The following is a 72089-nucleotide window of genomic DNA, read 5'->3' on the forward strand; positions in this document are numbered from 1 at the left end:
TCACATGCAAGTAAGCAATTTTTGATTTTTTTATCTAGAAAGGTGAGCAAGCAATATTCCCTTATCAGAAAATAATACTTGATTTGTAGATCTTACAAACTGAAATAATAGAGACATAATCAGAGGCTATTGTGAGATTCAAATGAGATAATGGAGTTAAAGAGGTCTACAAACATTTAAGTGCTATAAAATGCTAGTTATTGTGATAGATATTTATTCTTGTTATCTGTTGCTGTTGCTATTGTTTCTATTAGCATACAACCACTAGTTTTCCATTCAGGTAATGCCTTCATTCCCTAAGTCTTCTTTTGGCTTCCTGTTGAGCTGAAGCAGTGTTTATAAAATATTTCACTAATTGGGTTGGAGAGGGGGAAATATACCACTGGCACAGTGGCACAGTGGCCTAGCTGCCCCAGCACACATAATTTTAAAGTGTAATCATCACTATTAACTTTTTTAAGCTCAGACAATCAACATAATAAATCACTATGATTTATAATGATAAATTTTATAATTTCTTTTCCAATGGATTAGGATGGTTCCATCACAGACCTATAAATAGCTTGTTTTAAAATGCTTCTTTGTGGGGGTATGCTTGCAGGAAATATAGGAAATAATAATTGGATGATAAATGCCAAGATTGTTGTAAGCTAAATAAAAAAAAAAAAAGAATATATGTCTGGGTTGAATAAGTTAAAAAAAAAAACCAAAAAAGAGAAGTCACTGAATTTTGATAGTATAGATCCATGTGTTGAAATTAGTTTTGTTCTGTGATTGGATAAAATTATTTTTCCTATAAAATAAATATAATAGCTCTTTAACAAAGGAAAATAATTGCACATTGCAATAGAAAGGATATTGGATACAGGTTTAGAGATCATAGATCTGAATTCTAAAAGTTAGTGGTGTGATGTTTGAAAAGTCTGATAGAATTAGTTTCTCGTTAATTAATCATTTCATTGATTATGGCTAGTGAATAATTAATAAAATGATAGTCATTTACCTCATGAACCAAAGATAAATCTTGGTGGCCTCTAAAGGCTTAAAAAAACCTTTGGGAAAAAAGTATATATTTGAGGGTGTAAATCAACTCTGGTTAACGAAAAGTGAGAAGGTGGACATAATAATGAGAAAGTGGGCAAAAAATCTTCAGCTCTTCCTGCAGAGAGCATGATCTCATCATGAGAATTTATCTTTACCCAAATCTCAGTGGTTTCTTTTCCTCTTCATAAGCGAAGTCATTCCAAACTATAATAGAAGTTTCCAATATCAGTCAGGGGCTTTTTTCCTAACGGTAAGAACTTATTTAGACTGAATTCTGTTTATAAGATCTTCTGGTTGGGTGGGATCCTCATTTATCCTATAATCCAAAATAGTTACAAAGGTTAGAATGTCTGATGAAGAAAAATAATCAGTATCATATGACTTAAAGCAACAAAAAATATATTAGCACAATAGTGATATGATAATGATTCACACAGGCTTATTCTCATTCTTAAAATGTATTCTTTTACATCTCCCACCTTTTGGATTATTTTTCTTTAGAAATCATTTAAGATGCTATCTCTTCCATTAAGCCTTTTACAATTTCTTTGATTGGTAGTGTTCTGTCCTTCCATAAATTAGTTTGGATTAGTTTACCTTTGGATAATCAACATGATATAATTACTAGAAGTTTGGCTTTTAAGTCAAGTATAAAAGACTCACTTCTGACATGTTCATACTAACTAGGTATGACCCTATTCAAGTCACTTAACTTCTCAGTGTTTTGAACAACTCCTTAAAACTATAAGTTGCAGAGCAGATGCTGAGCTGCATTGTTTGAGGAAGTTTACTCACTTTATTCCCATGAAACCTCAGGAGGAAGAGGAGGAAGAAGAAGAGGAGAAGAAATATTCTATCTTCCTTGGTACAATATAAGTTATTGAAGTTAGGGATTTGTTTTTATCATTGAATATCCACCCCCAGCACAGAATCTTATACACAAGAGGTATGTAAAGAGTATTGATATAAACTGGAGTTAAGTCTGGTTATTTGAATAAAACTCTTCTCATTAATGGAAAAAATGATTACTCAATACCAATGATGTCTTATATAAAAGCTCACACTTGATCTTTGAATTATATGAGATTGAAGCCCACTGATTAAAATATGCCTGAGATATATGAAGTCACTTATATTTGTGTTTGTAAGTGTATAGTTGCTAATGAAATAAAAACCCATTTGAAAATTAAGGCCCATAAAGATCTGCTAAAACATTAAACGAAACATGAAGATTCAGCTGGATTGTATTGTATTGTATTGTACAAGATTGGACTGTATTGCAATAGATTGAACCAGATTGGATCAAATGGCCTATATTAGAACTGATTGGACTCAACTAGATTCAACCAAAATTGACCAACTTGGACTGGATTGTACTAGATTATACCAGCTTCATTGGGTTGAACTAAACTGCATGCATTGGACAGGGCTGGATTAAATAGGACCTGTCTAGACTGGGCTATACTGCACAGAGTTTAATTGTACTAGATTAGAATAGACTGAAATGGATTGCACTGAATTTTGCTGGACTGATTCAGATTAGACCAAACTAGGATATATAGATTATATTGGATTGAACTTCATTGTTGTAATATGGAAGAATGAATGAATTTCCTAATAATGAGATTTCCTGGAAACATGATTAAGTTAAGTAAAAGGAGAAGGACATGAAAAACTGTCTATATAGGGAATTTTTTTAAATGGAAACTTTGGAAGAACTTCTTTATTTTACCCTCCAGCTCTTCAATTGGAGGGGTTAAAGTTCACTGAGAAATGAGTCAATGATGATCTATTTCTATCTACATCTAACTCTATCATCTGTATTATTTATACCATGTATGTATACCTAGACATTTACAAACATATACATGTGTGTAGTATACAACAAACATGTAAAACATAACATACAACATATATATTTTCTATTTTTACATGTATGCATAATTTAATTAACACATATTCAATATGTATCATACCACATAAAATATGAGCATAATCTATGATATGCCTTTACTGTTCTATGGATTATGTTATCCTTTGCTATATTCTATCCTATCCTACACCATATCATGCCAGGCTATCCTATATTTTTATAGCATATAAGCTATGATATGCGTTATATGCTATACTATAAGATAGCATTTTGCTATGCTATCTTATACATAGAGCAGCATGTACTATAATATATAGTGCTATATGTTATATAACATAGCATATAGCATAAATAGATATAGCATAGAATAATATGTAATATATTACAGATAGTACATAATATAGCATATGATATGTAAGAACATATTTTACATATACTGCATGCTATACTATATACTGTGTTATACTACAAACTACATATTATCTATATTATATACATATATATTCTTTACATTCTATTTGCTATATAGTATAGCAAAGTCTAAAACAATTTATGAGATAATGCAGAATATAGTATAACAATATATAATAGACAGCATATAACATAGTATGTAGTACATATTCTTTGCCATGTATACTACACACACTATAAAGGTCTTCTTATAGCAGCAAAAATATAGCATAATATATGGCATAACAATATATAGTACAACATAATACATTTTATATATGTAGCCTAGTATATACAATGCTAAAGCCTATACTATACATAGCATATCCTATACTACATAATGAATATTATACAATCCTGTGCTATATTGTTCTATGCTATACTGCAGTATAGTATGTATTATACTATACATTATGCTATACTTCACACTACCTACTATAGCATAATAAAATTTAGCAAAGTATATGATATAGCAAAGTTCCTTTTTTGTTCAAACAAAAAAAAAGTTTCTTCTCTTCTTTCTGGGATGTGCTCTAATGCCAAGTGAAATACTGACCATTATTTCTCTAAATCATATAATTCAACTGCTACTTCATGCTGTGCATTTAGAAAACAATCACAGAGTTTAGAGTATGGAACCCTCTTTAGATTATTTTGTCTGAGCCCACGAATTTGGAGCTGAGATTCCCAAGGTTGAGTAGTGAAATGCCTTTCTTGAAGTGAACCACGGAGATGAAGACCTGTCAGTGCCAGGGCCAAGATTAGATATCATTATCCTGGTCTTCCTGTGTATAAAGGCCAAAATCACTGTTCCCTTCAATTTCCTCATCCATTATTTTGCCTATTAATTGGAAACATTTCAGTGAACTGATGCTGTTTCTCATGAAAGCTGAATAAAGCAAAACTTGCTTTCCAGATTCTACCAATACAGTGAAAAGACGGGATACTTAAATTTATGAATTACTTTTTAGATTGCTGAAAAATAAAAACAAAAAGTATTCCTTTACTCTTCTCTCTTTTATCTCCCCTCCAATGAAAAGGATAGAGAAAAAAATCAATGCACCTAAAGAGGTATCACTTTGGGCCTGCCAGCAAATCTTGCTTTTGCTAACTGAAGTGGAACTATGAATTATTTTTACCTGTAGGAAAAATAGGCCCAGGGAACATAGTATGTAATGCATAAGGGAATTTATCCTTAACTCAATTTGTGATTAGAAACTTACCTATAATCTAAGGCTACTTGCTGGGTTGGGGACAATAGCAAAATGCATGTTTTAGATAGAAATGGTTCCTGCACTCATGGAGATCATAATCAAGCAAGATGTTCATAAATTGAAGTATAAAAGTTGTACATTTGATATTTCTTTTAAATTTACAGATGAAAATGATTGTGAGCTAGAAAGAACATAGGATCATGGAATTTAAATGAAAATCAATTTCATATCTCATTTAGACCTACCTCTCTGTTTTACAGATGAGTAAATTAATACCCAGAATAACAATGGTGAAATTCTATTTTCTTTGGGATTAGTTATAATACTGTGTCAAATGAGAGAAGGGGTAGATTAAGGAAAAAAGAAAAAAAATTCACACAGAATTTCTGTCCTTTTAATCATTTGACTTAAAAAATATGAAATTTCTTGCTACCTGGGTGGTATTTTTAGTGGAATTGTATAAGTTTTACTATAATATTCCAAAAGATGAATTAGTATTTTTATGTGGATACTTTCTCCACGAATGCAGACTGTAATGCTATCTGTGTCTTCAATGATGGATTTCATGAGCTCCTGGGGACAGGATTATTTATTATGTATTGTCCAGTTTTCTCATGAAAAGCCTTTCTGAAATTAGCTTAGTCTTGATCTTCAGACAGTAATTGGACATATTCTGGAAATATTTCCAGTTTGATCATTAAAATTCTGTGGGGTCTTTTCCATATCAAGGAATAACTTTGTAGCTGTTTACTTAGCCAAAATTAATGTACATGTTGCATTCAACTAATTTTAGCTTAATAGAAGCATATGAGAACTTCCTAGATTGTTTGAGATACTTGAGTAGATGGAGTCCCTGATATGTGGCTTTGAGAAACTTTAGGCAGGCTTGATGAAATGTACAGGGGTCTCTGCTTTCTCATTAGCAGTGGACGTAAGATGTTCCTCTTGACATTGATGCCTGCCTGTCTGCTTCAGGGTATTGATTTGTAATTTCATTATCAATAGCTATATAAATCTTCCCTTTTCTTCCTGTAACTCCATAGCTCCCATCAAACATACATTGGATCTGTATGTATCACAAGACAACTGGTCCCATATTTTTTCACTGGTTGTCCCAAAGCTTGGAATGCTCTTTTTTCTAGTCATTACTTCCCAACTTCCTCCATACCTTTTTACTCAGTCATTTTTTTTTTCTGGGCAATTCTGTTAATGACTTAATCCTGTCAAAGATTTGTTAAATTATTTTTCTTCCTTTATTTTAATCACATTCCATTATTTTTGAAATGTGACTAGCCAGTCACTGCCTTTCAGGTAGATGCCTTATTGTTCAATTTTTGCTATTATGGCAAGTAGTGTTTATACTTATTAAATGTCTTTAGGATCTTGTTTCATTCTGAACATCAAGATAAAACTGATTTTAATAATTTTTTTATTCCTCCAACCAGATTGTCATGTAGGATTTGTAATATCACTATAAATTATTTAAGCATACCAAGGCTTACAAAATTATTTTTTTGCCCATCGGACCTGTGAAGTAGATAGTGATAGTTCATTTTATGTCCATTTAGCAAATGAGTAAACTACGGTTTCTAGAGGTAAATTACTTACTAGTGGCTTAACATTTAGCATATTAGATCCAGGATTTGAACCAAAATGTATCCTGATACTATGTCCAGTGTTTTTTCCAAGGCAAGAAGTAGCATTTTTTTTTTTTAACATAGAACAAGTAATATTATGCAAGAATTTATTTTTGAGAATCAGAAAAAATTCAATGCAATATAGTGGAAAGAATGCTATAGGTGGATTCAAGAGATAAGAGTTCAGTCCCACTTCTGCTACTTATTTTCTATCATGTTAAGCTACTTAATCTCACTAATCCTCAGGTTCCTCATTTATAAAATGAAGGTTTTGTACTATTGACCTTTTAGTCAGAGAAACAACATTTATAAAATGCTTATTATATCTCAAGTATTCTGTTAAACATTGGAAATATAAAAACAAAAATAGCTTCTATCCCCATGATCTAATTTAGAGATCTAATCTAGATCTAATTAGATCATGATCCCATTCAGAAGATAGCATGCAAACAATTGTGTACAATCAAGATATAGACAGCATAAACTGGAAACAAAAAGATCAATAGAAAGGCATCAGAATTAAGGGGTATCAAAAAAGGACTAAACCTACAATTTCACTGACATAAATAATTCCCATTAAGGAAACTTCCTCAACTCATAAGAGGAGTAACTACTCAATAATTTAGAATCTTAAGGAGCTACCTCAGCAGAGAAGTTAAATTACTTGTTTTCCATCACACTGGCCAAATGTTTTTATAAGGAAGATGCAAACCCAAATTTTGTTGAATCTAAGATCCACAATCTTCTATATCATGTAGTTTTTTGCTTGTTTTTTTCCCCCATAGTATAGTTACTAGGCTTGACCTGTTTCCTATGTTTCATTTTAAATAGTGTCACAGTTTGATATTTTTATATTCTTTATATGTTATTCTGTATATGTTATTTTTCACATAAATAGTTAAAATTAATTCCATTTCTCTCTAAAAGCAAAAGGAAATTGGGGTTTGATATTCTGATCAAGAACATATCAGTACTATATTTGAACATGTTTAACATATATGAGACTGCCTGCCATCTAGGAGAGGGGATGGAGGGAGGGAAGGGAAAAGTTGGAACAGAAGTGATTGCAAGACACAATGTTGAAAAATTACCCATGCAAATGTTCTGTCAATAAAAAGCTATAATAAAAAAAAACTGCACAAAAAAAATGAATGAAGAAAGATCAGACATGATCTAGCTCTGCAAACTGTAAAACTTGGTTAAGAATTAACTGAAATTTTCAAAGTCAAACTAATGCAGTTTTGTACTTACAACTAGGTTCATTTTGAAAGTAGATTAATTTCTGTAAACTGTTGCTCTCCATTAGCCACTTTTTTTGAGGCCAAAGCACCATTTTTTCTTTCCTCATTTTTACTGGGATTGATGTTGGCATACTATGGGTAATGTACCCTTTTTCGATTTTTCTCCAACCACTACTAATAGACATCTGAAAGTTTTTCCCTCCCCTATTGATGAAAGACACAAGAAAATGTGTTTTTTTCCAATCCTACAATGTAAATAAAAGTTTGTATTTGTTTTAAAAAAAGAGAACATATTGGTACTATTTTCAAAGTGCTATGCTACTGAAAAGGCCTTGTCTTGGAACATCAGTTGAAGAGAAAACAGAAAACGTTATTCAGGACCTTGAAAAACTAATGCTGCCAAGAGAATTTGTCATCTTCTCTCCGCTGAATAAATGTGGCCCACTGATATAAGGAAGATTAAGGCATTAGAAATTATTCAATTGCATATTTGGAGTTACGAGTTTTTTAAACATTAATTTAGAATTATGTATTTGGGCTGAAAATAAAGCCTAGGGGAAGAAGAAGAGGGTCAGATTATGTGAGGAACTGGAAAGAGAGCCTTAAGATATTTCTGGCTAGAGAGCCAAGATGACATTTACAACAGCAGAGGGCATCAATGAGCTTATGAAAAGCATATTAACAGAAATAGAGCAGATGCTCAGAGAAGGCTGGAGCTCTGGCTCAAATATCTGGGGGAATCTAGCTTGAGTAGGGCATCAGGAGAAAACAGCAGGAGCAGACGTGAAATAAAAGCCAACGTGAGGACAAAGACAGAATGTAAAATGGGGGTAACAATGTGATGAATTCAAAGAGCTTAGACTGAAAGGAATTCTTAGTCAAAGGCAGGGGTTCTAAATCAATTTAGGAGGAATACATTTGCCAGTGGAGTAGCCATTTGGAGTAGGATTTGGGAAAGGGAGTGTTTCATAGAAGTGAACAATTTTACTTCATCAAATAAGGTTCTAGTGTTTTTTACATAGCCTAATAATTACATCCCATTAGTTTCTTGTGCGGTTATGAGTTTTTGTTGTTTGTTTATTTTTGTTTTTTGTCAACCTTCAATAACAGAATTAGATCTAAAAAACTGAAACAAAATATGATATATTAAAATTTCCATTCCTATTTACTTTTTAGAATATTTTTCTTTCTTTTCTTTTTTCTCCCTCCCTCCCTCATACCTTTCTCCCTCCTCTCTTTTTCTTTCTCTTTCTTTCTCTCTCTCTCTCTTTCTTTCTTTCTTTCTTTCTTTCTTTCTTTCTTTCTTTCTTTCTTTCTTTCTTTCTTCCAAGAAGAATATTTTTATCCTCTTTTCCCTTTCCTTTTCTTTTTAACTTTAGCTGAGAAGGTACTTGATAACATCATGATTCTGACAGGCACCAAGAAAGACCTTGCTGCTAAATGTGTCCTATATTTGGACATTTCAGTGTCAAATATTGGGAATTAATTCCATTGGGATTTTCTTCCTTTAGCCCTTTTCTGAAGCATATGTATTTTTGTGAAAGTTGGCAAAATGATTCAAATATATCTATTGTCCTTTTGACATGAGAACTCTGAATTATTGAGCCAACTGGTAAAGAAGCAGAATAAATGGGGTCTTTACTCAATGTAAACTTTTCCTGTTTGTGATTATGCCTATTTTTGGCTTTAACTTGGAGTAAAGCATATTTTTTTCTATGCCATAGTCTGTCTTCATGATGCCAAACCAACTTTTAAATAATTTTTTTTTAGTTATGCAATGCCAAATAAACAGTTGGATTTTTTGTTGTTGTTGTTATATTGTTAAATTGGCTGGTTGTTTTGGCATGGTAAAGACACAGAAACTGTGCTGTTTTCACTAGACCACACATAATAATTTGGAATTTTTCCCAGAGTGAAAAATGAAGCAGTTGTTCATGCCTTTATTCAAAGAAAAAAAATCAACATCCTCCCTCAATAAAAAAACAAAGAAAAATTAATTAAAAAAATAAAAGCAATGTATTTACATGAACTGTCATTCACCATTGTGGCAAAACTCCTTTCCCAAGCACAGGAGCACAAGACTTAGGTGAATACCTTAACATAGTTAACTTTTTCTCCTTCTCCCCACCATACATTTATAGATAAGGAAACAGAGATCTATAGAGGTGACATAACTTATTTGGAATAACAGAGGTAGTAAACAATATGGTATATGTGGTAAAAGGAGATAAAAAATCTAATAAAATATTTATTTTCTCTCCTCCCTATCCTCTCTGCTATACATAATTCCCACTGAAAAATGAATATTTTTCCTCCTTTTCTTTGGAGTCTGTTTTGGAAAGCAGAAAGTGGATTTTTCAATAAAGTTATAAATGTGTGTATTGGATTTCAATAATGTATTGAACAGACAGGGATGATGCTTGCTCCAAGTGTGTTGGGGGGTTGTGAATAAATAAACTCATCTCAAGTGGTAATTTTAGGGAATAGGTATATAAAACATAAAACTATTTGGTGCTTTTAGAAATCAGGAGTAAACTGAAGACAGGATAAATAATGCCTAGTTATAGAGGTGCTATTGGGCTGCTTGAAAAGGAGAATATTTAGCTATTGGAAATGTTGAAAGCATGGAGCAGCTGCTAAGAAAATCTATCTAGGCTAGTATAAAGGGTTATGAAAGTGGCACTGGCTAAAAAGGTACTAGAAAGGAATGTTAGGAAGCCCATGAGTTGAGGTTTGGATTTTTTTTTTTTTTTAAGGAAAACACTATTGGATTAGAGTGAATCTGTCAGAACAAAGAGCAAAGAGGGATTATGGAGATAATCAAATCCAAATTTTACAGATGAAGAAATGGAAACTAAGAGAGACTAAATGATTTGTCCAGAGTAAAATATCAAGTAAATATCTTAGGTGTGATTTAAATCAAGATTCAATTAATTCCATTCTTTCTATACCAAAAAAGATTTCACTTTCTTAGGAACCAAAGTAGTTTAAAGAAAGAGATTTTATTATTTATATGAAAGTAGGGAAAAAAGTGTACTAGAAAGGAAAGGCAGTGTGACTGAGAATTAGGAGGAATATAGGAACCGTACAGGTAAAAAATTATAGTAACAGGAAGATCTATGAAACAAACCAAAAAGCTAAGCTGTAACTAATGCTCTGATTTTCTAATTGACTATTATGTCTATAGTTTGTACCCCAAGATTCTGTAGCACTGTGGGAAAAGATGCATATTTTTAGTAATCTGCTTGTGGATATGATAGACCAAAGAAAAGACTGTGAAAACAAGTAGTGAAAAAGAACTGATGAGAATCCAGGAACATGAGCATTTAAAAAAAAAGAAAAGAAAAAGAAATTACCTGAGTGGTGACAGAGGAAAAATTAAGAAATGGTGGAAATTATCAGAGAGTCTTGTTTGAGAACTACTTCAGTGTCTCATGTACCACAAAAATTACACAATTGTTTTCAGAAATAAATATTTATCTAATTTTAAGAGAGACAGAGAAACTCAGTCAAAGATTTAGGAAGAGCAGAAAGATCAGAGAAACTAAAAGACAGATATAATGTCAGATATACAGACACACAGAGTCAGAAACAAACAGATGCATATAGAAACACTAAAAAAATGAAGAGAGAAATAGAGAAGAAGGGAGAAAGGGAGAATAGAGGGAGGAGGAAGAAGAGGAAGAGGAGAAGGAAGAGAAAGAAGAGGAGGAGGAGGTCTTTGCAGATGATATGATGGTATACCTAGAGAACCCCAGAGATTCTACCAAAAAGCTATTGGAAATAATTCATAATTTTAGCAAAGTAGCTGGCTACAAAATAAATCCCCATAAATCCTCAGCATTTTTATACATCACCAACAAAACCCAACAGCAAGAGATACAAAGAGAAATTCCATTCAGAATAACTGTTGATACCATAAAATATTTGGGAATCTATCTACCAAAGGAAAGTCAGGAATTATATGAGCAAAATTATAAAAAAGTCTCCACACAAATAAAGGAGGAGGAAGAGGAGAAGAAGAAGAAGGAGGAGGAGGAGGAGGAGGAGGAGAATGAGAAGGAGGAGGAGGAGGAAGAGGAGGAGGAAGAGGAGGAGGAGAAGGAAGAGAAGGAAGAGAAGGAGGAGGAGGAGGAGGAGGAGGAGGAGGAGGAAGAGAAGGAGGAGGAGGAGGAGGAGGAAGAGAAGGAGGAGGAGGAGGAGGAGGAGGAGGAGGAAGAAGAGAAGGAAGAGAAGGAGGAGGAAGAGGAGGAGGAGGAGGAAGAAGAGAAGGAAGAGAAGGAGGAGGAAGAGGAGGAGGAGGAGGTAATGTTCAGGCTAGTTTTCTGGAGATCCTTCGGAAGGGCCTTGGTTTCAGCAGGATAACACCATGAGAATGGACAAGAATGAGTCCAAAGTCTTTATTGTCTCCTACAGAGTGTGTGTGTGTCTGTAATAGTCTGATCCGGTCTCAGTCTGATTCAGTCTCCTCCAGCAGTCTGCCAGTCTGCCAGTTTCAACTAGTCTCCCCACCCCAGTCTGACTTTGTCCCCAGTTTAAATAACCTATTACAATTACATCAATATAGTATACTGAGTATGTGTGAAATAGAGAACCATTATCTCATCAATTCCACTGAGTTAATACCTTGTTTTAAGTATACTTCTCCAGCATTCCAGCCCTCTACAGAAGAAGAAGGAAGTAGAAGAAAGAACAAAGTAGAAGAGGAGGAAAAGGAGGAAGACTACCATGGTAAAAAATTAAGTGCTATTAATAATGAATGGGGAAGAAGTTGAAAATAAAACCCTCTAAAGACTTATATGAGCTGATAAAAAATGAAGTGAACAGAACCAGGATAACAGTACACAGTAACAATATTATATGATGAACTAATGGGAATGACTTAGCTATTCACTATTCCCAGTAATACAATGATTTCAAACAATCCCCAAAATTCTCATGATAAAAAAAATGGCATTTGCCTTCAGAAAAAAACAAAACAAAACAAAACTACCAGCATCTGAATATTGACTGAAACACATTATCCATCCATTTATTTATTTATCTAGTTACTACCTATCTCTTTACTACTGATATCATCCTTCCTCCCTCCCTTCCTCCTTCCTTCCCTCCTTTTCTCCCTCCCTCCCTTCCTTCCTCCCTCCCTTCCTTCCTTCCTTCCTTCCTTCCTTCTTTCCATCCTTCCTGTCTTCCTTCCTTGCTCCCTCCCTTCCTGAGTCTGTATTTCTATCTCTCTTTGCCTCTGAATATGTTCATGTATGTGTGTATATGTATCATTTTCTCTTATTTTCTTTCCTCTTTTTCAGGTTCCTCCCATGCTCAACGACTAATATGGAATTGTTTTATACATCATTGCACATGCACAATCTATATCAAATTGCTTGCCATCTTTGGGATGGTGAGGAAAGAATTTGGAAGCGAAAAAAATAATGTTAAAAATTGTTTTTACAGGTAATTGGGGAAAATAACAGTACTATACCTATTTGTATGTCAAAAACCTGAAAATATAAAATATGGAAGAATTCTGTCAAACAATTATGGTGATTTCTCTGATTTTTATTTATTTTCATTTATGAGGAAAACATGACATTGATAACACCTCCCTTAAAGGAAGAAGCAAAGCTGGGCAATAAGATTATAGAGCAATATTGTATGTTGCTCTGTAATGTCTGATTCTTTTGGAGTTCTCTTGGCAAAGATATTGGAGACGTTTGCCATTTCCTTCTCTAATGGATTAAATGAACAGCTAGTATTAACACCTGATTTGAACTCAAGTGTTCTTGATGCCAGGCCCAGTTCTCTGACCTTTGAGCCATCTACTTACCTCTAGAGAAATATTATCATTAGATTTTAATGCTAAAATCCAAGGGATATATAAGTTCATAGATGAAAGCTTTGGATGTTCATATTAAAAAACTGATTTTGGAAGCAGTTTGAGGTCATCAAAATAATTTCTACCAGGTCAGGTGTGCTCTTTTCTTAAGGATCATTTCATATCGTGGTGATCATGATAAGGTTTTGTAAAAAAGATTATCTTGTAAATAAATGTATTTTAAAAATTATTTTGGTCAGTCTTATCATTATAGTAATTTCTATAAAGATATAATTTATATCTTTTATCTAAATTCCCTTTTTCATAATTAGTAGGGCTTCAGTTGTTTCACTTGTATATATATGTGTGTGTGTGTGTGTGTGTGTGTGTGTGTGTGTATTCCCCTCATTTTTATTCTTTCTCTTACCTTTATATTAATCATAATCTTTGTTTTATTAAGTTGGCAGTATTAAGTTGGATAGAATATATTCCATAGCTGATTCAGGAATTACAAACATAAATATTAGATTGCTTTTTTATCTTGTAGAGTGAAAACAAATATAAAGATAAATATATGCATATATATGTATATATATTATAGTGTGTCATATTATTTGGTGTTCATAATATCCACCACTTTCTGATTTTTTTTTTTAGAAGTACATAGTCATTTTGTATGGGGATAGGGTTTCTGTGTAAATTACCTGTCTGTGATTTTTTTAAAATTTTTTTTTTGGAGCTATAATTTTTATCACTTTTTCCCAATACCATGTTTTCATTATAGGTTACTGAGTATCAGAGGGCCAAGCGGGATGCTGGTGTTTGCGGCTAAGGAAACAGAATGAAAAACAGCACAGACCAGGAGAGTAGTGACCACACATCTCAGAATCATATTATTTTGGAAAAAACAAAAACAAATTCATACTCCCAGAATTAGCTTTGAAAATAGCGTGCATGTCATGGTGCCTTCCCACCCCAAGGTGGGAACATGAAGTTTAAATTCAAGAAACAGGCTGGAAAATAAACAAATAATAACAATAAAAAGGAATGTGGACACAAAATTTACTATGGTAACAGGTATGATCAAGACATGAATTCAAAAGATAACCATGTGAAAACAGCTATAAGTAAAGCCTCAAAGACAAAAGCTAATTGGATGTAAGTCTAACAAGAATTTCTGGAAAGTGAAAGGGATAAGAACAGGAGAGGAGAAACTCACAAAATAAATGAGAGTGATGCAAGAGAATTATGAGAAGAGAATTAACAGATTGATAAAAAGAGGCACAAAATAGGGATAAAATACTTGAAGAAAAAAATAACTCCTTAAAACCAGAATTGGCCTAATGGCAAAAGACGTGCACTTTTTTTTTGAAAAAAAAATTCTTAACAAGCATAATTTTCCAAATTAAAAAAAGAGGTGCACTAACTTACTAAGGAAAATTCCTTAAAAATTAAAATTGGGCAAGTGGAAGCTAATACCTCCATTAGAAATCAAGAAATAATAATATACAACCAAAATAAATGGAAAAAAATGAAATAGCTCATCAGAAAAACAACTAATCTAGTAATTAGATTGTGAAGAGATAATTTAAGAATTATTTGACTTCCTGAAAGTCACAATTAACAGAAGACCTTAGACATATTTCAAAAAATTGTAAGTGAAAACTGTCCCAACAACTTAGATCCAGAAGCTAAAATAAAATTGGAAAGAACACACCTGTTGCTTCCTGAAAGAAATGTCAACATGAAAAATATTAGAAGAATATTAGAGCCAAATTCCAGAATTTCAAAACCAAGGAGAATTTATTGCAAGCAGCCAGAAAGAAACCATTCAATTGTTGTGGAGCCACAGTCAGGACAGTGCAAGATTTAGCAGTTTTCATTAAAATGCTAAATTTAAATAATGGAGGACTTAATTAAAATAAGTTTTAAATAATGAAGGACTTGGAATATCGTATGATTCCTAAGACTTTATTAGTATTAAGGTGATTTGAGGGAGTTTATATAAACAGAAAACATTAGTATAAATTATTTATGTTGGGTGATTTCAAAAATAAATGAAGGGATGAGAAAGGAAAATGAACTCAGAAATGGGGAAGGAAGAAGCAGAATGGGGAAAATTTTCACAGATAGAAGAAGTGCCTTTATGGAGTTGGAAATGGAGGGGTGTCAGCCTCTCTCTCATAGAAATTGGTTCAAAGAGGGAAGAATATTAATATACACTCAACTGGTTATAGAAAGCTCTTTTAACCAACAGGGAAATAAAAAGAAGTGCAAAAATGATTTTAAAAAAAAGAGGGCAGATTAAAAAAGGAAGTCAGTGGTTAGAAGTGAAACAGTCTTTTGAGGAGGGACAAAATAAAAAGAGAGAAAAAGATAAAAAAAAAGAAAATGGAACTGAGAGACATATACAATTAATAGTAATTGTGAATGGGAACTGGATGAGTTCACTCATAAAACAAAAGCATATAAAAGAATGGATTAGAAATCAGAATCTACCAATGTGTTGTTTAAGAGACACATTTGAAACAACAACATAAAGTAAAAATAAAGATTGGAGCATAATGTATTATGCTGAAGTGGAAGTAACAAAAGGCTGGAATAGAGACCATAGTCTCAAAGCAAAAGCATAAATAAACCTATTTAAAAGAGAATCAGGGAAACTGAATGTTGGGTAACTAATTGGAGCAGTGCATAGAGCTCCTGAAGTCAAGAAGATCTAAATTCAAATCTGCATTCAGACACTTACTAGCTATGTGATGCTGGCAAAGTCATGTTAACTGTGAAAACAACCAAAACAAAACATCAGTTTCCTCATTTGTAAAATAGGCTAGAGAAGGAAATGAAAAGCCATTCTAATATCTTTGCCAGGAAATTCCTAAACGGTGATCAAGAGATAGGCATTATTGAAATGACTCAACAACAACAACAACAATAGTGGCAATTATGGCCTTAAAGCAAAAGCAAAAAGAAACCTAGCTAAAAAGGATAATTAAGGAAATTATGTTTTTTAAATGTTTCCATAGTTAAGGAAATAGCAAAATATTTTGTATGTAGTTTCTCTGATAAAAGCCTCATTTTTGAAATATATAGATAATGGAGTCAATGTTATAAGAACATTTTCCAGTTGATAAATAGTCAAAGAATATGAATGGGTATTTTTTAGAAGAAGAAATCAAATCTGTCTATAATCACATAAAAATTCTCTAAGTCAGCAATTTGGAAGTATGCCTAAAAGGCTATCAAACTGTGCATACCTTTTGTTTCAGCAATGTTTCTACTGGCCTCGTATCCAAAGAGATTATAAGGGAAGAAAAGGGACTCACATGTGCAAATGTTTGTGGCAGCCTTTTGTAGTGGCAAGAGACTGGAAACTGAGTGGATGCCCATCAATTGGAGAATAATAAATTATGGTATATGAATGCTATGGAATACTATTGTTCTATAAGAAACAACCAGCAGAATGATTTCAGAGAGGCCTGGAGAGACTTACAGGAACTGATGCTAAGTGAAAAGAGCAGAACTAGGAGATCATTAAACATGGCTACAACAAGATTATATGATGATCAATTCTGATGGATGTGTCTCTCTTCAACAATGAAATAATTCAGGCCAGTTCCAATTGTCTTGTAATTAAGAGAACCATTTGCACCTAGAGAAAGGACTTTGGGAACTGTGTGGATTGCAACACCATATTTTCACTCTTTTTGTTGTTGTTTGCTTGCATTTTGTTTTCTTTCTCATTTTTTCTATTTGATCTGATTTTTCTTGTGCAGCATGATATTTGTGGAAATATGTGTAGAAAAATTACACATATTTAACTTATATTGAATTACTTGCTGTCTAGGGGAGAAGGTGGGGGAAAGGGAGGGAAAAATTTGGAACACAAGGTTTTGCAAGTGTGAATATTGAAAATTATCTGCTTCTATTCCATTTACTCAGCATCAGTTTATGTACATCTTTCCAGGTATTTCTAAAATCAGCCTGTTCATCAGTTTTAATGATACAATAATATTCCATTAATTTCACCTATCAGGACTCATTCAGCCAATCCCCAAGTGATGGGGATTTTTAATTCTTTGCTATGACAAAGAGCTGCTACAAATATTTTTGCACATGTGTGTCTTTTTCTCTCTTATGATCACTTTGGGATACAGACTCAGTAGTGGCACTGCTAGATAGAATTGCATGTACATATATTGTATTTAACTTAAACTTTAACATATTTTACATGTATTGGTCAATCTGCCATCTGGGGGGATGGGGCGAAGGAGGGGAAAAATTGAAACAAAAGGTTTTGCAATTATCAATACTGAAAAATTACCCATGCATATATCTTGTAAATAAAAAGCTATAATAATAATAATAATAATAATAAAAGAATTGCATGTACAATTTTACTGCCCTTTGGGGATAGATCCAAATAGCCCTCCAGAATGCTTGGATCATTTCACTACTTCACCAACAATGCATTAATGTACCAGTTTTTCCACATTCCCGTCAATATTTATCATTATCTTTTCTTTCCATCTTAGCCAATCTAAGAGGTGTGAGATTGTTGTGATATGGGAGCCTCTTACCAGTAGCTGCTGGAGGTCTAAGTCAGATCTGTAGAATGGATCTTTTCATGTTGAGGGATGATGATGATACAAGGAGACTGAGAGGCAATTGCATTCTCTGACCTCTCCACTGAGAGGCAGTTGTGTTGTCTGACTTCTCTCCTCTTCCCTTTTGCTTCCAATTTATTTTATTCCAATCCACAAGGAACATCTGCAAAGCCTACTTTGCAACTCCTTCAAGTTTAAGATTCACAGCTGTGGAGGCTCTTGGAGAATTGATCTGCCCCTTCACTTAGGCATGGTCCTTAACAATTCCCCGTTTTTTGTTTTATGAGACTGTGATTATTTTTCCCCCACAGTATGGTCAGTAAATTTGTGCATTAGCAGTTATCCGAGTTCACATACTGGGTAATACAAACAACACTATAGCAAGTACTGAATCTTGTGAGATATCATGGAGACAAACTTTCAAAGAAGAAGAGGACTATAGTCAGAACACGCATTTAAGTCTCTCATCAGTCTCCTGGAACATTCTCTGACCTCTCTACTAAGAGGCAGTTGTGTTGTCCTACCTCTCTCCTCTTCCCTCTTGCCTCTAATTTATTTCATTCCCACTCCACAAGGAACATCTGCATTAGTAAAGGCTGCTTTGCAACTTCTTCAAGTTTAAGATTCACAGCTGTGGAGGTTCTTGGAAAATTGACCTGCCCCTTCAGTTAGGCATGTTCCTTAACATGAGATGATATCTCATTGTTGTTTTAATCTGCATTTCTTTAATTAATAGTGATTGAGAGTATTTTTTATATGACCACATATGGCTTTAATTTTGTCATTTGAAAATTATCTGTTCATATACTTTGACCATTTATCAATTGGGGAATGACTTGTATTCTTATAAATTTGACTCAGTTTTATATATTTTAGAAATGAGACCTTTATCAAAAACATTGGCTATAAATATTTTTATCCAGATTTATATTTCTCTATTAATCTGTTGGTTTAATTTGTGTAAAATCTTTATAATTTAATGTAATCAAAATTGTCCATTTTGCCTTTTTAAATGTTCTCTAGTTCTTTTTTGGTCATAAATTCTTCCCTTCTCCAAACATCTGATAGATAAATTATCCCTTGCTCTCCTAATTTGCTAATGATATCATCATTTATGCCTATATTATGTAACCATTTTGACTTTATTTTGGTATGGGTTATGAGATGTAGGTCTATGCTGAATTTCTGAAATATTATTTTCCAATTTGCATAGAAATTTTTGTCAACTAATGAATTCTCATTGAGTAGTTAATTTTTAGTTGTAACCCTAGGTTCTTTGCATTTTAGAACATGGCATTCCAGGACCTCTGATCTTTTAATGTTGCAGCTGTCAGATCCTGTGTAATTCTCACTGTTGTTCCTTGATATTTGAATTGTTTTTATATGGCAGCTTGCAATAACTTTTTTTCCCCTTAAGACTGTAGTTCTAGACTTTTGCAACAGTATTGCTTGGGGTTTTTCTTGTGGGATCTCTTTCCAAAGGTGGTCAATGGATTCTTTCAATAAATATTTGGACCTCTGTTTCTAGAATATCGGAGCAGTTTTCCTTAATGATCTCTTGAAGAATGCTATCAAGGCTCTTTTTTTGGTCATGGCCTTCAGAAAGGCCAATAATTTTTAAATTGTGTCTTCTGGATCAATTTCCAACTCAGCTATTTCTCCAATGTAGTATTTCACATTTTCTTCCATTTTTTATTCTTTTTAGTTTGACTGATTTTTGCTGTCTCATAGAGTCATCAGCTCCTACTTTCTCTGTTATACTTTTTAATGCATGATTTTTCTTCAGTTAGCTTTTATATCTCTTTTTCTTTTTGATTAATTCTCCTTTTAGAGAAGTTTTCTTCAGATTTTTTTTCTTCTTTTTCCAAACTGTTGACTCTCTCATGCATACCCCTCATTTCCTTTCCCATTTTTTCTTCTACCTCTTTTATTTTCCATTTTAATTTCCATCTTTTATGAGCACTTCCAAGAAGCCTCTTGGGGCCTGAGACTAGGTCATATCACTCTTTGAGATTTCTTCAAAAATACATGCAAACAGTAACAGAAAAAGTTAAAATGCTATATTGTGGTCCACAGGATGTAGATGTCTCTCTTCATCACTGAACAAGTAGAACTGGTTTGAATCATCTCAATGTTAAAATGAGCTACATCCATCCGAGTTGACCATCATATAATCTTGTGGTTGCTGGGTATAATAATCCCAGTAATAACACTGCTGGGTCAAAGGGTATGTACAATTTGATAACTTTTGAGCATAATCTGATTTATTTAATGCATAACATCTGCAAAGAGTGATAATTTGGTGTCCTCATTACATTCTTTTCCCTTTTTCCTCCTAATTCCTTATAGGGCAAGAAAAATTTTAATATCCATCTGAATATATATATTATTCCCTCTTTGAGCCCAAACTGATGAGTTTAAACTTCAGATAATGCTCATTCCCCTCCCTTCTTTCCTTCTTCTATAATAGGATTTTTGTGCTTCTTCATTTGATATAATTTATAATATTTTATCTCCCCTTTCCTCTTTTGCCAGTACAATCCTTTTTATACCCTTTATTTTTTTCTTTAGTATCACCACATCAGAGTCACCATATACTCACTTTTTGTTTTTGTATGCCCCATCTAACTTTTTATATTTCCTTTTCCATTTAATCAAGTCAACTTTTAAAGGTGTTGTTTTCATCAATGCATTTTTTTTCACTTGGACATTTGTATTTTTTAATGAATTGTTTTTTCAGCCAATTTTTGTCCTTCCTTTTCCAAGTTGTTGATTGTCTCTTGCATACTTCTCATTTATTTTTCCCTTTCCTCCCCTACCTCTTATTTGACTTTAAAATCCTTTTTGAGCTTTGTCAGTAAGGGACTTTGGACTTGATGTCCCCCTTTGAGATTTCATATGTAGCCATTTTGTCCTTTTCTGAATAGTTTTAGTCTCCCCTGTTACCCTAATTAGCTTTCTCTGGTCTAGATTCTTTTCTGTTTCTTGCTCATTTTTTTTCTTTTTTTCTCTCTGTCTTCCAATTTCATGATTTTTCAAGTGAGCTGTTCTTTTAGGGTACAGGGACATTTATCCTGAACATTTTGTGCAGTTTTGAGCCTTGGCTTTGAGCACAGGAGCCCCTTGTTTGTTGTCTTGCTCATAGCATTGAACATAGCCTGACTTACTCTTAACTGTTGATGCCTGGTTCCTGGGCAGACAATTTGCCTTCTTTTTGGGGACTGAAGTGGGGACTTTTTTTTCCCCCACTAGTCTGATTTCCTACTGTTTTACTAATCCAAGCCTGAGGCCTCAGTTGTTTATCCATTCTGATTAACACCTTCCCACTGGTTTTCCCAAACATTATCTGAGCTGGTGAATCTGACCTTTCTTGAGGTCCTTTTGACCTATCTTGAGCTGGAAATTTGTTTCACTCCATCTCTTCTATGCTCTATTGTTACATATTCTGTTCAGAGGCTTGATCTCATGTGGTTTTCCAGGGAAATTGGGAAACCTTGAGCAGCTTCCTGGCTTCACTCAGTTATCTTGGCTCTGAACCTGGAACTGTAACTGTTAATTTTTTTTTTTTTTAACATGTAATTGGAAATAATTATGAAATAAATTAAAATATGCTAGAAATGACTTTATCCACTTCAATCCATTCTTCACTCAAGAATTGAAGTGTTTCCTAAGGCTTAATTCTAAAAATATCACTTTTCCTGCACAGTAAATTCCAGTGGCTCTATTTGTCTCCATCCATGTTTAAATGCAAAGTCCTTTGTCTGGCAGTTAAAAATCCTCACAACTTAACTATCCCTTTTCTACTATTTCTGTCTTCTTTCACTTCACTCCCCTCAACTATTTAGCTATACTGGCATTCTTGCTGATCCTCACATACAAAACTGTGTCTCCCATCACTGAGTTTTTCATTAGCTATCCTCCATGTTATTAATATTTTCTTTGCTTGCTTTGAATTACTTTAAGCATCATAATCTGTTGATAATCTTTCCAGAATGCTCAAGCACTTTCTCTTTTGAAATTATACATAATTTCATGTCATTCACATATATGTATACATATATGTAGATGTATAATTTATGTATTATACATATATATTATTGCATAAGTCTATATTCACATTTGTGAATATGCATATGCATGAATATAGTATAGTATAGTATAGTTCTAGTTGTTTCTAGTTTCTGGGTTCTGGTTCTGAGTTTTAATACTGTATTGTATTGCATAGAATATAGCTACATATTTATATGTTGTTTTCTTCATTAGAAAGTAAGTTCCTTGAGTACACAGACAGTGTTTTTGCCACTCTTTTTCTATCTCACACTTAATCCAGTGCCTGTCACAGAGTATGCAGTTAATAAATGCCTAATGACTATATGATTAAAGCAGAAGAGATGGAAAAAAAAACAGATAAGCACAAGAGTCATTATGGGAAAAAAGGATTTCATAATTTGTTGACTGACTGAATGTGGGAAGACAGGGAGAGAATTAACATCCATTTTCCAGATTAATTTGCGGAAAAAAAACAAACAAAACAAATCATGCAAACAGCTGCTGATTGATACCAATCTTTGTTTCCCTTCTCTTCTTTTTCCTCTTTTCCTTCCTCTTCCTTCTCCCCTCACCCTCATCCACTTTCCTTTATCCACAAGATTTTTTAATCCCTATTATTACCATTCTCTTTAATGATTTTTCATGACAATATGAAAATAGAAAAAGCCTTTATTTTGTTATTATTACAGTTAAAAGATAAAGTGAGTTGTAAGACTTGAATACTGTGCTACTGAATGATTTTCCCAACACTGTGTGGTGTATTGCATTCTTTTTGTCTTTTTGGATGAGATGAGAAATCAGTATCTTACCTGATTTGTTTCTTGTTATTTTTCTGCTGATTTGCTCTTTCAGATATTTTAGACCATAACCACAACAGTGGAACTCTGTTGCGGTTAAGGTACAAAATTTTCTCTAATCCTTCCCTGCTTTAGATATGTCTGAGGAGTTTGAATCCTGTCCAGTTGAAGCCAAAAGCTAAGTACAGAGAGTTGTATAAAGTGAGTCTATGAAGCAGACTCCTGCTAATGAATTCATAATGGAAAACTAGGAAGGAATCCAAAGTTTGGATGAATTAGAATGTGCATCTCGATCAAGTAGAGATGATTATATCTGTGGTTTGTGAGAAAAGCAATAAACTAAGAATTAGAATTCCAGTTGATTTTAGTTTCTGGATTCTGGTCCTGAATTCTAGTTTAAGCTGGGCCCCTATCTTCCTATCTATATGACCTTACCCTTAATATTTTCTGATTTTCTCATTTCTGAATTGAATATGATAATACCCCATATAATTTATAGAATGGTTTTGAGATTGAAATTTAATAAGCAATAATGTTTTTATAAAATATGTGCCATACCTTTATAAAATATTGTGAGATAATTACAATTTTAAAAGGCATATAGTAGATAATTCTTCCTCTTTGCTACCCCTGACATTTCTGATATATGAAGAAGTAACTAATTATGTCATACCCCTATACGAGAAACTTCAGACTTTCTTGATGAAATCGAAAATTTTACGCAAACTCTTTTTGGGGGAACAATTAAAAGTTTCAGAGTCTGACTTCTACTAGGATTATTCTTGCCAGATTATCCATTATAACTTATAAATGACATTCCATTTCTCTTTGTACAAGCTATCCACCTCACTCTCTCCTAACCTTTGCTTCAGAGTCTCTAAGTTTCTTTGAGGTTTGTTTTCATTCCTTTTCTCTTTCCTTTTCTCTTTGCCTTTGTATTCTTGGCACCTAGAATGGGGCCTGAGACAAAACAGGCAATTAACAAGTATTTGTTGAAAAAATGAGTGAATTTTGACCTTGGGAAAAATGGGACAATTAAAAATAAAAAAATAAGAAACAAAAATATATAAGTAAACAACATAATCCAAACAACACTAGATTAAATTTTTCTTGATCCATAAATGGTAAAGTAGGAGACTTCCTTTCTGTGCTTCTAAGACCCCCAAGATATTATTAGAGATTTCTTCCAGTTCCAAAATTCATTGATTCTAGATTTGCTTATCTAAACTGCTGCCAATCTAGGAATTAAATTGCATGTGTTAATAATTTAAATACACTATTTGAATGACTTAGTTGATGTGGATAAATCTTCCAGATAACCAAGTGAAGAGTATGACTATATTGTAGATTATGTCCCAAATTCAGACTCCCTCTCTTACCTAGTTTTATTTCTTCCTATTTTAATAGAAATATATGAAACATGTATGACTTCATAAGTATAGGAACTCTTAATATAGGAATTCACCAAAATGAATCATCTAACACATAATATGTAACACAAAGTCATAGGGAATCAATTAAGGCACAGATCTGATTACTCTTTTTCAGTCTCCTTTACTGGATCTTCATCCAGGTCAAACCAGCTAATCATGAAATGTTACACATGACTTTGTTCTATGGTTCTTTCTCTTCTTCTATAGTATTTTAGTTAATAATATCATGAGCTGGGCAGCCAGGTGATGCGGTGGATAAAACACCACGCCTGGAGTCAGAAAGATATGGTTTCAAAATCTGGCCTCAGACATTAGTTCTACGACCTAGAGTCAAATTACTTGACCCTTATTTGCTTTAATTCCTGATCTATAAAATGGGGATACACTAAAGAAAGAAATGTCAAATCACTTCAGTATCTTTACCAAGAAAACTTTCCAGAGAAATCCATGGGGTCATAAAGAATTGGACATGATTGAAAAATTTCATGAGCTATCATGCATTCAGTTATCATCTCTATGTTGATGATTCTCTATATATTTAGCTCTGACTTTTCTGTTGACCTCCAGCCTCTCATTCCCAATTGCCTATTAGATATCACAAACTAGATTTCCCATAAATATCTTAAACTCAAAATATCCAAAATGGAATTCATTTTCTTTGTCTTTTCCCCCTTTCCCTCCCTTTCCCCAAAGTTCTCTATTTCTGTCAAGGGCAATATTATCACACAAGTCTACAATATAGCTTTTAGCTTTTTATTCTCACTCCCATTCCCCCCATATCCAATTTGTTGCCAAAGCTCTAACAATTTTATTTTCATTAAAATTTCATACATATCCCTTCTCTCTTATGACAATATTACCACACTAGTGAACTGTTATCATTATTATGCATAGACTAATACAATAGCCTGCCAGATAATACTCAACTAACAAAGTTATTTTACTAAACTTCAAGGCAGACCATGCCAGATTTCTACTGAAAAAAATCCAATGGTTTCCTGATCAAATTTGAATGCTTATTTACCTTTGAAGAGTTCATGACTTGCTCTCCTCTTTCACCTTACCTATTTTCTTATAACCATCTCTCTCAACCCCCTGCCCCCACCAAAAACGCAGTCCAGTGACATTGGTTTCCTTTTTATTTTTCAAACATAATACTCCACCTTTCTGCTTTGGGAATTTTCACTGGCCCTTCCTAATGCTTGGAATATTCTCCTTCTTTTACTAAATTTTCTGGTTTTCCTGTCATCCTTCAATTGCTTATTAGACATTTCAAACTAGATTTCCTGCAGACATCTTAAATTCAACAAGTTCAAAAAAGTTTTTCTCCTCAAAACTCTATTTGTTCAAACTTCTAGTCCTTTAATTCCTAAATAAAGTCTCACATTTTACAGGAAGCTTTCCCCAAACCCTTTTAAGTCTATTAACTTCCTGTTGCTGATTATTTTCAATTTTCATAAGTATATCTAGAGCTGTATATATATTTGTGTTTATTTAATATACGTATATATCTATCTGCCTATGTTTGTATATAGTAATTTAGAAATTTGTATGTTGTTTCCTTTCATTAGGATGTGACCTCCTCAAAGAGAGACTTTTATGTTTCTTCATATTCCTAATGCTTAGTAAATAGATGACATATAGTAGGTACTTAATAACTGCTTATTGACTAAGGGACTTGTCCATCTCTACCCAGGTAGTAAGTTTCAGAGGTAGAATTTGATCCCAAATCTTCCTGAATCCATGTATATATGTTATTAAATCAGTTACAGAACTCTGCCATTATATTTTAAGTAAAAAAAAAAAATCTCTAAACAAATAGAACCTCACAATTGCATGGTATTTTAGAATTTTCGATTCTTTTTAATTATTATTATAATTTATAATTATTATGTTTTATAATTATTATTATGCTAATATGGCACATCAAAGTTAATAATTGCCTAAGAGATCATCTATGCCTATTACCTCATTTTACATTATGACTAGTAGTGTTGATTGAATGTCTAAACTAGCTGAAACACACAGCTCTCCAAAGGTGGAGCCAAGATGGCAGAGACAACACATGTTTATCTCTGACCTTCTCCATAACCCTCACAATAATTATGAAATCCAGGCTCTGAATTAGCTCTGGACCAGCAGAACCCACAAATATTGGGAATACAACAAATTATCAGCAAAAGATAATTTCAAAGATTGCCAGAAAAGGTCTGTTTCAATTGGAAATGGGAGGGAGGCAGCCTAACACAAACAGCTGACCACAGATGCCAGAACAGACAGCGCAGAGTCCTAGGGTATTGCTGACTCTAAGTGGCAGAAAATCTATGGGGAGGAATCCACGGGAATCTACAGCAGGGTTGGCCACTCTGCCCTGGCTGCAAGTCAGTAGATCAGCAGAAAAGTTATAAAACATCCAATACAAACACAAAAGATCGATAGTGATTCCCCAAATGCCAGAACCTGGCCATGTCCACCCAACCCCAGGAGTGAATCAGCACTGACCCAGCACAGCTCCCCACTGATTAAAAAAACCTCTCCCACCCTAAAGAGAGAACTTAAATTAAAAAAAAAAGTAAAAAAAAAAAAAAAGGACTCTAATGATTAACATTTTTTATGGTGAAAGAGAAGAACAGATTTCAAACCCTGAGAAGACTAAAAGCAGATTATCTCCAGATGAAGCCCCAAAAGGAAATATAACCTGGTCTCTATCACACAAGACTGTCCTAGAAGAAATTAAAAAAGGATCTTAAAAGAGAACTAGAAAAAAAATGGTGAAAGGAAATGAAAAAAATTTGCAAGAGGATTTGAAAAAGGCATGTAACTCATTAAAAGATAGATTTGATAAAATGAAAAAAGAAAGCAACTCCCAGAAAAACAGAATTTGTGAATCAGAAAAAGAAAATAACTCCTTTAAAAAATAGAATTTGTGAAATGGAAAAAAATTCCATAGATCAAAGCATCTCATTAAAAAATTCAATTGGATAAATACAAAAAGAAGTAAAAAAAAGTAAATGAAGAACTCACTAAAATTCATAATTGAACAAATGTAAATGAATGAATCAAAGAGACAAAAGAATCAATCAAGCAAAACCAAAAAAAAAAAATGAACAAAATAGAAAAAATGTAAAATATCTAACTGAAAACAACTGACCAGGAAAATAGATCTAGGAGAAACAATCTAAAGATTATTGGACTCCCTAAAATACATGATGAAAAAAGAGCCTGGACACTATGTGTCAGGAAATCATCAAAGAGAACTGCCTGGATAGCAAAGAAACAAGGTAAAATGACCATTGAATGAATTTATCAAACACCTCCTGAAAGAGACTTCAAAATTAAAACCCCAAGGAATATCTTGGCTAAAGTTGAGAACTATCAGACCAAGGAAAAATATTACAAGCAGGCAGAAAGAAACAATTCATATGCCAAGGAGCCACAACAAGGATTATTTGGGACCTAGCAGCTTCCACTTTAAAGGATCAAAGGGCCTGTAATCTGATATTCCAAAAGGTGAAGGAACTTGGAATGTATCCAAGAAAAATGACCCTGTTAAACTGAGCATTTTCTTTCAAGGAAGAAGATGGGCATTCAATGAAACTGGTGAATTCCATTTATTTTTGATTAAAAGAGCAGAGCTAAACAAAAAAATTTGACCTCCAAATATAGAACACAAGAGAAGCATAAAATGGTAAAAAGAAAAAAAAAACCTCAAGAACTGTATTTCTATTATGGGTATAATTGAAAGTACATGCATTGTCTGATTTTACTGTTATAATATAAAAAAGAAACTAGAGATGTAAAGGGGATTGTAACAGAAAAGGGGGAAAGTGAAGATAAAATGAGGGAAATTACATCTCAGGAAGAGGCAAATAATTATATATATATAAATTATATATATATATTATTATAATTGAGGGAAAGAAGGGAGAGTGACGAATATTGTGTGAATCTTGCTCTCATCAGATCTGGCCCAAACAAAGTATATTAGATATATTAATTTCACTGAGAAACATCTCTCATCTTATAGAAAAGTGGGAGGGAAAAGGGGAAAAGGGAAAGGATAAGGTAAATCAAAGGGAAAAAAGAAATAATAGGGGAAAGGTATATGAAAGTGGGAGGGTTCTCTAAAGGGGAAGGACTACTTGAGGCAAGTAGTGCTCATAAGTAAAATACTGGGGAGGAGGGAATGGGGAAAAGGAAAGAGAAAAGTACAATTTTGGGTTACTAGACTAGAAAAACTAGTTATGATACATCTTTGGAGAAAAGTGAATGGAAACAGAAAGGAGTACACTTTCTTCTTGGCAGTTCATGGAACCTATACAAAAAGTGATGATATGTTAGGACATAAAGACCTCAAAATCAAATGCAGAAAGACTGATATAGTAAATCCATTTTTTTCAGATCATGATGCAATAAAAATTACATTCAATAAAGGGGAAAATAGGCCAAAAAAATTGGAAACTAAATAATCTTATCCTAAAGAATGAATGGGTGAAACAGCATATCATAGAGACAATCAATAATTCCTTCCAAAAAATGACAATAATGAGACAACATACCAAAATTTGTGGGATGTAGCCCAGGAGGTAATAAGGGGATATTTTATATCTCTAAATGCTTAGTTGCATAAACTAGAAAAAGAGAAGATTAATGAATTGAGCTTTCAAGTAAAAAAGCTAGAAAAAGAACAAATTAAAAATCCCCAATCAAATACCAAACTTGAAATTCTAAAAATCAAAGGAGAGCTCAATAAAATTAAAACTAAAAAAAACCTATTGAATTAATAAGTAAAACTAATAGTTGGTTTTATGAAAAAACAGCAAAATAGATAAACCTTTAGTTAATTTGATTAGAAAAGGAAAGAAGAAAATCAAATTGTTAGTCTCAAAAATGAAAAGGAAGAATGTCCACCAATGAAGAGGAAACTAGAGCAATTATCAGGAGTTACCTTGCCCAACTTTATGCCAATAAATTTGACAACCTAAGTGAAATGGAGGAATACCTACAATAATATAGATTGCCCAGATTAACAGAAGAGGAAATAAATTCCTTAAATTGTCCCATTTTGGAAAAAAGAAATAAAACAAGCTATTAATCAACTCCCTAATGGAAAATACCCAGGACTAGATGGATTTACATATGAATTCTACCAAACATTTAAAGAACAATTAACTCCAATACTATATAAACTATTTGAAAAAATATGAAATGAAGAACTCCTACCAAATTCCTTTTATGACACAAACATGGTACTGATACCTAAACTAGGTAAGATGAAACTAGAAAAAGAAAATTATAGACCAATATCTCTAATGAATATTGATACAAACATTTAAAATAAAATATCAGCTAAGAGATTACAGATAATCATCCCCAGTATAATACACCATGACCAAGCAGGATTTATACCAGCAATGCAGGGCTGGTTCAATATTAGGAAAACTGTTAATATAATTGACTATATCAATAACCAAATTAACAAAAAAACATATGATTACCTCACTAGATACAGAAAAAAGCATTTTATAAAGTCCAACATGAATTCCTATTAAAAACACTAGAGAGTATAAGAATAAATGGACTTTTCCTTAGAACAGTCAGTGGCATCTATTGAAAACCATCAGCAAGCATCATATGAAATGGGGATAAACTAGAAACATTGCCAGTAAGATCAGGGATGAAACAAGGTTGCCCACTATCACCATTGTTATTCAATATTATATTAGAATGCTAGCCTTGGCAATAAGAGAAGAAAAAGAGATTAAAGGAATTAGAGTTGGTAATGAGGAAACCAAATTATCACTCCTTGCAGATGAAAACAAAACTACAAAACACTTTCTGCACAAATAAAGTCAGATCTACACAACTGAAAAAATATCAAGTGCTCGTGGACAAGTCAAGTAAATATAATAAAGATGACAATACACCCTAAACTAATCTATTTATTTAGTGCTATACCAATCAAACTCCTAAGAAATTATCTTACTGAACTAGAAAAAAAATAACAACAAAAAATCATATGATTATCACAATAGATGCAGAAAAAGTATTTGATAAAATCTAATACCCATTACTATTTTTTAAATTAAAGCTTTGTATTTACAAAACACATGCACAGGTAATTTTTCAATATTGACTCTTGCAAAACATTCTGTTCCAAATTTTTCCCGTCTTCCCCACCCCTGTCCTTAGATGGAAGGTAGTTCAATACACGTTAAATATTTTAAAATATATGTTAAATCCAAAATAAGTATCATATTTATACAGTTATTTTGCTGTTAAAGAAAAATTGGATCTAGAAAGAAAAAAACCTGAGAAGGAAAACAAAGTGCAAGCAAACATCAACAGAAAGCCTGAAATTGCTATGTTGTAATCCACATTCAGTTCCCACAGGCCTCTCTGTGGATGTAGATGACGTTCTTCTTCACTGAATAATTAGAACTGGTTTGAATTATCTCATTGTTGAAGAGAGCCATTAGAATTGATCATCATATAATCTTGTTGTTGCTATATAATGCCTATTACTATTTAAAAAAAAAAAACTAGTGAGTATAGGAATGAATGGAGTTTCCTTGAAATAATCAGTAAAATTTATTTAAAACCATCAGCAAACATCATATGCAACAGGACAATAAGATCCCTATAAGATCGAGGGAGAAACAAGGTTTCCCACCATAATCATTACTATTCTATATTATATTAGATATGTTAACTTTGGCAATAAAAGAATAAAAAGATATTAAAGGAATTAGAATAGATAATGAGGAAATCAAATTATTACTCTTTGCAGATGATATGATGGTATTTTTAGAAAATCCTAGACAATCAACTAAAAAACTGCTAGAAACATTTCACAACTTTAGTAAAGTTGTAGTATTCAAAATAAATCCACACAAATCATCAGCATTTTTATATATTATTACTAAAGTTTAGTAGCAAGTGATACAAAGATAAATTCCATTTTAAATAAATGGTGAAATATATAATATTTGTGAGTCTACCTGCCAAGGCAAAGTCAGGAATTATATGAGCACAACTTCAAAACTGTCAACAAATAAACTCAGTAAAATTGAAAAAAATATCAAGTGCTCATGAGTACGCTGAGCAAATATAATAAAAATGATAATAGCACGTAAATTAATCTACTTATCATACCTACCTATCAAACTCTCAAGAAATTATTTTACAGATCTAGAAAAAAAATAATAATGAAGTTCATCTGGAAGAACAAAAAGTCAAGAATTTCAATGGAATTAATGAAAAAAATGCCAATGAAGGTAGCATAGCTATGCCACTATATTATATTATAAACTATATTATAAAGCAGTGATCATCAAAATCATTTGGTACTGGCTAAGAAATAGAATAGTCAATCAGTGGACAGGACAAAATTTTAAATGACTATAGTAATCTATAGTTCGACAAAACCACAAACCCCAGCCTTTGGTATAAAAACTTATTATTTCACAAAAACTGCTAGGAAAATTGGAAACTAGTATGACAGAAACTAGGCATTGGTCCATATCTAACACCATATACCAAAATAAAGTTGAAATGGATTCATGATTTAGACATAAAGAGTGATATTATAAGCAAATTAAAATAACATAGGATAGTTTACCTCTCAGATGTGTGGAGAAGGAAGGAATTTGTGACCAAAGAAAAAAGTGAAGCTCATTATTGAACACGAAATACATAATTTTGATTATATTAAGTTAAAAAGTTTTTGTACAAATAAAGTTTTTGTACATAAACAATTGGAAGGGAAGCAATAAATTGCAAAAAAAATACATTCAAGGGTTCTGATAAAGGCATTATTTCTAAAGTATATATTTTACTCAAATTTATAAGCATTCAAGCCACTCGCCAACTGATAAATAGTTAAAGGGTATGATCAGACAATTTTTAGATGAAGAAATTAAAATTATTTCTAGTCATATGAAAAGGTGCTCTAAATAACTATTGATCAGAGAAATGAAAATTAAGACAACTCTAAGATACCACCATATGCTTCTCAGATAGGCTCAAATGTTAGGAAAAGATAATGATCAATGTTGGAGGGGATGGGAAAACATGGTTGGAGGAATTGTGAACTGATCCAATCATTCTGAGGAAGAATTTGACACTATGCTCAAAGGATTATCAAACTGTGCATATCCTTTGATCCAGCAGTATTTCTACTGAGCTTATATCCCAAAGAGATCTTTTTTTTTTTTTTTTTATAATAAATTTTATTTTATTTAATAATAACTTCGCATTGACAGAATCCATGCCAGGATAATTTCTACACGACATTATCCCTTGCAATCACTTATGTTTCGTTTTTTCCCCTCCCTCCCTCCTCCCCCCCCCCAGGATGGCAAGCAGTCCTATATATGCTAAACATGTTGCAGTATATCCTAGATACAATACATATTTGCAGAACCAAACAGTTCTCTTGTTGCACAGGGAGAATTGGATTCAGAAGGTAAAAATAACTCGGGAAGAAAATCAAAAATGCAAATAGTTTACATTCATTTCCCAGTATTCCTTCTTTGGGTGTAGCTGTTTCTGTCCATCATTTCTCCAATGAAACTCAGTTAAGTCTCTTTGTCAGAGAAATCCACTTCCATCAGAATACATCCTCATACAATATCGTTGTCGAAGTGTATAATGATCTCCTGGTTCTGCTCATCTCACTTAGCATCAGTCCATGTAGGTCTCTCCAAGCCTCTCTGTATTCATCCTGCTGGTCATTCCTTACAGAGCAATAATATTCCATAACATTCATATACCACAATTTACCCAGCCATTCTCCAATTGATGGGCATCCATTCATTTTCCAGTTTCTAGCCACTACAAACAGGGCTGCTACAAACCCAAAGAGATCTTAAAGGAGGAAAAAAGACCCACATGTGCAAAATTTTTTGTGGCAGTCCTTTTGATATTGGCAAGAAACTGGAAGCTGAGTGTGTGCCCATCAGTTGAAGAATGGCTGAATAAGTTATCACATATGAATTGTTCTATTAGAAATGATCAGCCGGATGATTTCAGAGTCCTGAGGAGGCTTACAGGAACTGATGATAAGTGAAATGAGCAGAATCAGGAGATCATTGTACATGGCAACAGCCAGATTATATGATGAACAATTCTGATGGATGTAGCTCTTCTCAACAATGAGGTGATCCAAGCCAGTTCCAATGGTTTTGAGAAGATGAGAGCCATTTTACACCCAGAGAGAGGATTTTGGGAACTGAGTGTGGATCATAACATAGCATTTTTACTTCTTTTATTGTGTGCTTGAATTTTACTTTCTCATTTTTCTCCTTTTTGATGTGATTTTTCTTGTGCAGCAAGATAGTTCAATAAATATGTATGCATATGTTGGATTTATATACATTTATACACATTTACCATGTTTAAAACATATTGGTTTGCTTGCCATCTAAGGTAGGGCTTGGGGGTGAAGGGGAAAAAATTGTAACACAAGGTCTTGCAAGGGTCAATGTTGAAAAATTATCCTTTCATTTGTTTTGAAACTCTTTGATCTCAAAGAGATCACTTTTTTAGATGAATTAGAATCTTGTTATTTCTTGCCCATTATTTACTCTTATAACATTTGCTGGATTTTTGCTTTTTCTCTTTGTTTTAATTTTTTTCATTCTCTTCCTTTTCGATTCTCACTTTCCTTTGCACCTTTTGCCTAAACCTATTTTATGTTTTTATTTTTATATTTAAATAAGGAGATACAACATTCTGACTTATTATCAAAATAGTCTAATTATTGTTTCTTTCATATAGATTACTTATTTTTAATAGATTTTATAGATGACATGTTTGATTAAGCCTCATTTGTCTTGCTGCTTTATTCTAGTACTATTAATATTTATCACAAAATTCCTGTTTTGTTCATTATGTGGTGCTAAACTTGAGATCTCAAAGTCTGTGCCAGTGGATAATAAACTCTTCCAGCCCCTACTAAGCTAGAAAAGCATAGAGGGATGACCTTAGAGACAAAATGTCATATGCCTGTTACCTGAGAATTAGCTTAGCAAAATTTAGAAGGACTCATCATGAGGTTAGATGTAGGATGGATGCTTGTCCATAAAAACTATTAAAGAACATCTACTAAGTAGAGTGAATTTGTGATCAGCCATGGCAGATAACAGATCCTTATCAATGAAAACTACAAATCTTTGACATATTGAAAAAGTAATGCCTCTATGAGAAGTTACTTGGTGTAGTAGACAAAACCAGCCTTAGAATGAGAAATCAATTAATCACTTATTTTGTACCAGGTACTGTGTATGAAACTAATTTGTTTAAATCGAATTTGATGTAGAAAATACCTCACTAGAAGTATGTTTACTTTTTAATATTATTGGTAAACAAGTTTACATTATTTCAAGGATAAGATATGGACCCATTCTGATTGTCTGAGATATTGAGGTGTCTCTACTTTCTCACAGAAAGCTATTACTGAACCTCTTTTTGTAATTAGAAAATTATCTCTGAAATGTTGCTTATTTTTTCTCCTGTGCTGTCTTCCAGTTCTTTCACTGCCTTGATTCTGTTATCTGATGTTTCCCTTCTATTACTATAAATATATTGTACAACTAAGGTTAAGCTTGATGATATCAAGTGATAGTTTGGTTCTCTCCTAAAACCTTTGGTCCCATAATTTATTTGGCTCAAAATAAGTTAATCAAAAAATACCAAAAGCAATGACAAATAATTTACTCCAATTTATTTTTTTTGATCTAGATTTCACTAGAAAACTAATGAGGCTTTGGAAGCCCCGTAACAAATAAAGGAAAGGGTTAGTGGCCAACAGACCTGAACACTGTCAAGTTCCAATTGTATTTTGGAACAGATGGCATCTTAAGCATGACAGATCTACGGGCTCTCAAAGTGGAGTCAATATCCAGGAGCACAAAGTGAAGTATCTGGCAGTAGGATCTGAAATCTGCTTATTAGGGTGATTGAGGGACGGGCTGATTTGCATAGTTCAGCCATAACACTTTGTTTCACTTCATTACTTTGACTAGTCTAAATAGCACCATTCTGAGGATTGTGTGGATGACTTGATCATTAGCATAAACTTGTAGCTGGAAAGAATTTAAAATGAGAGAAAAAGAATTGGAGGTGTTAGGATCCATGCTTTTCTGCTCTAACAGTCTGTGAATTTCTCTGTATTAGCTTTTTCAGCACAGTTCCAGAGAAGATATATGACATTTTCTGAGAAGACCTGGCCAGATTTCATATAATGTTGGCCTTGGAGAAGGCCTTATATATCTACTGAACTCCCAAACTTCCCTCTTTTTTAAAAAAAGGAAATGGAATCCCAGAGAGATAAAAGGACTTGCCCTGTAGCCACGCATCTTCTGGTAAACTAGAATGGGAATTTGTGTTATTAGCCTAGCTGAAAGGCCATAAATTCAGAGCCCAAATGAACCTTAGAAGTTTATCTATTCCAACCAGCTCAGTTTACAGATGAAGGAACTGAGGCTCCAAAAGATGAATTATCAACTAATTAATTTGTATATAAATTAAACACAGTATATGTTCATTGTTTTGGATGCAAATATCTAGACAATATCTGACATCAAGGTTATACAGGGAACAAATAGTTTCCTAAAAGAAAACAAACTTCTTTGATTGGCATGTAAATCCTTTCATTTATTACACATCCACATCATTCCTCTTCACAAACTTTACATTCTAGCCAAACTAGCTTCTTTATTATTTCCTGTATGTATTATGCCAACCCTTGCTTTCATGTCATTGCATAGGTTATCTGTCATTTCTTCCTAAAAAAAAAAAATTCTTTTCTTCCCTCTGCTCTAAGAATCCCTAGTATTCTTTATGTTCAAACCCATCTATTTTAAGTATTATATTTACCTTTACCCTGCCCTTCCTTACAGTTGTCCTTCCACCCTACCAACAATTATTTTGTATTTACTTGTTTTATATTTTGTATTTACTTATGTGTCACAAGTTGTCATGCTCCCTTCCCCTCTTTCCTCCCTCATAGAAACAAAGCTGTTTAAGGACAAGGATGATTTATTTCTGTCCTTAGGGCTTAGTTCATTGTAAGTATGTAATATATGCATGTTGAAGGATTAACCAGAACCTGTAATGCCACTTTCTCTGCCCTTTCTACGTGCCACATACTTGGCTTCCATGTAGTTCTTCTCTACTCCCAACTTCTTTTTTGATTAAAATATAACACATGTGAATTTTTTGTTGTTGTTGTCTCCTGACATTTTTTAGTATTTTTCTTTTACCTTGAGGTATTATTCCCATAAACTTATAGTACCTTTGAATTCTTTCTTGGCAATCTCAACCTTCACTGTTCTTGTTTTCTCTAGCCAATGGATTAGGTTTTGGATATATGGCCATCAATATGAAACTTAATTTCTTGTGTCCCAGCACCTTGGTCTTAGGTCACAAACTAAGATGGTTGATTATGGCTTCAATGTCAGTACATCAATAGACAAAATGTCTATTAAATCTATTAAGTATTTACTATGTGCCAGGCATGTTGACAAATGCTGGGAATATACATAACTAAAACGAAAGACAATCTCTACCCTCAAGGAACATACAATATGATAAGAAAAGAGAATACACCAAAGAAAGTAAAGGGTGGGAAGTTACCCATTTGAGGTAGAATTGATCTAGGAATCAGAACCTATTCCAGAACATTTTAACAGAAGAAATGTGAAGCTAACTTTAAAATGGCCAGCATGCAGTGCATATGATTTATATGTTTATGTGGCTGTGTGTCTTATATTTAGATATTTTTCGTTTACCTTTATTTACTCCACATATGTTCATACACCAATCTTTTGCTTTCCTCCACCTACCAACAATTTATTTCTATGTTGAAAAATAGAGTGGCATCTACACCCTGGGAGAGGACTGTGGAAACTGAGTGGAGATCACAACATAGTATTTTCACTCTGTTATTGTTTGCTTGCATTTTGTTTTCTTTCTCATTTTTTTCTTTTTAATCTGATTTTCTTGTGCAGCAAGATAATTGTGTATATATATATATATGTATATATATATATATATGTTTACATACATTGGATTTAACATATATTTTAACATGTTAAACATATATTGGATTACTTGCCATCTAGGGGAGAGGGTGAGGGGAAGGAGGGGAAAATTTGGAACAAAAGCTTTTGTAGGGGTCAATGTTGAAAACTGTCCATGCATATGTTTTGAAAATAAAAAGCTTTAATTAAAAAAAGAAAAAAATAAAGTGGAATTTTGTTTTCTACCTTTGTTTTACTTTGCCAACTTATACGGCTATCATCACTCTTGGCTTTGGTTTCTTCATCTGAACAATGAAATAATGGTACTTATTTTACAGGGATATTATTAGGAGAAATTACATATACTATGAGAAATTGGAAATGCTTTAGATTCCTTGAAATTGAGGGAACAAGGACAACCAAACATCCTAAATCTGAGAATTAGAAAATCTGGATTCTTGGTCTGATCCTGCCATTAATTCTCTGGTTGACCTTGAAGAAATCATGTAACCACACTGAATCTAGATGGTGTCTAAGTTCTCTTTTGCCTCATATTTTATGTTATTGAATTCCATTCAATTTCAAACACATTTATTTAGCATCAAGTAAGCACAGAACACTGAGGGACAATAGTTATATCAATAATAATAATAGTATTATATAATTCTTTAATATTTGTGGACTGTTTTCCATATGCTATCTCATTTAATCCTCAAAATAATCCTGTGAAAATAGTACTCTTATTGGCTCCATTTTACAGATGGGCAAACTAGGGCAAAAAGAAATTAAAGACTTTGCACAGTCATAGTAAGTATCCGAGTCAGAATTTGAACTTAGAACTTCCTGACTGCAGCTCTAATTCTTTGTCTACTGCATTGACTAGCTGCTTAAATATATAGAGAGTATGAAAAGATGGTGGGGCATACTAAGTTAAATAAGGTGCAATACCTTCTCAAATGCCTTTGCTTAAGCTCTAAAAAGGGGATGATATGTAACTAGATTATTATATAATATAGCAAGAGATAAATGCCAAAAGGAAAATACAGTGAGCTGAGAGCCATTAATTTTGATTACAAGCACTGGAACACTTTCATGCAAAAGGTGAAATTTAAGCTGTATCAGGTTTGAAGAGCTGGAAATGTCAGTAGGGAAGGAGTACCTTCTTGGTAGCAGAATCTGTTTGAAGAAAGCTGCAGAAGCAAAAAGGTCCAGGACAAATAAGGAAATAATGAGAAGCAAAATTTACTTTGAATGAAGTATACCCACAATATCACTGAGAAATCAGGCTGCAAATGTTGGTTGGGACTAAATGCCAGGCTATGAATTTTGAACCTCATTCTATAGATAATATGGGCACTATCAAAGGTTTTTGAATAAAGTAGTCCTCTAATTGGAACTGTGTTTTATTATAATGTATTATTGATAGTATTCATGTGTGACAAAACTTGACAAATGATAGTGGCCATAGGACATTGTAAAGAAATTCTGAGAGTGAACCAGTTTTCCAAGGTTTCTCTGGAGATTAACAATTAAATGTTTCTAATACTTACCAGACAAAATTCTGTCAGGTTAGATTCCCATCTACCCAAGAATTGAAATAAATATTTACTCTCTGTTGGTGTCTTGGTATGACTAGATTTATCCTAATAACAATAATGATACTACTTAATATGATGAAATAAAAATGTTGAACATTCTAAGATTTCAGTAGTAGCAAAGCCTAAATTACATGGCATTGTCTTTTGAATTTTTCAATCAAACATTTAGATTTATTACAGCATGTAATTTGTTGATCAAATACAGTTGTTGTTGTGTAAGATTTATGTTAATGTGTCTTCATATGAGACTTTTGAATTACTATGTTCCCAACTCTCTTGACCTCTTAGTATAAAATCATAATCCCTTATATTAGTGGTTTTTTTTTTAAACAAAGCAGTAAAGTACTTGATTTAAAATCAGACTGGATTGTCAAGTCACAGGTAATATAATGTATGCATAATTGTTCTTCAGAGTGAATAATCTACATTTAGTCAATTGTGTGCATAAAAGATTACCCCCAAGCTCTCTAGTGAATTCCTATAAATCTTCCATCACTATAGGGCATATTAATAATTTCATGGACAGAAAAGAATTAAACATTTTTCTGTATCTATAAAAAATTCATAGTTTCTATGAGTGATTCAGTGATTACTCAGTTTGTCTGATATTACTCAGTGTGATTCTCTGTGTGGTTTTACAAATCATATTATAATATGGGCAACACTCATTTACTCAGATTAGAGATTTCCAAGCTTCACATCTTTTATATTTGCAAACTGCTGAGAAGCAAGGAGGCCTAAGAATTCATTAACCTTTCTCTTGCTTTGGTCCAGATCTGTGATTCCATTTGTAGAAGGAATTCCCAGTGATCAATATAAATCAATACTTAAATTTGCATTTTATAGTCTTAGAAAGTTTCCTGGGATACTGGGAGATTAAGAGATTCACCCAAATCCATACTGCCAACAAATCTCAGGGAAGAGATTTGAACTGAGGTGTTCTAGACTCTAAAGTCAGGACTTTATTTTCTGGCACTCTACTATGCTGACTTGAGTATTGCTGTTTTTCTGGGTCAATAATTTAAGTAATTTAGGGACCTTTTTGCATAAACTCTTAAAAGTACAGATTAGCACTTTTTTCAGTTACTAATTTATATAATTCATTGAGGGCACTGAGAGATTAAGTGACTAATTCAGGAGAATACAGCTAATGTGACAGAAGCAAACTTAAACATGCATGACTCTGAAGTCTATCTCTGTCCAAGGTTTACTGCCTTAAACTTGATATTGTAAGAAATAATGGCTAATTTGGGGGAGTAGGAGCAGAGCTGTTAAGTCCATAAACCCCCAAAGCACATTAAGCTCTTTATTCAGGGAGGAAAGAATTCAAATCAAAACAACTGAGTATTGCATTATGGGTTTACCAAAATTTAGATTGTTCTGAAAGAAACTTCCCTGGTGTGAAAATAATTGCTCTTAGGACCTAAAAAGAATAAATAAAAAAACATGAAACTATTAGACTCTTTTTCCTTCTTGCTTCTTCTATATCATGCAATAAACTCTTCTGCATTCTCCTCCAGTCCTCAGTTAACTTTCCTAGAAGTACCTCTTGGTACCACAGAATTGTTTTGCACAGGCACCCCTGTCTCTGGAGGCTGTTATTCTTCTTCCTACCAGTGTAGTGTCCCAAGGGTATCCGCTTCCCAAATATATAATGAAGCATGTTACTAATCCATTGCTGGTGGACTTGTAAAGTGATCTAACTATTCTGGAGAACAATTTGCAACTATGTCCAAAGGGCTATAAAACTGTTCATGTCCTATTACTCAGCATTGCTATTACTGGGTCTGTATCGCAAGGAAATCTTAAAGTAGGGGAAAGGACTTACACGTGTAAAAATGTTTGAAGCAGTTCTTTTTGTGGTAGCAAAGAATTGGAAAAAGAATAGATGCCCATCAATTGAGAAATGGCTGAATAAGTTGTGGTATATGGAGGTATTAAAATATTATTGTTCTAAAAATGACAAATAGGCCTGGAAAGGCCTGGAAAAATTTATGGGAACTGATGCTCAGCAAAACAAACAGAACCAGGAATACATTGTATACAGTAACAACAAGAATGTATAATGGATCAACTATGAAAAGCTTAGTTTTTCTCAATAGTTCAGTAATCCAAAGCAATTCCAATATATTTTGGATAGAAAATGTCATCTTCATCCAGAAAAAGAACCAAGGAAATTGAATTTAAATCAACACATGCTTTGTTCATTTCTTTAAAAAAAATCTCTCCCATGGTTTTTCCCTTTTGCTCTGATTTTCTCTCCCAACACAATTCATTAAGCATTGTGTATTAAAAATAAATAAATTTACTAGGAAAAAAACACAATGAAGTGTGTTGGTTGACAAAAATACAAATTGAGGTTCTGACTGCTCCCAGATATATGATGCATATCTTCTATAGTCACTAAGGCAATGGAGACTGGAGTAAAGGTAAAAAATGGGTTAGAATTCAGGTTAGGAACTTCTGTGCTCTGCAAAGCAAGATCATGGCCATTTTTCATTACCTGAATGGATTTTGGTTCCATTTTCCACTGATATAATCATTATGGCTCTAAGCTTAGCTAATTATGTGGCCTTTTAAAAGCTTCCAGATACTAGATTTTACCCAATCAATTTTTTCTTTTGGAAAAAAAAAACAACAAAATACTTAAAATGATCTTTGACCTCTTCATTAGAAATAGTAGCTAAGATAATTTAAGTATTTTCCTCTGAAATGTACATTAAAACAAGGCAGTTTGTAGCAATATACTAATAGAAAAGCTAGCCAGCTTAGTATTTGATTAAATGTATTATGAGTTTCTAGATTTGGAGTACTTTACAAAGTTTTCAGAAACTTTTGAAGGTTTATTTTTTTAGACTCATCCAAGACATACTTTTGAGAAAGATAAAAGAAACAAACAAACATTTATTTGAGATTTGATATCAAATATATGTTCTTTTAAAATTGCACAGCAGAAAAAAACACCACACTATTTTTTTCTTGTTGTAATTATTGTGTGCTTTTTCCAACATGTTGCTAAATTTTAGCTATTCTGGGCATCATTTAATAAAGATGGCCCGAAGAAAGGCACACTGGCACATAAGCTGAAAATTATCATGCAGGAGCATGAACATGCATATTTGAATTCCTTTATTTATTGTCCAATACTCCAGATGTAATAGAACTTTCTTCAGGCAAATGCCTTCAGTCAAAAGAAGACTGAAGAACTTTATGTTTGGATTGTAAACTTAATCTATCATGTCTGAGTCAACTATACAAAATAGCAAAAAGAAGAAAAAAGAAAATGCACAGGAAAAAATACATAGAAGCACATTCTTTTCTGTGAGGTCTAACTGCTTTTTTCTTTCATAAAACAAACATATTTTAGTGATTTTCAGTGAAATATTTTGGACAGCAAGTGATTTCTTAGGGAATTTATATTTAACTATGTAGAAAGCTAGAGCAAACAAGTCATTGGTTAATTAAATATGTCTCCTAATTGTTCATATACACACACATAGAGGTAGAAGTGGACAAATCTACTTCTATGTGTATGTGTTTATCCAAAAACATTTGCTATCTATATCTATTACCTTTTCAGGATGCAGATAATATGTTTCATCATGGGTATTCTGGATTTGTGGAGGGCGGGGGGAGGGTTGTATTTAACACTTAACATACTTATAGACATATGAAAAGAAATAAAAGTGAAAGCAATTCTGATATTTTACCTAACCCTCATCAGGGTTGGCCAAAAAAAGTAATAAATGTTGTAGGGCTCTGGAAAAACAGGCCTATTGATATGCTACTGGTGGACATGTGAATGGATACAAGTGTTCTAGAAAGCAATTTTGTCACACAGAATTTACTAAACAATAAAGGCTCTTTGACTCTGGGATACTACTGCTAGAAGAAAGATCAAAGTAATAGGAGAAAAGGTCCTCTATGATGACCGCATATTTTAAAATCAGCTGGAGTCAGGAATTCAGGTTAAGGGAAAATTCTCGATCTTTATTCTTTGCAGAGGTGAAGGGGGATGGCGATAGAAAGTGTGATCAGCCATGACACGAACCTGGCCAGCAGTCTCTCTGCCTCTCTCTCCGCCTCTCTCTCTCCACCCACCAAAATCGTCTCTACGTAATTTCCTATACAACACATCAAAACTCAGAGAGTGGGCAGGGCCATTCTTTCTCCAAGCATATATTAATAAGAGTATCATCCAATTACTATTTAGCCTCACGTGCTTGGGACCTCAGTGCATCAACTCGAGCTTCAGCCCATTACAATCCTCTGTGTCCAGAAATATTTGTAGCACCTCTTTTCATGTTGGCAATGAAAACTAAAGGGATTTCCATCACTGAAAAATGACTAAGTTGTGTTATAGTAATGTTGTAGATTGTGCTGTAAGATACAAGGAAACCAATAAATCCAGATAGATATGGGAAGACTTCTATGAAATTATGCAGAAGTAAGAAGTGAGAATAATGATTCATATTATATCTTCAACATTATAAAAATGAAGAGACTTTTCATAAACTAATGAAAAATAAAATGAGCAAAACCAGTGGAAAAATGTATAAAGTTTACAACACTAATTATAACAAATTTGAAAAGCTATAAATGCCCTTTAAGATTATAAGTGACAGAAGTGGAGTTTGAATCCAATTTCTTTCATCAAATAGAGGGATCTTTCTTTTCTAGTTGATTCAGTTGATGTGAACATATATATATATGTATATATATATATATATATATACACATACATATTTTCAGATTCTTTGTTCTTAAATAGGAGACTTGAAATAATGCATGAAAGTGAGATCTATGTATGTCAGTAAAATATAGTCATGGTAAAGAACACAAAGTAGTGGAGATGGAGCCAAGATGCAGAGAGTAGACAGATCTTTGTCTGAGTTCTTCTTGGCTTCCCAGATCAAGCTTCCGAACTGGTTTTGGAATGACAGAACCAATTTAGAGTGTAACAAATTTACAAAAGAAGATATTTTGGTAAAACTTCAGGAAAGGTCTGTTTCAATTGGGCACGTGTGGGGAGGTGGGGGGAACATAGGAGGAGGAGGCTTCCCAGTGCAGGTGCAGTGCAGGGGCCAGAGTAGAGTGGCTTTTGCACTCATGGAATCTACCAGAAGGCTCTTAGATAAAATAGAGCTGGTTGGCGGCTCTGTCCTGATTCAGAAGCCAGAGGATCAGCACACTAGCTGCGAGGTCTCCAACACAATTACAAAAGGCAAATGAACCCTAGAATAATGCAGGACTTGGCCACATCTATGCAGCATGGGAAGAAGCCAACAGCACTGGCTGCAGGGCTATGTGGAGCTGCTGTAACTTGTAGAGAAAGCTTGGGACAACATCCCATTTGCCCTAAAAGCAGACCTCAACCTTTACAAATGAGCAAAAAGACAAAAAAGAGATCTGACCATAGATAGCTTTTATTGAGACAGGGAAGAACAGACATCAAACTATGAGGATTTTAAAGGCAAAATATCTCTAGATTAAGCCCAAAGGATGATCTGAGTTGGTCTCTTTGTCACAAGGCTCTAGTGGAAAAATAAAACAAAAAGAATCATAAAAGAAAGTCAGAAGAAACATGGGGGGAGAAAATGACAACTTTGTAGGAGAGTTTGGAAAAGGAAACACGGAAATTATCTGAAGAAAACTCCTTAAAATAGATTTAGTGAAATAGAAAAAAGCAAGTAATCCTTATAAAATACATTTGATGAAATGGAAAAAGAAACAACTCCTTAAAAACAAAATTTATGAAATGGAAGAAAAAGTTTTAATGAACAAATTAAATCATTTAAAAGTTCTATTGGCCAAATGCAAAAGGAGATAAAAAAGCTAAATGAAGAAAACAATTCATTAAAAAAATTAGAATTGAATGAATGGAAGTAAATGACTCAATGAAACACCAAGAATCGTCAACCAAAACCAAAAACACTGGGAAAAAAAATAGAAGAAAATGTAAAATATAGGAAAAACAACTAACCTGGAAACTAGATCTAGGAGAGACAATATAAGAATTATTGGACTACCTGAAAACCATGATGAATAAAAGAGCCTAAACAACATTTTTCAAGAAATCAAGGAAAACTGCGCTGATATCCTAGAATCACATGGTTAAAATAGCAATTGAAAGAATTCACCAATCAACTCCTGAAAGAGATTCCCCCAAATGAAAACTCCATTGACAATTGTAGCTGAATTTTAGAATTATCAGATCAAGGAGAAATATTGCAAGCAGCCAAAAAGAAACAAGTCAAATATCAATATAGCCTGATAAATCAGGATTATTTAGACTCTAACACCTTCAACTTTAAAGGATTGAGGAATCTGGAATATGATATCCAAAGGGCAAAGGAGTTTGGATTACAGCCAAGAATCAATTTCCAGGACTTCCAGTTAAGATGGCGGAGAGGAGGCTCACAGCTGCATAAGCTCCACGCTTTCTCTCACTATCCACTTCATTACAAGCCTCTGAATTAATGCTTGACTGAAAAAAACCCACATATAGTTACCAAGAGAAGCCATCCTTGAGATTCGCCAAGAAAGGTCTGTCTTTACTGGAGGGCTGGGATGGTTTTAGATCGGGCGCAGGCGGCGGGCAGCGGCAGTGAGAGCACGGGAGCAGACTGGAGAGGGGGTGGGGAGTGATCGCAGCCGTCTCTGCGGGGAGAGCTTCGCTACAGGTTTGGATACTTTGCTCTGGCAGCAAGTCAGCAGCCCAGCAGAGAAGCTAAAAACACCGGGGGTGAAGAATACAACCCCAAACAGCTGGAGTCTCTCAGGACCTGGCCGCCTCCCCTCTCTTTCCCCCCCCCCCCACAGTGACTCAGCACGCTCTGGGATCTCAGAGCGCAGGCGCAACACAGTCCTGCTAGTGCCTCACTGCTGCCCCCCGCAGTCTGGAGAGGAAGCTCGATAACACACCCAGCCCCTCCCCCAAAGAAAGACTCCAGTTTTTTCTGTTTTTCTTTGCTAGTCTGTCTCTGATTATTAGACAGAATGAGCAAGAAGCTGAAGAGGACTTTAATCCTTGACAGCTTCTATACAGATAGAGAGCAGACTCTAAATCCTGAGGAGACTAAAAACAGACAATCCCCAGGTGAATCCCCAAAGGAGGAGATCATCTGTTCCTCAGCACAGATGAACCTCATAGAAGTAATTAAAAAAGCTCTCACAAGGGAGCTAGAAGAAAAATGGGAAAAGGAGAGGGAGGCTTGGCAAAAGAGCCTGGAGAAGTCAGTTAAAGAGAGAGTGGATAAAGAAGTAAAATCCTTGAAAAATCGGATTGGTGAACTGGAAACAGAAAATAGCTCTCTAAAAAACAAAATTGGCGAAATGGAAAAAAATTCCACAGAACAAAAGAACTCAATTGGACAATTAGAAAAAGATCTTAAAAAAGTGAGTGAAGAAAATACTTCACTGAAAATCAGGGTCGAACAAATGGAATTGAATGACTCGAGGAGACAAGAAGAATCAGTCAAGCAAATCCAAAAAATTCAAACAATGGAAAAGAATGTGAAATACCTTCTGGGGAAGACAACAGACCTGGAAAACAGATCCAGGAGAGACAATCTGAGAATCATTGGACTCCCAGAAAAGAATGATGAAAAAAAGAGCCTGGACACTATTTTCCAGGAAATTATCAAAGAGAACTGCCCAGAAGTCATAGGAACAGAGGAAAAAATAAACATTGAAAGGATTCATCGATCACCCACTGAAAGGGATCCTAAAATCAAAACACCAAGGAATATAGTGGCCAAATGCCAGAACCCTCAGATGAAGGAAAAAATATTGCAAGCGGCTAGAAAAACCCAATTCAAGTATCAAGGAGCCACAATAAGGATCACCCAGGATCTGGCAGCATCCACATTAAAAGATCAAAGGGCCAGGAATATGATATTCCGAAAGGCTAAGGAACTTGGTATGCAACCAAAAATAACTTACCCAGCGAGAATGAGCATCTTTTTCCAGGGAAGAAGATGGACATTCAAAGAAGTAAGCGAATTTCATCTATTTCTGATGAAAAAGCCAGAACTTAACAAAAAGTTTGATCTACAAATATAGAACTCAAGAGAAATCTAAAAAGGTAAAAATTAATCTTGGGAACTATATTTTGACTATATAGATGTATAAAGAATACATGTATACCTTGTTCTAGAAATTGATGTGGAAAGGACATTGTACCAGAAAAAGGGTAAAGTGGGGATAGTACATCTCATGAAGAGGCATAGGAAACCTATTATATCTGAGAGAAAGAAGGTAGGGGGATGAATATAGTGGGTATCTTACTGCCTTCAGAATTGGCTTTAAGTGAAAAATCTTAAGACATATTCAATCTATGGTGAAACTTCTCCCACCTCATTGAAAAGTGAGAAGGGAAAAGTGAAAAGGGAAGGAATAAGCTAAGCGGAAGGGAATACGGGAACTGGGAGGGAAAGGGGTAAGATAGGGGGAGGAACTCTAAGGCGGGGGGAGGGATACTAAAAAGGGAAGGCTGTGAGAAGCAAGTGGTGCTCACAAGGTTAATACTGGGAAGGGGGGGAAAGGGGAAAGAAGGGAGAAAAGCATAAACCGGGGTTAACAAGATGGCAAGTAATACAGAATTGGTCATTCTAACCATAAATGTGAACGGGGTAAACTCCCCCATAAAGAGGAAGCGGTTAGCAGAATGGATTAAAAGCCAGAATCCTACAATATGTTGTTTACAGGAAACACACCTGAAGCGGGGAGATACATGCAGGTTAAAGGTAAAAGGTTGGAGCAAAATCTACTATGCTTCAGGTGAAGTCAAAAAAGCAGGGGTAGCCATCCTGATCTCAGATCAAGCTAAAGCAAAAATTGATCTAATTAAAAGAGATAAGGAAGGGCACTATATCTTGCTAAAGGGTAGCATGGATAATGAAGCACTATCTATATTAAACATATATGCACCAAGTGGGGTAGCATCTAAATTCTTAAAAGAGAAACTAAGAGAGCTGCAAGAAGAAATAGACAGTAAAACTATAATAGTGGGAGATCTTAACCTTGCACTCTCAGAATTAGATAAATCAAACCACAAAACAAATAAGAAAGAAGTCAAAGAGGTAAATAGAATACTAGAAAAGTTAGATATGATAGATCTCTGGAGAAAATGTAATGGAGACAGAAAGGAATACACTTTCTTTTCAGCAGTTCATGGAACCTACACAAAAATTGACCATATATTAGGACATAAAAACCTCAAACTCAAATGCAGTAAGGCAGAAATAGTAAATGCATCCTTTTCAGACCACGATGCAATGAAAATTACATTCAACAAAAAACCAGGGGGAAGTAGACCAAAAAATAATTGGAAACTAAATAATCTCATACTAAAGAATGATTGGGTGAAACAGCAAATCATAGACATAATTAATAACTTCACACAAGAAAACGATAATAATGAGACATCATACCAAAATGTATGGGATGCAGCCAAAGCGGTAATAAGGGGAAATTTCATATCTCTAGAGGCCTATTTGTATAAAATAGAGAAAGAGAAGATCAATGAATTGGGTTTGCAACTAAAAATGCTAGAAAAGGAACAAATTAAAAACCCCCAGTCAAACACTAAACTTGAAATTCTAAAAATAAAAGGAGAGATCAATAAAATTGAAAGTAAAAAAACTATTGAATTGATTAATAAAACTAAGAGTTGGTTCTATGAAAAAACCAACAAAATAGACAAACCCTTAGTAAATCTGATTAAAAAAAGGAAAGAGGAAAATCAAATTGTTAGTCTTAAAAATGAAAAGGGAGAACTCACCAGTAACGAAGAGGAAATTAGAGCAATAATTAGGAGTTACTTTGCTCAACTTTATGCCAATAAATTCGACAACTTAAATGAAATAGAAAAATACCTCCAAAAATATAGCTTGCCCAAACTAACAGAGGAAGAAGTAAATATCCTAAACAGTCCCATCTCAGAAAAAGAAATAGAACAAACTATCAATCAACTCCCTAAGAAAAAATCCCCAGGACCAGATGGATTTACATGTGAATTCTACCAAACATTTAAAGAACAATTAACTCCAATGCTAAATAAACTATTTGAAAAAATAGGGATTGAAGGAGTCCTACCAAACTCCTTTTATGACACAGACATGGTACTGATACCTAAACCAGGTAGGCTGAAAACAGAGAAAGAAAATTATAGACCAATCTCCCTAATGAATATTGATGCTAAAATCTTAAATAAAATATTAGCAAAAAGATTACAGAAAATCATCCCCAGGATAATACACTATGACCAAGTAGAATTTATACCAGGAATGCAGGGCTGGTTCAATATTAGGAAAACTATTAGCATAATTGACTATATCAATAACCAAACAAACAAAAACCATATGATCATCTCAATAGATGCAGAAAAAGCATTTGATAAAATCCAACATCCATTCCTAATAAAAACACTTGAGAGCATAGGAATAAATGGACTTTTCCTTAAAATAGTCAGGAGCATATATTTAAAACCATCAGTAAGCATCATATGCAATGGAGAAAAACTGGAACCTTTCCCAGTAAGATCTGGAGTGAAGCAAGGTTGCCCTCTATCACCATTATTATTTAATATCGTATTAGAAACACTAGCCTCGGCAATAAGAGTCGAGAAAGATATTAAAGGAATTAGAGTAGGCAATGAAGAAACCAAACTATCACTCTTTGCAGATGATATGATGGTATACCTAGAGAACCCCAGAGATTCTACTAAAAAGCTATTAGAAATAATTCATAATTTTAGCAAAGTAGCTGGCTACAAAATAAATCCCCATAAATCCTCAGCATTTTTATACATCTCCAACAAAACTCAACAGCAAGAGATACAAAGAGAAATTCCATTCAGAATAACTGTTGATACCATAAAATATTTGGGAATCTATCTACCAAAGGAAAGTCAGGAATTATATGAGCAAAATTATAAAAAAGTCTCCACACAAATAAAGTCAGACTTAAATAATTGGAAAAATATTAAGTGCTCTTGGATCGGCCGAGCGAACATAATAAAGATGACAATACTCCCTAAACTAATCTATTTATTTAGTGCTATACCAATCAGACTTCCAAGAAAATATTTTAATGATCTAGAAAAAATAACAACAAAATTCATATGGAACAATAAAAAGTCGAGAATCTCAAGGGAATTAATGAAAAAAAAAATCAAATGAAGGTGGCCTAGCTGTACCTGATCTAAAATTATATTATAAAGCAGCAGTCACCAAAACCATTTGGTATTGGCTAAGAAATAGATTAGTGGTTCAGTGGAAAAGGTTAGGTTCACAAGACAGAATAGTCAACTATAGCAATCTAGTGTTTGACAAACCCAAAGCCCCTAACTTCTGGGAAAAGAATTCATTATTTGATAAAAACTGCTGGGATAATTGGAAATTAGTATGGCAGAAATTAGGCATGGACCCACACTTAACACCATATACCAAGATAAGATCAAAATGGGTCCATGACCTAGGCATAAAGAACGAGATTATAAATAAATTAGAGGAACATAGAATAGTTTATCTCTCAGACTTGTGGAGGAGAAAGAAATTTGTGACCAAAGATGAACTAGAGACCATTACTGATCACAAAATAGAAAATTTTGATTACATCAAATTAAAAAGCCTTTGTACAAACAAAACTAATGCAAACAAGATTAGAAGGGAAGCAACAAACTGGGAAAACATCTTCACAGTTAAAGGTTCTGATAAAGGCCTCATTGCTAAAATATATAGAGAACTGACTCAAATTTATAAGAAATCAAGCCATTCTCCAATTGATAAATGGTCAAAGGATATGAACAAACAATTTTCAGAGGATGAAATTGAAACTATTACCACTCATATGAAAGAGTGTTCCAAATCATTATTGATCAGAGAAATGCAAATTAAGACAATTGTGAGATACCACTACACACCTGTCAGATTGGCTAAGATGACAGGAAAAAATAATGATGAATGTTGGAGGGGATGCGGGAAAACTGGAACACTAATGCATTGTTGGTGGAGTTGTGAACGAATCCAACCATTCTGGAGAGCAATCTGGAATTATGCCCAAAAAATGATCAAATTGTGCATACCCTTTGATCCAGCAGTGTTTCTATTGGGCTTATATCCCAAAGAAATACTAAAGAAGGGAAAGGGACCTGTATGTGCCAAAATGTTTGTAGCAGCCCTATTTGTAGTGGCTAGAAACTGGAAAATGAATGGATGCCCATCAATTGGAGAATGGCTGGGTAAATTGTGGTATATGAATGTTATGGAATATTATTGTTCTGTAAGAAATGACCAGCAGGATGAATACAGAGAGGACTGGCGAGACTTACATGAACTGATGCTAAGTGAAATGAGCAGAACCAGGAGATCATTATACACTTCGACAACGATATTGTATGAGGACATATTTTGATGGAAGTGGATTTCTTTGACAAAGAGACCTAACTAAGTTTCAATTGATAAATGACGGACAAAAGCAGCTACACCCAAAGAATGAACACTGGGAAACGAATGTGAACTATCTGCATTTTTGTTTTCCTTCCCAGGTTATTCATACCTTCTGAATCCAATTCTCCCTATGCAACAAGAGAACTGTTCGGTTCTGCAAACATATATTGTATCTAGGATATACTGCAACATATCCAACATATGTAGGACTGCTTGCCATCTAGGGGAGAGGGTGGAGGGAAGGAGGGGAAAAAAATCAGAAAAGAAACGAGTGCAAGGGATAATGTTGTCAATATAAAGTAATCATTAAATAAAAAATAAAAATATAATAAAAAAAATAAAATAAAGTAATGGGAACAAAAAAAAAGAATCAATTTCCAGCTAAATCAAGCATTATCTTTCAGGGAAAAAGATGGCCATTCCACAAAATAGGTAAGTTTCATTCATTTTTAATAAAAAGACCAAAGATGAACAGAAAATTTGATCTTCACATATAGAACCTAAGAGCAGCATAAAGAGGTAAAATGAAAAGAAAAAAAAAAAACTATGTTTCTTTTAAAAGTTTAAAACATTTACGTTCCTATATGGGAGGATGATGTTTTTAACCCCTGAGAACTGTATCTCTGCTAGGAGTATTCTTAGAGTAAGTATATTTTGGTTTTATTGTGATGACTTAAAAAATAAATTAGATATGGAAACGGGATTATACTGGAAGAAGGGAAAAAGGTAAAATGGGTTAGGGTACATATCATGAAGAGACAAAAACATCTATTACAATTGAGGGAAAGAAGGAAGGGGAATGAGCATTATGTGAATCTTAATCTCATCAGATTTTGCTCAAAGAGAGAATATAAGAAATATTTTGTGTCACAGAGAAACTTGTCTGAACTTATAGAGAAGTAGGAGAGGAAAGGATAAAGGAAAGGAGGAGGCTAATAGAAGGCATAACAAAAATAGAAGGGAAAGAAGATAAAGAAGGGATGGGTTGTAAAAAGTGAGAACTGTCTGAAGGAGGAAGTAGTCAAAAGCATAATACTGGGAAGGAGGGAAAAGGGGAAAGGAAATAGAAAAAGCATAATTTAGGGAAAATAAGATGGAGGGAAATAGAGTTTGTAATTTTAACTGTGAATGTGAATGGGATGAATTCTCTCATAAAATGAAAATGGATAGGAGATTGGATTAAAAGGCAGAGTATTACAATAGATTGTTTCCAAGAAACCCATTTAAAGCACAGTACACCCTCCCACACACACACACACACACACAGAGAAAGAGAGAGAGAGAGAGAGAGAGAGAGAGAGAGAGAGAGAAAGAGAGAGAGTGAGAGAGAGAAAGAGAGTTAGAAAGGTAAAAGGCAGAAACAGAATCTATTATATTTCAGCTGAATTAATTTAAAAAAAAAGGTAATGTAGTGATCCTGTTCTCATATCTCAGATCAAGCAAAACCAAAAGTAGATCTAATTAAAAGATATAAGGAAGGAAATCACATTTTGCAAAAGGCTGCCATAGAGAATGAAGTAATATCAAAACTAATCATATATACACCGAATGGCATAGCATCCATATTGCTAGGAAAGTTGAGTGTTGCAAGAAGAAATAGGAAAAAAAAAAACTATACTAGTGGACAATCTCAACCTTGCTCTATCAGAACTAGATAAATTGAAACACAAAATAAATAAGAAAGAAGTTAAGGAAGTAAATATAATTTTGGAAAATTTAGATATAAAACAGACCTTTGGAAAAAATTGAATGGAAACAGAAAATAATATACTTTTTTTCAGGGTATATGGAACCTATAAAAATTGATGGAATTGATGATGTATTAAGGCATAAAACCCTCAAAATCAAATGCAGAAAGGCAGAAATAATAAATGCATTTATTCAAGATCATGATGCAATAAAATTACTTGTAATAAAGATCCAGGGGAAAATAAATCAAATGTTAATTAGAAACTAAATAATTTAATCTTAAAGAATGAGTGAGTGAAAAAAAAATCATAGACAAATTCAACAATTTCATCAACAAGAATGACAATAATGAGAACATACCAAAATTTATGAAATACAGTCAAAGCAGTTCTTGGGGAAGTTTTATATCTCTAGATGGCTACTTGAATAAAAAAGAGAAGGAAAACATTGATAAATAATCATACAACTAAAAAAAAAACCCCTCAATTAAATGTCAAATTAGAAATTCTAAAAATAAAAGGGGAGATTAATAAAATTGAAAATAAGAAAACTATTCAACTAATAAACAAAACTGTGTTAATTCTATGAAAAACCAACAAAATAGATAAAACTGTAATTAACTTGATTAGAAAAAGGAAAGAAGAAAACCAAATAGTTAATATCAAAAATGAAAAGGAGAACTTTCCACTAAGGAAGAGGAAAGAGAAATAATTATTTTGTTTCTTTGCCCAATTTTATGCCAATAAATCTGATAATCTAAATGAAATAGAGAAATACATACACAAATATAGATTACCCAGAATAACAGAGGTGGAAATAAATTACATAAATTGTCCCATTTTATAAAAAGAAATTAAACAAGCTATTAATCAACTCCCTAAGAAAAAATCTCCAGGACCAGATGGATTTACATGTGAATTCCACCAAACACTTAAAGAACAATTAATTCCAATACTATGAAAATTGTTTGGTAAAATAGGGGGAAAAAATCTCACCAAATTCCTTGTATGACAGAGATATACTGTTGATACCTAGATTACATAGGGTCAAAACAGAAAGAAATTCATAGATCAATTTCTCTAATTAACATTGATGAAAAATATTAAATGAAATATTAGTAAAGAGATTACAACAGGTTATTACTAAGATAATACCCCATGACATTTATACCAGGAATGCAGGGGCTGTTTCTACATTAGGAAAACTATTAGCATAATTGACTATGTCAAAAACAAACTAATAGAAATCGTATGATAATGTCAATAGATGCATAAAAAGAATTTGACAAAATTCATCACCCATTCCTATTAAAAATGCTAGAGAGTATAGAATGAATGTAATTTTCCTTAAAATGATCAGAAGCATCCACTTAAAACCATCAGCAAGCATCATATGTAATAGGGATAAACTAGTACCATTCCCAATAAGTTCAGGGGTGAAACAAGATTGCCCACTATCACCATTATATTCAATATTATATTACAAATGTTAGCTTTGGCAATAAGAGAAGAAAAAAAGATTAAAGGAATAAAGTAGTAATGAGGAAACCAAATTATCACTCTTTACAGATAATATGATGTTATACTTAGAGAATCCTAGAGAACAAATTAAAAATGTACTAGTAAAAATTAATAATGTTAACAAATTTGTAGGATACAAAATAAATCCACATAAATTATCAGCATTTTTATATATTATCAACAAAGTCCAGCAGCCAAGAGATACAAAGAGAAATTCCAGTTAAAATAACTTTAGATAACAAAATATTTGGTAGTTTACTTTCCAAGATATAGACCAGAACTATATGATCATAGTTATAAAACACTTTTCATACAAATAAAGTGAGATCTAATCAACTGGAAAAATATCAAGTGCTCATGGGTAGGCCTAATTAATATAATAAAATTGACAATTCTATCTAAATTTAGCAACTTCCTCCATGCTATGCCAATCAAACTCTGAAGAACTTATTTTACAGAGCTAGAAAAAAAGCAATAGCAAAGTTCATCTAGAAGAACAAAAGGTCAAGAATTTCTAGAAAAAAAATGCAAATGAAGGTGGCCTGGTTGTACTAGACCTAAAACTATATCACAAAGCAGTAGTCATCCAAGCCATTTAGTTCTGGCTAAGAAATAGAGTAGTCTATCAGTGGAAGAGGTTAACTTCACAAGACACAATAGTCTGACTATGACAAGCTAGTGTTTGATAAACCAAAAGTTACTTGCTTCTGGGATAAGAATTCACTATTGGATAAAAATTGCTGGGAAAATTGGAAATTAGTATGGCAGAAATTAGGCATTAATCTACACCTAAGACCCCATACCAAAAAACGATTGAAATTGGTTCATGTTTTAGACATAAAGAGTGATTCTATAAACAAATTAGAAGACCAAAAGATAGTCTCCCTCTCAGTTCTGTGGAGAGGAAAGGGATTTGTGACCAAAGAAGGACTAGAATACATAACGGAATGCAAAATGGATAATTTTTATTATATTAAGTTAAAAAAGGTTTCACACAAATAAAACCAATAGAGTCAAAATTAGAAGGGAAGCAAACAAGTGGGAATTTTTTTTTTTTTTTTTACATCTCAGGGTTCTGAAAAAGGCCTTATTTCTAAAATACATATAGAGAATTGACTCAAATTTATAAGAATTCAAGCCATTCTCCAATTGATAAATGGTCAAAGGATATGAACAGACAATTTTGAGATGAAGAAATTAAAACCATTTCTAATCATATGACAATGTGCTATAAATCACTATTGATCAGAGAAATGCAAATTAAGGCAACTCTAAGATACCACTAGTGCTTTACAAATATTTTCAAATTTGATCATTGTAGCAACCGTGAGAGGTATTTGCTATTAACTATCCCCATTTCACAGACAAGGTAACTAAGGATGAGAAAGGCTTAGTGATTTATCTGAATTCACACTGCTAGTAAGTATCTGAGACTACTTTTACCTTAAGTTTAGCCAATACCATGTAGAGGTAAAGTCTATAAATAGGCCGGGTTGCAAAAGTTTTTACAAAACCATAAAATTTCAGGGTTGAAAAGCATAACAGAAACCATAGGATTAAAATCACATATGAAGAGAAATTTCCTCTTCATGATTCCTGAAAAGTTATCATCTAGTCTACATTTGAAAATTTCTGGTTCAGAGAAACATGGTTCTTTCTGATGAAATCCTTTCACTGATGGAAAACTCTAAATGGCATGAAGTTTTTCTTACATTAAAAAAAAGCTTCTTAACTCTCCTAGTCATTGCTCCTCTTTCTTTCCTTTTGGGCCTAATGAATCTTCTGTCATATAGCAAATATTAGAAAGCAGATATCACATATTGAACAATGTGAAGTTCCTCAGAGGTCCTCATATGGAATGTTCTACATGTCTTTTTGGAATACTCGAGGCACATTGCTCGAGTTTGGGAAAATGCTTTTTGCATTATGGTGCTAAGGACTATGTGTCATCCTCTGGATGTACCTCATTCATTCTAAACAACATGGTTTTTGCAATCTAAGCTTTCATTAGGTTTTTTGCTCCCTATGTTACATTCCTCAAATATATTTGTTTTGATTTTGTCATCCACTAAAAACATCAGTTTTTTTTTACCAAAACCTTTTGTTTAACTATACTTTGCCAGTTCTTTATATATGCATCTGATTTCATTAGCCACCTTCTATCGACGCCTCCCCCTGCCCCCCCCACCCAAGGTAAGAGGTTATATTTATTAAATGTCTTCTTGGATTTGTCATTTTGCCTAGTTCATTGAATTTCTTTTGGATCTCAATTATATTACCCAACATATCTATTTATCTCAGTTTTGTGTGATTTGAATATTTGCTAAGCATATGATCTAGACTTAATTAAAGCTATTGGTAAAATATAACAAATAGCATAAGAATGAATACAGCTCTTTAAGATAGGCTATGCGATACATCATTACAAACTAAAAATGTTCCAAATCAAGTAATTTATTATAACATCCAGCCTAATCTTTTCCAAAATGGGGCACACACATCCCTAATAGACCATGGTATGACCCCTTGGAGTAACAAGAATATAGAAAAGTAGTCATATATGATCCTTCCTATGATACTGAACCACAGACTTTGTTGCTATAGAAGTTTACTAATAGTTTTTATGAAAGAAACCTTTTGTATATTTAGTTGATGGATTCTGATTTAAATGAACAGCAAAAAGTGCTTTTACCCCATGAGAATTCACACGTATTTATCGGGCACATATTTTTTAATAACCATTAGAGCCAGATATTGAAATAAATTGAACTTAAAACCAGACTTTTGAATCACTCTATTACAAAGTATTAAATCAAGATTTTTTTTAAAAAGTATTGTTTTCCATCATATTCTCTCATTAAATATAATTAACAATAACTTTTTAGTGACAATAAAGTGTTTTATTTCCTTAATATTTGCAGTATTATTTTCAAAGTATTATTTTGCCTTTATCTCAAATCTTTTTATTTATTTATTTTTTGTATTAGGTTTGCTTTGTATGTAATAACATGTTTTTAACCTAGATCTGTGTTTTCTTAGGCAAAGGGAACCTTTAGTAAAACAATCCCCCACTAATGCCTTTCAACACCTTCTCTGCCTATTGTAGTCTTAGAGCTTTGCCTTAGCAACTTATTATATAAACTGACTTGCTCAGAACCAGACAAGCAGTATATGATAGAGGTAGGACTTGAACCCAGATTTCCTTAACTCTGTATCTGTGTAAACAGTAAATGGTAGTGGGATGTGTAATATAAGGATAATTATTAGGATTAAGACAACTCTGAGATACCACTACACACCTGTCAGATTGGCTAAGATGACAGGAAAAAATAATGATGAATGTTGGAGGAGATGCGGGAAAACTGGGACACTGATACATTGTTGGTGGAGTTGTGAATGAATCCAACCATTCTGGAGAGCAATCTGGAATTATGCCCCAAAAGTTATCAAATTGTGCATACTCTTTGATCCAGCAGTGTTTCTACTGGGCTTATATCCTAAAGAAATACTAAAGAAGGGAAAGGGACCTGTATGTGCAAAATGTTTGTGGCAGCCCTGTTTGTAGTGGCTAGAAGCTGGAAATTGAATGGATGCCCATCAATTGGAGAATGGCTGGATAAATTGTGGTATATGAATGTTATGGAATATTATTGTTCTGTAAGAAATGACCAGCAGGATGAATACAGAGAGGCTTGGCGAGACTTACATGAACTGATGCTAAGTGAAATGAGCAGAACCAGGAGATAATTATACACTTCGACAATGATAATGTATGAGGATGTATTCTGATGGAAATGGACTTCTTTGACAAAGAGATCTAACTGAGTTTCAATTGATAAATGATGGATAGAAGTGGCTATACCCAAAGAAAAGACACTGGGAAACAAATGTGAACTATCTGCATCTTTGTTTTTCTTCCCGGGTTATTTTTACCTTCTGAATCCAATTCTCCCTGTGCAACAAGAGAACTGTTCGGTTCTGCAAACATATATATTGTATCTAGGATATACTGCAACATATCCAACATATGTAGGACTGCTTGCCATCTAGGGGAAGGGGTGGAGGGAGGGAGGGGAAAAATCGGAACAGAAACGAGTGCAAGGGATATTGTTGTAAAAAAATTACCCTGGCATGGATTCTGTCAATATAAAGTTATTATTAAATAAAATAAAATATTAAAAACAAAACAAAACAAAACAAAAGGATAATTATTAGGACGATATTGTATTAGGTCATGGAAGAAGTAATGGGTATTGTAACTTGTGGAATGGTTGTATAAGGGAATAGAACGGAAATATGTGAGAAATTTTGTAGAGAAAGAAATTCTAAGATTGGGCAACTGATTATATGTGGGGTGAGTAAGAGAGAAAAGCTGAGAATTTCACTGAGGTGGCAAACTTGTATAATAGGACACTTAAGTCATTCACAGTAATGGAAATGTTTCTCAATTCATGGCTTTGTCCATTAGATTGAATTATGAGATGTGTGTAGAATATTCAGTTCAAAATGTCCCATAGATAGCTTGTGTTGCAGGGCTGTATCCGGAAGAGAGATTAAGCTAGATCAACATATCTGGGAATCAACTTCATAGAGATAACTGGGTAACAATGACAACACTAAGCAAGACAGTACAGAAAAAGAAATGAGAAGAGTTCCAGAACAGAGAATTTGGGGGTCCCTATCATTTGTAGCAACATGTATGAAGACCTAGTAACACAACTTAGAGAGTATCCAAAAGAAGATATATCACAATGCTTCAGATAGATCAAGAAAGATGAGAGCTCAGAAAAGGTCATTAGACTTGGCAATTAAGACATCATTAATAACTTTGGAGAGATCAATTTAACTTTGAATAATGACAGAAGACAGATTGTAGAAAGTTTGAAAGAAAATGAGAGGAGAGAAAGTGAAGGCACAAATTATGTGACTTTTAAAAGGAGTTTAGCAGAAAAAGTAAGGAGAGATATAAGTACTGCTAATTGGTAAGATTTAATGGTTTTTTTTTTAACTGAGGAAATTTGAACATCTTTTCAGGAAGTGGAGAAAAAGGAATCAGCAGATAGGGAGATATTAAAAATTATACAGACTTTTCATGCGTGTTAGATTAATTTTCTCAATAGAAAATTGGAATATGAGATATTGCTTATTGCTTCTTTGAAGCTTTGAAATCTGCTATGCTGTATTTACTAGGCTCATCCATCAAAAATTCTACTATAGGTTCCACAGGTGAAGTCAAGATAGCAGAGTAAAGTCAGGAAGCTGCTCAAGCTCTCTCAGTTTCCCTCAAACACCACATGAAACCAAGTCTTAAAACATTATTTGATGGAATGAAACCACTCTCTTATTCAAGATAGACTGAAAAAATTTCAACAAAGATCAGTCTTATTGGAGTGAAAAGGTTTCAGAATACAGCCTAGAAGTCAGATACTTTCAATCATTTCTATTGAAAAAACAAACAGAAGTAAACAGAAACTTTAATCTACAATCACAGGACTCAAGAGAAGCATAAAAAGATAAATGGGAGAAATACATTATTTAATGGTTGAACCATTTACGTACCTAGATGGGAAAATTATATTTCATACTCTTGAGAACTATATTTGTCACTGGAGCAGACAGAGGCAGGGGGCATCACATGGACAGAAGGTGTGGTTGCAAATGGACTCTGATGTGATAGCCAAGAAAAAGATGTTAAGGGGTGGGAAAAGGACTGTACTAGGAACGAGAAGATATAATGGGACAAATTAGATGACCTGAAGAGTTAGAAAAGACCTTAAAATCCAGGGGAAGAGGAAAAAGGGATGAGCATTTTCTGAAGCTTGATCTAATCAATTTTGACTCTAATTGGGAATAATTTAGTAATTCAGTTGGAGGAGGAGAAAGAGGAAAATAAATTAGAGGGACAGGATAGGAGCAAGAGTAGAAAAATGAATAAAAAGATAAGAGAAAGAGAGAAGGGTCAATAGAAGATAAGGTGGTGGTGGTAGAAAGGATTAAAAAAGTAAAAACAAAAAAAAAAACTTTACATATCTAAAGACAGGGTAGAAAGAGAGAACAAAGAGGAGAAAATAGGATGGAGGGAAATACAGAGCTGGTAACCACAAATGAATGTGAATGGGATGAATTCTCCCATAAAACAAGCAAATAGCAGAGTGGATGAAAAACCAGAATCCTATTATATGTTATTTACAAGAAACATTTGACACAAGAGACACACATAGTGTTAAAGTAAAAGGCTGGAACAGGATTTGTAATATTTCAGCTCAAGCAAAAAAAAAGCAGAGGTAGCAATGCTTATCTCAGAAAAAGCAAAAGTAAATCTTATAAAAAAAGATAAGGAGGTTGATAAAGGGTACAGTAAATAACAAAGTAGTACCTATACTAAATGTATATGTACCAAGTAGTAGAACAGGCAAATTCCTAAAGAAGGTTTTAAACTAGTTACAGGAACAAATAGCCAGAAACATTATATGAGTGGGGGACCTCAACCTTCCTCTGTCAGAATCAGACAAATCTAACCAAAAATAAACAAGAAAGAAACTAGGGAGGTTAACAGGATCCTTAAAAAGTTTGATATGATCGACCTCTGGAGAAAATAGAATAGCGAAGGAAAGGAATACACATTTTTCTGAGCAGGACATAGAACCTACTTAAAAATTGACAGTAGGGCATAAAAACCTCAAAATCAAATGCCAAAAGGCAGAAATAGTAAATGTTTCCTTTTCAGACCACAATGCAATAAAAAAATTATATTAAATAATTTCATAGGGAAAAATAGACTGATAACCAATTGGAAATTAAGCAATCTAATTGTAAAGAACAAATGGGTCAAACCATAAGTCACAGAAACCATCTATAATTTCATCCAAGAAAATGACATATGACAATATATCAAAACATATGGGATACAGCCAAAAAATTTCTTAGGGGAAATTTTATGTCTCCAAATAGCTGCATAAATAAAATAAAGAGGAGATTAATGAATTTGGCAAACAACTAAAAAAGCTAAAAAAAGAACAAATTAACCCCCCCAATTAAATACCAAATTAGAAATTTTGAAACTAAAAAAGAATTTAATAAAATACAGACTAAGAAAACTATTGAACTAATAAACAAAACTAAGAATTGGTTTTGTGAAAAAACTGACAAAATAGATGAACCTTTGGTTAATTTGATCAGAAAAGAAGAAAGGAAAAAAAAAACAATCATCAGCATCAAAAATATAAAGGGGGAACTCACTACCAATGAAAAAGAAATTAAAGCAATAATTAGGAATACCTACAAAAATATAAATTGCCCAGATTAATAGAGGAGGAAATAAATTAAATAGTCCCTTTTTAGAAAAAAAAGTTGAACAAGTCATTAATGAATTCCCTAAGAAAAAATCTTCAGGGCCAGATGAATTCACAAGTGAATTCTTCTAAACATTTAAAGAATAATTAATTCCAATACTATGTAAATAATTTACAAAAATAAGATAAAGAAGGAGTACTGCCAAATTGTTTCTATGACACAAAGAGGACACTGATGCCTAAACTAGGAAGGGATAAAACAGAGAAAGAAAATCACAAACCAATCTAATGAATATTGATGCAAAAATTTTAAATAAAATATTAGCAAAGAGATTATAGCAACTTATCAGCAGGATAATACATTATGACCAAGTAGAGTTTAAACCAGGAATTCAGGGCTGGTTTGATATCAGGAATATTATTACCATAATTCATCATATCAACAATAAAACTAACAGAAATCATATGATAATCTTAGTAGAGGCAGAAAAAATCTTTTGACAAAATACAGCATCTATTCTATTTAAAACACTAGACAGCGTGGGATAAAGGGAGATTTCCTGAAAATAGTAAGCAATATCTATCTAAAATGTACAGCAAGCATTATTTGTAATGGAGAGGTAAACACATTCTCAATAATTTCAGGGCTAAAACAAAGATGTTCATTATCACCACTGTTATTCAACATTGTACTAAAAATATTGACTGAATTAGAAAATAAAAAAGAAATTAAAGAAATTAGAATAGGCAATGAGAAAATAAAATCAGTCTTTGCAGATGATATGATGATGTATTTAGAGAATCCTAAAAAATCATTTAAATACCTACTGGAAACAGTTCACAACTTTAGTAAAGTTGCAGGATGTAAAATAAACCCATACAAATCATCAACATTTCTATATATTATTGATAAGCTCATCAGCAAGAGATAGAAAGAGAAAATACATTTAATTATAGACAAAATAAAATACTTGGAGGCTATTTGCCTAGGCCAACCCAAGAACTATATGAATACAATTACAAAACACTTCTCACACAAATAAAATCAATTCTAAACAATTGGAAAAATATCAATTGTTTATGTCTAGGTTGAGCTAATGTGATAAAAATGAGAATTCTGCCTAATTTGGCCTACTTGTTTGGTGCTGTACCAATCAAAGTGCCAAAACATTATTTTATAGAACTAAAAAAATTAACATAATTCATCTGGAAGGACGAGAGGTCAAGAATATCAAGGGGATCATTGAAAATAAAAGTACAAAGGATGGTGATTTGGCAGTACCACACCTAAAACTATATTTTAAAAAAGCAGTCATCAAAATCATTTGGTACTGGCTAAGAAATTTGGTGGATCAATGGAATAGATTATAAACACATGACACAATAATCAAAGCCTTTAGCAATGTGATATTTGAAAAATCCCCAAACTCCAGCTTCTAGAATAAGAACTCACTATTTGACAAAAATTGTTGGGAAAACTGGAAAATAATATATCAGAAATTCAGCACAGACCTCCATCTCCCACCCCATATCAAAATAAGGTGAAAATGGATACATGATTTGAGTATAAAGGATCTTATCATAAACAAATTGGAGAACAAGAAATAATTTACCTATCAGATGTTTGTAGAAGGGAGAAATTTATGACCAAAGAAGAACTAGGGAAAATTATGAAAAGCAAAATGGACAATCTTGATTTCGTTAAATTAAAAAGATTTTGCACAAAAAGAGAAGTACAAAGCTGGGGAAAATCTTTACAGACTGTATTTCTGATAAAGGTCTCGTTTCTAAAATATATAAAGAACTATGTTAAATTTATAAGAATACAAGTTATTCCCCAATTGATAAATGAATCATCAAAGGGTATGTATAGATAATTTTTAAATGATGAAATTAAAGCCATATATAATTATATGAAAAAATGCTCTAAATCATTATTAACCACAGAAATGCAAATTAAAACTACTCTGAGGTACTACCTCACACATCTTAAAATCAGGCTAAGATGACAGGAAAAGATAATGAGAAATGTTGGAGGGGATTAGGGAAACTGGCACACTTAATCCCTTGTTGGTGGAGTTGTGAAATGATCCAGCCATTCTGGAAAGCAATCTGGAACTATGTCCAAAGGGCTAAACAATGTGATTTTGCAGTGCCGTTCCTGGGTCTGTATTCCAAAGGAACCATAAAAGAAGGGAAAGGAGCCACATGAGCAAAAATGTTTGTAGTCATTCTTTTTGTGATAGCAAAGAATTGGAAAAGAGGTAGATGCCCATCAATTGGGGAATGGCTGAACAAGTAAGGATAATGACTGGAATACAGGAATGAATTACAACTTTTTGATCTCATTGAGATTCATATGAAACTTCATTTACCTCCAAAATTTCTAATTACTTTTTTATTATGATTATTTTGTATATTCATGAATAGACACATAAGGCTATGAGTTTTATTTTTTGTCCCCATGATTAGATAATACCTACTTTGAATTATTGACCTTCTATTACAGTATTGTTTTCCCTCTACCATACTTGCTACTTGTTGTTGGTGACTTGTTCTGATTTAAAAATCTCCAAGGCAATAGATTTTTACTTGTCCTCATTAGGTGCACTCTGTCTCTTATTGGACACCATCTTTATAATCTCCTTTTATGAACACTTAACATGTCCAGGGAACCTTTTTAACCCCACACCTATGACCTCACACCATTCTACATTTTATATCCTTCATTGAAGTAATTGAAGATAAAAACATAAAAGGACTGATCTTAATTAAATGTTTGAAGTTTTAAATTTATTTATTTATTTATTTCCTCTTCTCCTTCCTCCCAATTAAAATTCCAATTCCCTCACTGCAAAGGATTTCAACTAGGTATTAGGAATAAAACTAAAGGTATTAAATTGAGTGTTTTAGGGTGGGAATAATTGAGGGCTATTTAACATTCTGCATTACTGCTGCAGTTAGATAGTAAAATGGACAGAATATGAGACCTGGATGCAGAAAGAATGAATTCAAATCTGGACTCAGACATTTACAAATTATGTGATGCTGGGCAATTCCCTTTGTCTCTATCTGACTCAACTGTAATATGTGGATAATAAATTATAAAGCACCAAACTCTAAGTCTATTTTGATGATTAAAATGAAATAATATTTCTAAAACATGTTGTAAACTTTAAACTACTATATAAGTGGTAGCTATCATTATTTGCATTTTATAACTTCATTCTAATAAAAATAAACTTCTGGTTAGTGGCATTAAAGGAAATATAATATATCCTGTGAAGTACCTCAGGTGGGAAATGGACTATTCATAGGCATGGCTGGAAGATCATTTGATGAGTAAGTAAAAGTAGAGATTCTTTTCTAATTTTGCCACTAGGGACACATATATGATCTAGAATTATAGAGAAGTAATCAAATATATTCAGAGATAAATAATATCAGAGTGAATAACAGTGACTGGAGAAATCAGAAAAGGATCCTTAGGAAATTAGCCTTTGAACTGACCCTTTAAGGAAGATGAAGTTTTTGAACAGTGAAGGTGAGCAAAGAAAAAATTCTCAGTATGGAATATTATATTGGGCAAATGCACAGAGGAGGGAAATAGAGATATAGGAAGTAAATAAATTTGACTAGAGCATAGAGTAGTTTTGAAGGGAAATAATATGTACTTAGTATGGAAATATAGATTGAAAGCAAATGGTGAAGGACTTTGAAGGCCAAAAAGTTGAATACTGTCAGATTCTAAAACAGTGAAGCCAATGAAGTTTTTTAAGTGGAGGGACATGCTTATACTTGGACTTTAGAAATAATGATTTTACAGCTGTGTGGAAGGTAGACTGAAGGAAAAGTGAGGGATACAAGGAGAGCAATTGGAAGGCCTTGATGAATTGTGATGAAGGAGCAGACTATAAAATACAGTTATAGTATAAAAGAAAGAAGGTGATAGAAGTGAGAGATACTGAGGATTAGGGTGATGACAGAAATAGAAAGGTGGTTTTAGAAAGAAAGACAATAAATGGGCTATGTTTTAGATATATTAAATTTATGATGTCTATAGAATCTCAGCTGGAGATGTTCCATGCATAGTTGAAAATGCAAAACTAGCAGAGAAGAGAAACTAATGCTGAATATGCAGATTTGGAAGTCTTTGGAATTTTAAAAGACAATATAACTTCATTAAAATATAAAAAAAATTTTCTTGGCTGTACAAAAGCAAGCTCCACGTTGAATTTAGCTGATCAGTAGTAGTTTTCTGACTATTTCAGAGAAAGAAAGTTGGAGGGAGAAGGGGATGTTTCAGGACAGAAATCTGTAATATGTTCATTTATGGGGAATGGGGCATAGATAATGAATCTTCAAAGAAGATTAAAAAATAGTAATTTTTTAGGAGAGAGCCAAAACAAAGTGTAGTCAAAAATAGTCAGGGTAATGAAAACATTAAAAAATAAGGAGGTAATCAAAAGGGATAGATGATGCAGAAAGGTGTTGAAGTAAGAGAAAGCAAAAATGTTTTTGGTTTTAATAGTTAAGTGTTCACTCATGATCATGGGCTAGAGGTATAGTTAGAATTATATTACAAGGTATAAAGAAATGAATGGAAGTTAGCAATAAGAAAAAAAAATGAATTAGAGTAGGTAATGAAGAAACCAAATTATCACTGTTCCCAATATCCACATTGTCTCTGCTTTCACTGGGATTGTGAAAAGGAGGTGTCAACCTAAAGAAAAAAGAAGACACATTTTCCAAATGAAAAAAGCAAGCCTCACTTTGCTGAAGAAAGCTGCATGTGAAGCTCCCCAGTGTAGGTCAGACTGAGCAGCCTCCTACAGCTTTGCCAGGTTGGCCAGGGCTTGAAGAAGGATGGGGTCCATGTGGTTGCAGCCACACCCTCGACTATGTTATTTCTCGGGAAGCACTATTTCTAGATGCATATATTGCTGTTGTCATCTTTTAGTCACCTTTGACTCTCTGTGGGCCCGTTGGGGTTTTTCTTGGCAAAGACACTGGAGTGGTTGGCTATTTCCTTCTCCAGTTCATTTGACAGGTGAGGAAACTGAGGCATACTGGGTTAAGTGACTTGCCCAGGATCACAGCTAGAAAGTGTCTATCTCAAAGGGTAGGAGCAGTTTTCTAGCCCTTTGGGTATAGTTCCAGGTTGTTCTCCAGAATGGTTAGATCAATTCACAACTATACCAATAAGGCATTAGTGTCCTGGTTTTTCCATATCCTCTTCATCATTTGTTATTTTCCATTTCTGTCATGCTAGCCTATCTGAAGGGAGAAAGATGATACCTCAGTTGTTTTAATTTGCATTTCTCGAATCAGTGATGATTTAGAGCATTTTGTCTTGTGACTATTGAGAGCTTTTATTTTCTCTGAAAATTGTCCATTCATATGACTATATATCAAATGGAGAATAGCTATTATTTTTATAAATTTGGCTAAATTCCTCTTCTGTGAGAAATGAGTCCTTTATCAGAGAAATGCTATTAACTTTTTCCAGATTTCCTATTTTCCTTCTAATTTTGGCTGCAATAGTTTTACTTATGTAAAATCTTTTTAATTTCACATAATCAGTTACCTATTTTACATCCTTTGATGCTTTCTATCTCTTGTTTGGTCATAACTCTACCCTTATCTATAGATTTGATAGGTATGTTTTCCCATGCCCCTCTAGTTTACTTATGGTGTCATTCTTTATTTCTAAATCATTTAACTATTTGACCCTATCTTTGGCATGTGGTGTGAGATGTTGGTTTGTACTTAGTTTTTACCACATTTCTTTACAGTTTTCCCAGCAATTTTTATTAAATGTCAAGTTCTTATTCCTAAAGTTTTAAGCTCTGTTTGTGAAATATAAGATTATTCTGGCTGTTTGATATTGCAGATTGTGTACCTAATCTATTTCATTGATCCCACCACTGTATTTCTTGGACAGTTCCATTGATTGTTTTGATCAATACCGTTTTATAATATAGTTTTAAAATCTGGTACTACTAGTGTATCTTCCTTCACATTTTTTTTCCCACTGATGCCCTTGATATTCTTGGCCTTTTGTTCTTTCAGATAAATTTATTCATATTTTTCTAGCTTTGTAAAATAATTCTTTGGTAGTTTGAGTGGTATAACACTAAATAAGAAAGTTTAGGTCGAATTGTGTATTTTTATATTGGCTCAGCCTACCCATGAGTTGTTAGTATTGCTCCAATTGTTTAGGTTCTGTCCTTGTTTTGTAATATTGCAAAAGCATTTGCGTAGACCGTTTTTAGAAAGAAAATAGGTGGGAGGAGGAGATTGTAACATTTATAGTTTGAGAAAATTCACCCTGGCTCCTTCCCTCCCTCTTTCTAACATCTGCCGGAGTTGAGAGCAAAGCAAAGGACTGCTCCGAGAATCACTACGGATCACCTAGTCCATGAATATTTTCTCAGGGGCCACTCTCGGGGTATAAACAGATTTTTCTGGTGAGTTTACTCAGCAACATTAGCTCTGCTCGGGAAAAGGAAAAATAAGAGAAAATTAAAAGATGAGAACTTTCCAGGACCATCGCCTCTTGTTACATCTTATCCAAGGTTAAAAAAAAAAATCGCGCTTCACACTTACCTTTTTTAGAACACATATAATCACGAAGAAGGTTAAGTCTCAAGTTTGTTTTCTTCCTGATTTTTAGTGGAGAGCGCTCTGGATAACACTTAGGAAGCGGTTGTGCACTATTTTGTACTTGCGCGCATATGAAAGATTTACCTTTGCGAAAGCACATCAAGGTAGTGGGGATAGCCACCTCTCCAGAGCTCTGGCTTTTCTTCCCCACCTCCAGAACTGCCACACTTTACCAAAATAATTTGAGATGTTAAGTTAGATAAAGTACTTTCCTAAATCTCATTGAAGCGGAGAAGAAAGGAAAAGGAGATTCCAATAAATTCAGCATCTCCAAACTCGGGTCTGAGTGATGGACAAGTGCTCAAGTTCGCTCTGACATTGGTTCCTTTTTCCTCAAATCCGCCCAAACCTCCAAATCGTTCTTCATTCTAAGGATTTGCAATAGGATTGCTGTTTTAGCCTCCTTCTTTGAACAGAAAAATATTATTACGCTTGCCCAATAAAATACGTATTATCTAATGATTGCCTTCACTTTGTTGTGATTGTAAACAAAAACTTGTCACTTTTTTTTTTGCAAGTTCTGAGCAATCAGATTTGACAGCAAAATTCCTTGTCTCTTTATCCGAATAAACACGAGGACTCACATATCTAGTTTATTAAATTAGTTGCTCCTCCCGGGAGAAGAGACTGGTTCTGCTGAAACAGAAATGTTCACTAAAGGAACATCCTTGCCATCCTTTTCAAGGGAATCCTTACTTTGCCTAACTGCTCAGATGATATGACAGTATACTTAGAGAATCAACTAAAAAACTACTAGAAAGAATTCACAACTTTAATAAAGTTGCAGGCTACAAAATAAATCTGAATAAAGCATTAGCATTTCTATATGTTGCCAACAAAATCCAGCAGCAAGACATGCAAAGAGAAATTCCATTTAAAATAACTAAATAATATACAATATTTGGGAATCTACCTTCCAAGACAAAGTCAGAAACTATATGAACTCAATTACAAAATACTTTCCACAAAAGTCAGATCTAACTAATTTAAAGAATATTGAGTGCTCATGGGTAGGTCGAGCAATATAATAAAAATGACAATTATGCCTAAATTAATCTACTTATTCAATGCCATACCAATCAAACTCCTAAAAATTATTTTACAGAATGAGAAAAAAATAATATCAAAGTGAATCTGGAAGAACAAAAGGTCAAGAATTTCAAAAGACTTAATGAAAAAAAAATGCTAATGAAGGTTACCTAGCTGTACCAGACCTAAAACTATACTACAAGGCAGCAGTCATCAAATCCATTTGGTTCTGGCTAAGAAATAGAGTAGTTGATCAGTGAAGTAGGTTAGGTTCACAAGACACAATAGTCAATGACAATATTAATCTAGTGTTTGATAAACCCAAAGACCCAAGGGGCTTCTGGGAGAAAACCTCACTATTTGACAAAAATTTCTGTGAAAATTGGAAATTAGTATGACAAAAACTAGTAACTGACCTACATCTAACACCCTATACCAAGATAAAGTCAAAATGGGTTCATGATTTATACATAAATAGTAATACTATAAGCAATTAGAAGAACAAGGGATAGTCTCGCTCTCAAAACTGTGGAGAAGGAAGGAATTTGTGGCCAAAGAAGAACCATAGTATATGATGGAATGAAAAATGGATAACTTACAAACAAAAGCAATGCAGACAAAATTAGAAGAGAAGCAGAAAACTGAGGAAAAATTTTATATCCAAGGGTTTTGATAAAGGTCTCATTTCTAAAATTTCTAAAACAAAGGTCTTAGTTCTATAAAATTGACTCAAATTTATAATAATTCAAACCATTCTTTAACTGATAAATGGTCAAAGGATATGAACAATTTTCATATGAATAAATTAAAACCATTTCTAGTCATATGGGAAAATGCACTAAATCACTATTGAGCAGAGAAATGCTCAAAAGACAACTCTGAGGTACTAATACATACCTCTCAAACTGGCTAGGATGGTAGGAAAAGATAATAATGAATGTTGGAGGGGATTTGGGAAAACTGCTGCACTTATACATTATTGGTGAAGGTGTGAACTCATCCAAACATTCTGGAGAGCAATATATAACTAGTCCAAAGGGTTATGAATCTGTGTTTAACCTTTGATCGATCCAGCAGTGACTCTACTGGGCCTGTATCCCAAAGAGATCATAAAAAAAGGAAATGGAGCCACATGTGCAAAACTGTTTGTAGCAGCTGTTTTTTTGTGGTGATAAAGAACTAGAAACTGAGTGAAACATCAATTAGAGAATAAGTTATGGTATATGAATATTATGGAAAATTATTGTTCTATAAGAAATGATCAGCAGGATGATTTCACAAAGTTCTGGAGAGACATGAAGTGATACTAAGTGAAGTGAATAGAACCAATAGAACATAGAACATTGTATATGGCAACAACAAGCTTTTATGATGATCAATTCTGATGTATGTGACTGTTTTCAACAATGAGATGATTCAAACTAGTTTCAAAGGATTTGTGATGCAGAGAGCCATCTGCATCTAGAAAGAGAATTGTAGGGACAGAGTGTGGATCACAACATAATATTTTTACTTTTTTGTTACTATTTGCTTGCATTTTGTTTTCTTTTAATTTTTTTTCTTTTTTTGATCTGATTTTTCTTGTACACCATGATAATTGTGGAAATATGCACAGAAGAATTGCACATGTTTAACATATATTGAATTACTTGCTGTCTACGATAGAGGGTGGAGAAAAAAGAGGGAAGAAAAATTTGGAACAAGTCATCAAACTATGCACATATTTTGAAAATAAAGGCTTTAAAAATAAAAATTAAATTAAATCATTCCATATAAAAGTTTGATATATCCAAGATACAAAAAAAGTAATTAGAAGCTAAAAAAAATGAAAGCAATGATGTGGAAAGGATGTTGTAAGAGTTTGGCTGTGGAAGGAAGGAGAGATATAGAAGCACAGTTTTAGTAGATGTAAGTTGGCTGTTTGTAATCTACAGGAAAAGAGTCAAAGGATAGCTATATCCAGCTAGTCCCATATCACAAGAACACTCTTGAACACACTTAGGGAACAGTAAGCTCAGCTATAATTTTTATCAATATATCTGCAATATCTTGGAAATCTTTCCATCCATCATGATCCCTACATGGAAAACATCCTCCTCTATCCTGGAGCTGAGCTTAATTGATGAGTGTACCATCACCAAACACTTCAGGCATCTTGGATTATTTTGCCATTGTCATGCCACCAAATATATATTTCCTATCCCAAATTCTGCCTTGCTCAGGGAATAATAATCTCTTCAAGCATTACTCCTGGAAAGGCCATAACAATGATGTTACTTCTGACTCCATTTATCATACCTATGACTTTCTATACAAAAACTTTATTTCTGTGGCACAATTTCCTTATGTTTTTTTTTTCTATTAGAATGTAAATTTCTTGAATGCAGAAAGAATATGATCTTTGTATTTGTATTCCTAGCACCTGACACATAATAGACATTAATTTTTTAAAATCATTCATTCAGTCAAGGATTAGTTAAAATTTATAGAGTAAGAAACAATTAAGTCATAAACTGGAGGAGAGGGGAGGAGAGATAAATTTAAATACAAATGTGCTGACATTGGCAAAAAGAAAAGCCAGAGTAGGAGCAAATAGGTTATGATGCTAATGTAGTTGGAAAGGTGGGATTGCATAGTAAATAAGGGTTACAAGGGTTGAC

The sequence above is a fragment of the Antechinus flavipes genome, chromosome 2 (genome assembly GCF_016432865.1).
Source record: "Antechinus flavipes isolate AdamAnt ecotype Samford, QLD, Australia chromosome 2, AdamAnt_v2, whole genome shotgun sequence".
NCBI classification, from domain to species: domain Eukaryota; kingdom Metazoa; phylum Chordata; class Mammalia; order Dasyuromorphia; family Dasyuridae; genus Antechinus; species Antechinus flavipes.